This window comes from Helicoverpa armigera, chromosome 1, assembly GCF_030705265.1.
Source record: "Helicoverpa armigera isolate CAAS_96S chromosome 1, ASM3070526v1, whole genome shotgun sequence".
In the NCBI taxonomy this organism is placed as follows: Eukaryota; Metazoa; Arthropoda; class Insecta; order Lepidoptera; family Noctuidae; genus Helicoverpa; species Helicoverpa armigera.
The window spans coordinates 15,906,064-15,978,152 of NC_087120.1; the positions used below are offsets into that span (position 1 = coordinate 15,906,064).

General features: G+C 37.7%; 4 protein-coding genes and 1 long non-coding RNA gene across 6 annotated transcripts; 1 reads left to right on the forward strand and 4 right to left on the reverse strand.

Moving 5' to 3' along the window:
• Positions 1 to 18,807: 18,807 nt before the first annotated feature.
• Positions 18,808 to 19,728, reverse strand: LOC110372467 (dihydropteridine reductase). Its single transcript, XM_049852206.2, has one exon. It carries the CDS (start codon positions 19,644 to 19,646, stop codon positions 18,900 to 18,902), a length of 747 nt encoding a protein of 248 aa, XP_049708163.2. The 5' UTR covers positions 19,647 to 19,728; the 3' UTR covers positions 18,808 to 18,899.
• A 668-nt stretch (positions 19,729 to 20,396) lies between these two features.
• Positions 20,397 to 26,543, reverse strand: LOC126054222 (uncharacterized). Of its 2 annotated transcripts, none has more exons than XR_010276797.1 (2): positions 26,234 to 26,543; positions 20,397 to 25,573 (listed from the first exon to the last, which is right to left on the reverse strand). It is a non-coding gene; the product is annotated as an uncharacterized LOC126054222 (long non-coding RNA). The 2 variants fall into 2 exon arrangements; XR_010276795.1 differs by having other exon boundaries at positions 20,397 to 25,580.
• Positions 26,544 to 37,574: 11,031 nt separating this feature from the next.
• LOC110372453 (protein SERAC1) lies at positions 37,575 to 40,286 on the reverse strand. The gene has a single exon (XM_021329186.3). It carries the CDS (start codon positions 40,124 to 40,126, stop codon positions 37,868 to 37,870), a length of 2,259 nt encoding a protein of 752 aa, XP_021184861.3. The 5' UTR covers positions 40,127 to 40,286; the 3' UTR covers positions 37,575 to 37,867.
• A 1,209-nt stretch (positions 40,287 to 41,495) lies between these two features.
• On the forward strand, positions 41,496 to 46,199 carry LOC135117313 (uncharacterized). The gene is made up of 5 exons (XM_064036292.1): positions 41,496 to 41,516; positions 41,838 to 41,886; positions 44,043 to 44,168; positions 44,502 to 44,656; positions 45,185 to 46,199. Exons 3-5 carry the CDS (start codon positions 44,047 to 44,049, stop codon positions 45,319 to 45,321), a joined length of 414 nt encoding a protein of 137 aa, XP_063892362.1. The 5' UTR covers positions 41,496 to 41,516; positions 41,838 to 41,886; positions 44,043 to 44,046; the 3' UTR covers positions 45,322 to 46,199.
• Positions 46,200 to 56,679: 10,480 nt separating this feature from the next.
• On the reverse strand, positions 56,680 to 69,209 carry LOC110372436 (uncharacterized). The gene is made up of 11 exons (XM_064036298.1): positions 68,406 to 69,209; positions 67,754 to 67,863; positions 64,397 to 64,713; positions 63,357 to 63,468; positions 61,941 to 62,160; positions 61,405 to 61,595; positions 60,701 to 60,839; positions 60,411 to 60,635; positions 59,951 to 60,064; positions 58,658 to 59,746; positions 56,680 to 57,989 (listed from the first exon to the last, which is right to left on the reverse strand). The coding sequence occupies exons 1-11, from the start codon at positions 68,592 to 68,594 to the stop codon at positions 57,984 to 57,986; spliced, it is 2,712 nt and encodes a 903-aa protein (XP_063892368.1). The 5' UTR covers positions 68,595 to 69,209; the 3' UTR covers positions 56,680 to 57,983.
• Between the last annotated feature and the right edge of the window lie 2,880 nt (positions 69,210 to 72,089).

Below are 72,089 nucleotides of genomic sequence, written 5' to 3' on the forward strand. Positions count from 1 at the left end.
ACTCACATATTTTTTCTCGAGAACATCACTGACTGTCCGGAATTTAGTCAAAATATTATTCACTTTTCTTGTGAATTGTTACTTTAGACTTCAGTCAAACTGGCTCAATATAATAACGCGGTTTCTCTCGAGTCCCGAGGGAACTAATTCCCGCATAGTAATAAAAAGTAGCGTATGTCCTTTCTCAAGGTCTAGACTATCTGTGCACCGAATTTCATTTCTATACGATCAATAGTTTGACGTAACAGACAGACAGAGTTACTTTGGCAATTATACTATTAATAAGGATTTTAGATAGAGTTACACCCTATACTATTGGTTAGGATTTCAGATTAAGCTACACCCTTACCACTCCAATATCCTATTGATTGATCAGCACTAAAGTTTGACCAATTAGCCAGGCTTTTCATTACAAGCCTCCTCAAGCTTAAAGTGGCTGTAACAGGACCTGCAGTCTGCTAACTTTTAGTCGGCCGATAGTTTGTTTGGGCTCATAAATCAGTACAGATACCGGCACGGATCTTGAGCGCTCGGCAGAAGAATGGGGATGGCTTTTCGCAGCAAAGAACCAATCCCCAGTGACGGCTACGACGCGATGCACTGCGGTCCAATCACCGCCTTACCCCGCCACCGCGCCTGACTTCATACCACAAAAGGAACCCAATAAATCACTTCTGAGCAGGTGAAGGTCAGAGCTTAAGATCCGTGCCTATGATTATATGAAGATGAATGGTATACGCACATTACGGAGATCAGGTATTTAGCCGGTATCAGACCGACTGTAAACTTTGATTAAAATTTTCTTTAAAAAAATTGCCCACCATGGGGTCAACTGTCGGCCGACTGTTTAGTCTGCATTCTGTAAGTAAAGTAAGTACTTCAAAACCTCGTTAAGTACGAATCATCAAAGGAATTTTGTATAGCAGAGCCTCCCGGTTTCGCTTGCCAAATACATAGACCATTCCTGAATTTTTAATTGACGATTAATTAAAATTCCACGTAAATAGGACAAGTGGTTCTCGAGTTGCGCTCTGATAGACGATACGATGTTTTGTAGTTGAAAAGGGTAGGAGGGTTAAAACCATTTTATCAATAGGTGTTTATTTGAATATCTTTCATTATTTGAAGGGAATATCTATGTATATGTAAAACTAGCTAATTCTAGCTAAAGCTAGCCTAATTTCTTTGTTACAAATAGCATTCAATTATATTATTACTTACATATATAAAAAAAGAAAAAATACATATTTTTGTTCAAACATGGGTTGTACAAACCAAACCCTTACATGTTTTGCCTGTATTTAGCAAAGATAGGTTAGACATAATATATTTCTTTTACATATCTTTTTCCTCTTCTTGTCCTATTCCCAAGTTATTTGGGGTCGGCGCAATAGTTTTATACTTCTCTGTCAGACGTTATACTAAGATCCACGTCCTACATTTCTTTTACTTATATATGTAGAGTAAAATATAGATAAAATCCACTACATAAAACCCATAAATTCATTGTCTAACATCACTTATAATGGCGTCTACTGGCGTCAAATTCGAGAGCGCAAACCAGGCCAAGGCTGGCCGATAAGCTAGTTTCAATGTATTATCGTGCGATTACAAGTACCTACAGTTGTCACTGTAAATGACGAATTTAGTGCCCTAAATATTATTTTGGATACGTTGGTTTGTTAGATAGATAGTAGTAGAAACATAGTTTTACGCACTCTATCTGCATCTCTTTCTATTCTAACTCTCTCATAACGAGCCAGCTGGAAGAGATTTCTAATGAAATAAGCTGTGCCTTTGTACTGTCTGTTCTATTTTTCTTCTTTTCTGTATTCTGTGTGTGTACATACACAGTTAAATAAAATAAATAAATAGTTTTGAAATAGGTACCGTGATGGCGCATTTCTTTTGTATATTTTTATTGTAATTATTAATCTAAAAACCATTATTTTGCATGCTCTTTGACAGCAAAGTATAGAGAATTTATGTATATTTTATTGTAACATCTATGTACTTACAAACTATGTTTACAAAGAAATAAATGATTTAATTTGATGCTGTAAAATAAAGGTATATTAAAGATTTGTAGAGAAAGAAAAATATGTAAATCGATTTAATATTGGAGAAAAAAGCAGAGAATTTTGAATCATAGTGAGTAGGTAATCATATCGAAAACAAATGAGTAACGCATAGATAGGCATAAAATATGAATACGTATTTATAGAAATGAATGTATTTTTCTGAATACAAATTATTTGTAATTTTGTTATTCTAGATTTTATACATCAAGCTAGAATTTTTCACGTTAGAACGTATTCAGAAAAAATAACACCATACTTTCTTGAACACTATTTGTAGTAAACACACAACATAATACATTATTTAAAGAGTGAATACACAGTCTACGAGAAAATTCGAGTTGGCGTCGACACCCTGAGAGTGACCTTCTAGAAATCAATAGTACATTCCGTAAGCCATCCGAACTTAAATAACCTTGAGAATTTCTTCTATACTGAGTATAATAATACGTATTACAGTATAAGGTGGTATAATGTCTAAAACGGCTTCAATGGGAGTATTGTGTATGTACATCATTCATTAGTAAAGATTACTTATTAAAATTATAGTTGTAGCCCAACAGTGGGATTTCCCTACTATTTAATGTATGTTACTATACTTATAAACCATTCTCTTTAATCACTCTATCTAATAAAAAAAAACTCATGAAAATTGGTTGCGTAGTTTTGTAGATTTAAGCGCACAAAGGGATAAAGGGATATATGGACAGAAAAAGCGACTTTGTTTTAAATTATGTAGTGATAATACCTAAAATCATATTTTGCTTATACAGTACAAAGTGCGTATAACTTTCAATTGTTTTCTTTGCACAAGGACAACTCGTAGTTAAAAATTTCAGATGTGCAAAATTTCTCTCACTATTGTAACCTAAACACATTACTATCTCCTTTATAGCACATTATATACAAGGTTTTCGGTACATATCACGTTATCTCCGATTTCCAATTTGCGTTCTCATACGTCAAAATGAGAGCTATTGATCAAATTTTAATTGATTTTTCATCGCACGTCAATCATTCACTGTCATGATATTAATGAACAATGAACAGAATTCTAGCGTTATTATCAGTACGGACCGGTTTCCATGTTAATTGCAATTATAACTAGTAAATTGGTTCAATGCTGCAACAATTTATCTACAATACAAATAGTGTCAACACCTAAAGGTACATTTGATACTTAATTAAGAACATAACCAACTCTTCATTCCTGCCGTGCTCTACTGACAAAAAACAACTATGTCATGCGTCTTACCAAATCCTTATTCCCTCGCAATAAGGTCTAAAATCCCTTCGTTGGAAATGTTAGTTGAGAATAGCCCGTTTAGTGACGATTGGGTAGTAAATTGGGCCTGATTGAAACGCTCCAGATTTCAACAGCTAGGTACGTAGATGTGGCGTGTGGCAGTACATAGGACCGACTGTCTAGAACGATCTAATACTGCGTGCCCCGGTGATTACCGACCGTCACGTGTAACGGAACGCCTCGACAAAGATCCATTTGGTCTAGCACGGAAAATTTCGCACCACTATTTCTGTTACTGGTCGTTAAAATTGTCATAATGATAACTGAAAGAAAAATACTCTTTTAAAGACAGTTAAAATTAAATGACGGAGCGGAAAAGCGAAGTTTTAAAATAATATACTTTATAAATAGAAGACGGATGGCTTTCAGAGGAAATGTGAAGTTATTTTTCCGTCGCGTTTCGAGAAAAGTTCAATTTTCAACTAATTGGATGATATACTGCGGGAATGCTTCCTGTCTTATTGCAGAGAAATGTTATTTTATTTTACTTATTTCGTGTCTAATTAAGGACTTTAGACTAAAACATACCTAAGCATAACATAAAATGAGGTAGGTTAGGTACACAAAGTAAACGACGTATATTAAACATCTCATTAACCTCGTGTATTTTTATAGAATGTAACAGTTGAACTCCATTCAAATAAGCAGTAATCCTCACCCATACTGTACATACACTTACTCACCAAAAGTATAGAATGGATTTAAATAAAATATTTTAAACAGACAGTCTAGAACCTGAGAAATGATATAATATAGACTACATTTTATCCAAGTATGAGAAGTAATTTTCCTGGGACACTCGTCAAACTGCTAGTAATACATAAAGAGTATAAAATACACTAGAATATTTAAATATTGCCTTCATATAGATGCCAATCCAATGTCCAGTTGTTGCAAGGACAAATGATCTAACTGTGTACACTGTACATTGCTGTCATTAACTATAACCAACTGCACACAGATGTACTACAGAATATAACATCATAATATATAAATAAATTATGTAAAAGGATTTAAAGAATTTTATAGAATAGCAATTGTTTTTTGTACGTATTGCACTAGGAAAGTAACGTATAGGTAGCATGGAGAAATTTGAATCGATCGAGAGATCAAATTGTATATGAAGGATGAAAATTCATCCTAATAATAAAATTAAAAATGCGATAGTTTCTAAGGATATTTAAATATGTATGTGTATGTTTGGTATGTAAATATGTTTGTGTATGTTTGTTACTCTTTCATGCTAAAACTGCAGGATGATTTTTAATAGAGACAGTAATATAGCTTATAAGCCAGAATAAAATATAGGCTCCCGTTCATCCATGAATCAGAAGTATTTTCACACACAGATTCTATCTAAGCAGCTAACTTAATACCCTTAAAATACATAGGAAATTACTAATAAAGGTATTACTAATAAACCGCTTATAGAGTACATAAAATAAAAGCAATTTAGATAATAATCAACTGTTAACGAACACCATCGTATCATGATTCGGTATCTGACAGATAGGTACCTACCTGTAAGTAGGTCAAAATTATTTTACTAGATAGGTACACAACAGAGTAAGCGTTGTAGAGTAAATTATGTAGGTACTGGTAACATTGCCAGAAAACTTGGCTTTTTTGGAAAAAAGGACAGAAATGGCGCTATTATTTGAGGTAAAGTCTGAAGCCTAGACTTAAATGGTGTTAATAAAATATATCCCTGCGTAAGCGATTTGAAACATTCTTCATTGGTGCTCCGCTCCTTTTAGTATTAGCGTGATAATATATATATAGCCTACAGCCTTCCTCGATAAATGGGCTATCTTAACACTGAAAGAGTTTTTCAAATCGAATCAGTAGTTAATGAGATTAGCGCGTTCAAGCAAACAATCAAACAAATTCTTCAGGTGTATAATATTAGTGTAGATGTTTCAGTGTGGATAGCCCAATATTCAAGCAGTGTTCGCTCATGAATGTCCAAAATTAGTAAAATATACTTTTTAATTTACAAATCTACTAACTTACTATGGACCTGTGTCGGTGTTACTGTGTGCTTGAACTGATATAAATATATTCATTAATCTTATGCGTATATAAATATATTCATAAAAATGCGTGGACATAGGTACACTACAGTAAATTCCTTTGTGTTAATTACGTACTAAAATGTTATCTTATTACGCTTCCTTGCTTAGCTAGATTCACTTAATATGTTATCAGGAATGATAACCGCCAGCGACCCACAATGAGGGTCACCTAATAATATTATTACGTACCCTATTTCGATTATCTTCTATAATACATAAAACTTTGTAGCTTCTCTATTGAAATTGTATGAAACTGAATCTCCCTCTTTCCTTCGTGGTTTAAAGTTATCACCATCTTAAATAAAGGTCCAAGATAAGTGTATAGTTTAAATATTTTATCTACACAAAATCTTATTAAATTCGCTTAGCTGTTTTTCACGAAAACTGAATCAAACCAAGTACTTATTTTTTACAAAACGCAAGTGCCTTTTCTAACCAGATGATCTAAAAAAAACCTTTTCAAAACTAGTTCTATATCGTTAAAACATTTTCCGTTGGTTTAAATATATTTTAAATACTTAGGTATGTAAAGAATCGTCATTGATATTTTTTCATTCCACGTCATTGCCAAATGAATCACGGCTCTACGTACTAAATTCATTCTAGTCCAACATTGCATGACGAATTGATCATAAATATATTACAGAATGTTACGCGAACGAAAAAAAATTGTTACTCATATAATATTCTGAACAAGAATGATTATATTTGGGCAGTGTATCTAACTACCGGTTCCTCTTAGCAACTGCTTGCTTAATATGAAGCAACTTGTTCACGTCGGTATATCTATGAGATACTGCTAAGAGGAGCCCAAATGTGGACGGTGGAATCTAACTCGCAAAAACGATGTATAAAAAATATTGACAAGCGCGATCTGCGGGTTATCGATCGTTCCGTACACTCGCGTAATTAAATGCCGAGTTTTATTTCAGTTGGAATGACTACTGTAGAGTTATTTTCGCATCAAATAACTCTGAACGTATTTGCAACTGAAAATTCAAATACATTTTAATCGAGTAACAAAGTAAATTGAACCCTTGGGAAGGAAAGGTCACTTTTTCCGCACAAATATAAATACACATAAAATAATTCCCTAAGGACATGAGAGAACGAACTGTAAGCCGCTTGTACTTAAATAAAGAAGAATTGTGAATATTAAAATGAATCCACAATCTATTCGAATATAGTACATTGAACGGAACAGGTATTCTATCGAGTATATTAGAAAATATAAGAAGTATTTTCTGCTCGTACACGTAGCTCGGGGGATTTATTCCGCCGCGAAAAAGTTAAAAAAACTTTAAGCCGGCTAAAGTCGAAGTCGAAGTCTCGCCGCGTGAGGAAAGGTAAATGTTATCTATTGATAGAATTCCTATTTTATTTTGCATTTACTTTACTTCGAAACTTGGGGGCTTAATCTGACGTTTGAAAACTCGACGCAATGAAGTACTTTCGTAAAACAGTATTTTTCTTGGAAAGAGTTTCTGAAGTCGCTTTTAACTTTAAAAGGAAACCATATTTTTATAATAACAGTATTTTTTTCTACAACTTCATGCTAATTTATTCTGGTGATCAATTAAATTATATTTTGGCTATCATCAAATTCCATGGTAGCCGACCCCTACATTGTTGGGAAAATGCTCGGAAGATGACGGTAACATTTTTTTTTTCCACAACTTTATTCTAATAAATATGTCTTTACTCGCGATTTCATCCGCGTCTCGACATGACTGATTTCCGTAGCCGGATGGTGACAAAGACTATCCTATGTCGTTCTGTCTCTCCTCTAATTTTCAGCTTTAACGGTTCGGCCATTCTTGAGTTAACAAACTTGTGAGTAACACGACTTACTTTTATATAAGTATATAGATAGTTTAACGTATATTTTGGGTTCAAAAATTTCTATAGGTAACCCTAAAATGCAGCGTGCTAGTTCGTCGATAGAATGCGCGGGCTCGGCTTGCTGACATCAGCCGTATTACGTCATTGCAAGCATGTGTGCGACTTCATAGTATAATTACCCACAGGGTTATATTCTGATAAATTATGGAGAACACGCGGCCAAACGAAGGTCTCAGTGACGTCAGTCGAGTTAAATAAACTTCCTGATACATTATAATGGTTTCTAAGCTCTTTATAACTGTAGTTGGGCAGTATTTGGACAAGTACTGCTGTGTTGGCGTCGCTATAAATATATTGCACGTGTTGCGTAAGAGGTGGGAAATATCCGGACTTTATATATATTTTTTCTTAGTATTTGGTTGGTACCAAGTATAATATTGAAAAGGAAAATAGTGAAGCAGCTACCGAACACAACATTATACATATATACACATGTAGCCTATGTAGGTCTGTACGTCACATTCAAACACACACACTTTAGTAGGTGTACTTAATATCCCGTTTCCGAAAATTCTCATACAAAAGAACCAAAAATTACAGAGTATAAGCCACACGGCTGAAAGTAAATAAAAACAAAACTAATATTCGTCTAAAAATAACCTGAAACAATTAAAATTTCGTGGTGAATAATTAGTATTTTAGTTTATAAATTACCGCTACTCTACGGACGTACAAAACAAGTTTTTAAATTAAATAATTTTGAGTAGGTACCAAGCGTTAACAATATTACTCTTAGTGGCAAATAATTTGGGTACCTATAATCTGTTGGAAGAAAAATCAATTTTTAATTAAGTGAAAGGTTTCTGCAGAAAAATAAACAGTTGAAGTGTAGCATGATGGAGAACATGCAATGTCCATCAGATGGTTAAAAAAAAAAGGAACGACTCGTAACGAACCATCGTGGGCGCCATTTTCTTTGTCTTATTTTCCTATCGCAGAAATGAGCAGTGGATTGCTTCGCCCGTTTCCCTTTACTTCTCTCATTTTCTACGGTTTAATTAACATTCGGAAAATGCTGTGTCTACTGAAATGGTTTGTTTAGTACATTCCTTTTGAAAGTACCTACTTTTAATCAAGTACTAATACGACTAAAATATCATCTCTGTTTTACGATACGATACGATTTTGATATAGGTAAGATATGCATGTAAAAAATGTTGTAACCAAAAACTGTTTTAGCTTGTTAATTTATTTCGATCGTTAAATAGTATAAGTACATAAGTGGCGCAATCTAGCGGAGTGAAGTGGCAACTAGCCCAAGGTTGCTAAACTTCACAAGAGAGGCCCACGGCGCCGCTTGTCCTCGTTTCTACCAATCTACCATTAACACCACGCTCGGAACTCGACGGATCGTGTGTTCATTCTAATATCTTGTCAATTGATGTAATAAATATTTCTAAATAAATATACAATGATGATAAATGGATGGTTCGATTTTTGTGACTTGAAGTGTAAAAAATGTTATGTAGATACCTGGAGAGGTAAATAGTTATTTTAAATATTACATAATGTCTATATTTATTTAGATTTTTGATGGTTAACAGGATTGTTGGAAATGCAAATACTTATTGTATCTCACATTGGTATTTTATGAAAATTATCGTTCATACTAGCGTGCGCCAAAAGTAGCCTATCTGACTCACTCAAGATTTATTAAAAATTAAGTTTAATAATTTTAGAGGCTCAAAAAGTATATATCCTTTACCTAATAAAAATAAAATTTCCAACTTGAGTCGATTTGCTTTAGTTTGTCTGTGAAGGACTATTCACAGACAAACTAAAACAAATCGACTCAAGTTGGAAATTTTATTTTTATTAATCGCTTTGTTTAAATAGCATTAAATAAAATACAATATTAAAACTTTTACAATAAGAAAGTTACAAGTTTTTTGAGCAACCGTACAAAATGGCAAGACGGAAAGTTTATTTTTGTACAAAAGAGTGCCGAGCCATGTTTTCTTGAACTCATTAAAATTGTTGTTATTTTCAGACTTCAGACTCTTTGTTTCAGACGCAGGTAAGACTTACCACAGACATCTACATTATTATATCTACGGTAAGTAAGTACATTAACTGGGTTACCGCATTGCTTTGCTCATAACTTAATACAAAAGGAATAAATTAATCTATAGGTATTTCTAAACTAATATAATAAAGAAGAAACATTTTTTTGTTTGTACCTAAAAAGCTCCGAAACTACAGAACCGATTTGAAAATTTCTTTCACAATTGGAAAGCTACACTTTTCCCAAATAACATAGGCTACATTTTATCCCGGTACAGGCAGTAGAACCCACGGGACGCGGGTGAAACCGCTCTCAGAAGCTAGTACTCAATAAAACAAAATTAAACAGCTACCTGTCCACAGAAAACCGAAATCTATAATTCATAAAGCACCGTATAAACTTGTGCGGCTAACCATATTCCACTGGTCACTCTACCAAATGAGATACAAATTTTATTGACAAATTTACCCGGCTCACCGATCGATGACCTGATTCGGAGGCGCGATACTAGCAAATTATACACGGACCGTCTTATATGAGGCGTGACGGATCCGACACGGGGTGGGTACGGAACGTTGATGTGCCAAATTTTGAAAGGTTTTTTTTTTTCAAAATATTTTGCTTTTTTTATTTTTTTATGTACAATAGCTCTCGTTTGAAAGCGAGAAAGTGGCTCTGGCCTTTTAAAAAATACGTTGATACGACGAAAATAGTTCCTACATAATTAAACAGCCCAAAGCACCCTTTAAAAAAATGACACACTGAAAAGTCGCCTTTCATTAAAAAAAAATAAGTTTTATTTTACCCAACCAAACTGGGATATCAAACAAAAATTATTTCGACTTACAAATACACAGTAAAAGTCGTAAGATTTAAAACACAGTCTGTTTAGCATCTAGTTTTAGAATCAAATGCATTTAGAATCTCCAGCATCACATTTGAGGCAACCTGTGAATTTTAGAAAGGCCTAGATAGCTATTTTGCATGTTATACCGAGTTCTATCATTTGTACATATGGAAGAATCTAGATTTGGGGCATTCATGATATTAACATTATTGTGTTACTGTTACTGTTACAGCCTTTTTATCGTCACACTGCTGGGCACAGACCTCACATGGAGAAAGATTGAGCATTAATCACCACACTTGCTCAATGCGGGTTGGTGATTTCAGACTATATAAGTCTAGGTTTCCTCAAGATTGTGTGATTTCCTCATTATTGTGTGCAAACTGTAAATAGTGGTTATTACTTTTGTGTAAAAAAATAACTTTCAAGGCTTCATTATCTTCTGCCATCATGATTTTTTTCAAGTTTCTTCCTGAGGTAACTGGTTTCAGAACCAGATAAAAAGAAGTGCTGATATTTATACATACTTATAAGCTGTATTATTGCAAAGTTTCATCCAAATCCATTAGGAAGTTTTTGCGTAAAAGATGAACAAACATCCGTCTACCCCTGCATAGATTCTCACAAACTGTAGCATTTATGATATTAGTAGGATAATCTAAAATGCTAACACGGTCAATCGAAATATTTCGCCGAAGGACATATCCGCCATCTTTCAAGGAATATGACGTCATCACCATGCATGGTACCTACTCCGTCATCGATTAACAGGAATGCTTTGAGGATAAAACTTATAAAACGCATCTTATAACCTGTTAGGCTGCGTTCAAACCAAACTGACTGTCAGCCGCCGAATGTCAGAGTCTATGCAAAGCAAAACCGAACAGAGTTGGTAAAAGGTTTGGCAGATGATGTTAAATTAACAGGCAGATTCTGGAATTTAATTATGAGTTTCTTCTGTGATAATATGATAAGCCATAACACGCTTTCGATAAAAAATTGGGAGAATTATGACAGAGACTGCCCCGTACCATAGCCCCTTACCCCAGCACTCGGATACTAAATAGGTATGTATACCTAAGCTAAAGTTAAGGAATGTTTCAAGTGGAAGAACCTAAGCAGATTCATTTCTGAATAATAATTTAGACAAGTGTTAAAATTATGATACAGTCTATTAGGAAGGTTATTAGATAATAATTTATTGTTCTAAGAATCCTTACTATTTTTCCTATTTTGGAACAAAAACCATAAATTTTCGTATTATTTGTTTTACTAATTAAACATGAAATTGAAATAACTGCGGACGATAACGATAGTAACGTACTTTTATATTATTTCATAATTATGTTTCGGCTAAAGTTAATTTACGATATTGTTATATTATTTCTGTATTTCTATACAGGCTGTTGTTATTCAGCACTTACATATAGGCTTTGAAAAAGATTGCAAAAGGTTTTTGAAACCTACTTTAAATCAAATACTTTAAAAATCATCTATGGAAGACTTACAGCTATTCAAAAACTTAACAATAGAAAGAAGTTATAGTCGACAGAGAGTCAATTAGAAGTCCTCGCTTATAATATCAGCCTAGAAATAACGTGAATTGTAGTATAAAATCGGATATTTCCTATTTTAACAGCAGACACAAAATCGTACCCGCATGCAACCCGCTGAGGCTAAGGCATCGTTCACACCAAACGTATTGTCCGCCGCTGACTGTGAGCGCGCGTTACGCAGTTTATTGCTTTTCCATATATATTGAAATTGTCGTTCACACCGAACCGACTATACGCTGTTACGTCGTCTGTTGTAGCTGACTCTCAGTAGCCGATTATTTTACTACGCGACAATGCACGGCGGACGCGGATTGGCTACGCGGACGCAGTTGCCGAATAGCGCCGCTCCGCCGCGTACGCACCGCCGCTCCGCCGCGCAGTGATGCCAGAGCTCTTTTATGTGTAGAATAGTCGGCCGCTCAGCGTACGCATCTAGTGTGAACCTACACGAGCGTATTCTTTTGTTCACACATGTAGCGCATCGTACGCTATAGCCTATTGTCGGCTTGGTGAGTACGCGTACTGCAGATTGAGTCGACGTTCACACTGAGGCCGACTGTGAGTATACTCACAGTCAGCGGCGGACAATACGTTTGGTGTGAACAATCCCCTGACACTCTCTCACTTTGCACCCACAGCAGCGTCCATCCGATGATTTTCCACCATAAAAATATCTGAACCGTATCATCATCAGCCTTTTTTTAATCGTCTCACTGCTGAGCGTAGGTCTCCTCACACAGAGAAGCACTGAGAGTTGATCACCACGCTTGCTCAGTGCGGGTTGGTGATTTCAAACTATAGGGTGCTTACGTAAAGAAACAGGTTACCGGTACAGACAAACCTGTACGGGTCGGTACCGATCAGTGCAGGTATAATATTCTAAAGAAACAGGTAAACAGGTAACCTGTTTCTTTATAAGTGAGTCAGTAGGATTGTATTGAAATATTATACCTGCACTGATCGGTACCTACCCGTACAGGTTTGTCTGTACCGGCAACCTGTTTCTTTATGTAAGCACCCTTAGTCTTACTTTATTTACATAAAACAAAATGGCGACTAAGTTCCGATGTCAAAAAGCCTACACCATGTAGCAACATTATCATGCGTGTGCTGGTTATTTGTCCACCTGCTCTGCACCTTACGAAACTCGACGTAAAATAATGAATTAATGACCATTATCACTGGCTGCGCTTACTAACAGGTGTTAGTAGCCTTGTACTTTTAGCTAAAAACCTTAGGTTGGTAACTTCAAATCGTACTTAATATTATAATGAGAAAGTCCATTTGCTTGCTACGCTTACACTCAAAAACTACTTAACTGATCATCATGAAACTTTGTACACATATTCTTGGTGGTACTAGAATGAACATAGGATACTTTTATCAACACATCACATGGGGGTAGCCGGGCAGAAGCTAGTTAGGTTAAAAATCTCTGTTTTTATAGCTGTGTTCAAACCAAACTGACTGTGAGCTGCCGACTGTGAGCGAGCGTTACGCAGTTTATTGTATTTCCATACATACGACGATACGTTGTTCATTACGCTATGCATAGACGCTGATATTCGGCGGCTGACAGTCAGTTTTGTTTGGCCACAGCCTTAAGTTGGCCTTAAAATTATAATAGGTTAAAATCTCTATCTGTTTCCAGGTACGTTTTGAATACTAGCTACCGAATGCAACTGCCGCATGCCGACCGCACATGCCGTCACTGCATGAAATCGAACGCAGCTGTACTATTAGGCCTGGCGCTCATTATCGGTATCGAAGAGGAAAAGGATCTTTCGGCATTAGTTACTACGATCATAATATCGTGGCAATTTCAATTTTTTTGTCATAAAGTAAATGTTTTAGGTAATAAAAAGCATTATAAGTACATTTACTTCATGGCAATAAAGTCATTTTTCCATGATACATGATCGTATTAACAAATGCCGAAAGATCCGTTTCCTTGCCGATGCCGATAATGAGCGCCGGGCCTTACTATGTATGATCGCAGAAAGAAAGAAGAAAGAAAAACCATTTATTTAACACACAACACGAAGCGGCAACAGCACGTGCAGTTGCCCTCAGATATGGACCGATTTCATGCAGTGGCTGCAAGTGCAGTCGGCAGTAGCAGTCGGCAGCTAGTATTCAAAACACACATCTTTACAGCTAATTGATGAATTTGATTAAAACATTTTTTTTGTAAATATTGGAAATTACTACTTGGCACGAATTTCTTTTCTAAAATCACTTGAAGAAATACTCTTATTACAAGTCAAAACAACTACGCAGTTAGCAGTAATAAGTACTTCATAACAATACTTGAATAAAATCAAGAGATATTTTTATTATCATAAAGCCCTCTTTTGCTTGTACAGGAAAATCAAGTTCATGTTTTTTTTTTTTTTGTAACTCGGCACGTGTTTTTTCAACCTTTGAAGTTGTGAAGGGTGGTTGCCATAATCCGATTAGCCGATTTAAAGGTTAATATTTGTGGTACAAAGGATCAAGGGCTAACTTTTAACTTAAAGCAAACATATTAATGTAATAGAGAATAAATTTATCCACAAAGTACAGTGGTGGCCTAGTTAAAAACCCAATCTTTCAAATATGAGGGCGTGGCTTCGATTCCAGGTCAGGCAAGTACCAATGCAACCTGTCTATTGTATGTACTTTCTAAGTACATATATCTTGGACACCAATGACTATGTTTCGGAAGGAACGTTAAACTGTAGGTCCCGGCTGTCATTGAACATCCTTGGCAATGGTTACGGGTAGTCAGAAGCCAGTAAATCTGACACCAGTCTAACCAAGGGGTATTGGGTTGCCCGGGTTGGTTGAGGAGGGCAGATAGGCAGTCGCTTCTTGTAAAACACTCAGCCGCATCCGATTAGACTGGTAGCCGACTCCAACATAATTGGGAAAAGGCTTGAGATATGAAACATATATAAATGTATCCTCTTATCTACGAAGGTGAAGAATTTCTTTGTGGGAGCTACTTAAGCTGTTTAAGTGTTGGCGGTTTTATTAATTAGCTTTTTAATTAAGTAATATGCCTTAATGATATTAAATGAAGAGGGGAGTAAACAGAAAGTATAAACGAGCATCTCTCAAGTCGTGGGCAAACGAAGCAGCTAGTACTTAAAGTATCTTACTAATATTTTAAATGCAAAAGTCGGTTTGTTTGTTTGTTATGCTTTCAGAATAAAATTGCTGGACTGATTCTAAGGAAGCAGACGAAGTAAAATTATCTTAAGAACTATCTTGAGTATGGTCATATACTGCAAACTAATTAAGAGAGTGGAGTAATATATTTTTTGTTACTTTTTCGGCACCAAACTTTAATACCGATCGGTGTTGAAATGGGAATACCTCTAGAATTGGTGTTTAAAATGTTGGTCCGGAATGGGAAAACTTCTTTCCTTTGATAAGTTTTTACATAGGTAGATGTAGTAAGTCTTCTATAGTGTATTAAATAAATAAATTAGTACCTACTTAGTAAACCAAAGTCATGAATACAATCTAATAAAACTAAACTGAAAAACGATACAACAACGAATTGATTCTTAAGTAAATAATAACTATAGAAGTAAGTAAATAAATAACTATTAAACAGAAGGTACTGAAGTAATAAACAACTAAGAAGTATTAAAGTATAATAGCAGGTTTTATCACAGTTTCCTACCTGTTGGAACTCTTTTGTATCTAAGTAAAGTTTTTAACACAAAACTGACAACTTGGACAGAATATTAAGTTAGTTTTAAGTCTCAAATTACTCTTTTTCTATGTAAAGTTTGTTTGACAGCGAAAAGCCAGCAACAGAAAGAGTTTTATAATTAATATTGATTTTTACACAATATTTATAACTTGGCTGGGGCACTGCCATGCCCCCAGATACGACCTCGATGGCGCAATGATTACCAAACTGGACTGCCGAACCTTAAGTCCCGGGTTCAATTCCTGGTTCGGTTGACATTTGTGTGATGAACATGCTTGTTGGCCGTGGTCTAGGTGTTTTAATATACACTTATAATATTTAGTTATCAGTTGTGTTAGCACCTGATGTGAAAAATGTGGCTAATGTGGCAACGTGGCTAAGTCAAATCCGTGTGGTTCATGTAAAACACTGGTACCCAGCTGCCTCCGGTTAGACTGAAACCCCAACATAGTTGGGAAAAGGCTAGGCAGATGATGATAATGTTCATTCAATGTGTGTTTTGTAAAAATCCCGACAAAACAGAACATTCCTTATAACAAGTTGTTTTTCTCAAAGTCAATTATTGTTTTTCAGTTTTAGTACACTCGTTATTTTTCTTATATTAATACGAAGCAACAATCTGTAAGTCCTCTTCCTCTCATTATTTTATTATTTGCTTTCACCCACGGCTTTGCCTGCGTCCCACGGCAGTTATTTTCCGAAAACGTTAAAAATAGTCTACATATTATTGGGATATAACTATATAAGCTATACTAGCCGTTTTCCCGCAGTTTTACCCGCGTCCCGTGGTAACTACTGCCCGTACCGGGATAAAATATAGCCTATGTTACTCGTGGATAATGTAGCTTTCGAATGGTGAAAGAATTTTAAAAACGGTCCAGTAGTTTTTGAGCCTATTCGTTACAACCAAACAAACAAAGTTTTCCTCTTTATAATGTTAGTATAGATTACCTACTGCCAGCCATCATCAAAATCCTTCTAGAAGTCACTCATCCATGCACACTTTTCTGCATTAACACCTGTTATTAGTAACTTTATTATAAAGGATTTCTTCGCAATACCTCATAAGTTTTAATAAGGCAGTTACTAAGGATGTTTGTAAAACAATCGCGCATTGAAATAGCAACAATAGTGTTTCTATCCGATTGGCTGCACAATGATATCTTTGGTACAACAGTGCTTGGTTGCAACGTTTCTATCAATCCATTCACTTACTGCAATATTGTTTATAGTTTGTGGTGTATTTTCATGAAATATGTAGTTTTTTTAAGGCGCCTTACGAATAACTCACTGTCACTATTAAAGGTAATAATACACTGACTAGCCGATTCCCTGCGACTTCACATGCGTCCCGTGGGAACTACTGCCCGTACCGGGTTAAAATATAACCTATGTTATTTGGGAACAGTTTAGCTTTCTAACAGTGAAAGAACTTTTCAAATCGGTTCTATAGTTTGTGAGCCTTTTGCACAAACAAAAATATGTTTCCTCTTTATTATTTTAGCATAGATAACATGCCATTCTATCAAGAATCCAATACTGTATTTACCTACCTAAATATAGTCTGAACTTAATATCTTATGTCTCATATTTTCTAGGAATTTTAATAAACAGTAGCTATAAGAATATAAACTTAGACATTCCACATTACGGAAAGAATTGAGAGACTTTGTCAACATGTTTTGCATGTCTGCGATTTTGCTATTTATTTTGATCAGGCGTTGAAATCAAAGTGTGTATTTTCTTAACTCATTTCAGATTTCATGACAAAACTACTGAACCGATTTAATGAATCTTGGGACATGACATACTAGAGTCTGAGAAGGCACAGACTAATTTTAAGCTGACGAAGTAGTGACCTTAGTAATAAGAAGCGGGTATGACTTATCTGACTGTGAGCTAACACCTTTTATGTCTGCATAGACATCAAGATAAAATGCTCGAAGACGATTATTAAAGGATCTTGACAAGCTAAGGTACTGTAAATGAAGACGCGAACTTTATAAAAATATTACTTACATTATAAATAATATTGCTCATTTATTTAAGTTCACGTTACAGCAAGCTTCTAACCAAAAGTCTAACGCTCTAAGGTTAAAGGGTAAAGCTACAACAAACTACATGCAACGTTCCCTCGAAGCGAGAAATCCCGCACGTCATAATATTATTGTATTATGCAGTTTGCCTTCCCAGTTTGCCCTCCCAGTTTGCGTTCTCAGTTAGTGAGATTGGCGTGCAGTCAGTAACAACATTAAGGCCACGTCTCGCCTGTGTAGGTAATTTCGTTAAACATTAGTTTGCAATAGGTCGACGGATAACTTTGATAATAATTATTATAACATGTAACATCTAGATGCAAACTGATGCTGGATTCTGGAATTTTAATTGATGTAACAACATTTTGTGTCATCTTGTTTACCTGATATGTAAAGACGTTTTTTCTAACTGCTGTTGCGTTTTGGAAAAAAATATAGTCCGTTTATCGAAGAAGGCTTAAGCCACTTTTTATTTCCGTGGCCCATGTAAAAATTTTATATTGTTTATGTCTTCTTGTACGTACATATCTACTCGTTTTAGTAAGTCTTGAGAACAGAGTAAAAATGTTATTGTGTTTCTTATAACTATTCTTACAATTTTCATCAAATTTCTACTTAAATCAAAAATCCCAACGAAAATATACCGACAACTGCAAGTCTTTCTCCTCTTGCAATAAACCTTGTTACATTATTATACTGCTAAACCAATTACATTTCTTACAACGTCAAAACGCTGCAAAGCTGACAAAAATATTTCAGTCACGTAATTTCTACGTTAAAAGAAATGGTTACCACGTTAAAGCTCATCTGTTTTCTCTTTTGTACTTACTGAATTTCTCATATGAAAGAGAGGGAGGTTCTCACAGAAAGTCTTTCGCGTAACTTTTGGTAAAGCCGATGCTATGTAGGGAGAATTAGACAGTAATTGCCAATTGCTGCAAATCATTTTCATCTCTAATAAGTGTTCATTAGTTTATAGGAATGAACATGTGGTAAATTATTTGATTTTGATTCATACTACTTAAGTTAGGAAAGTTGTATCTATATCTTACGGTGATAACGTAGGAAAAATGGACACTGTGCTAGTAAGTTGTCATCAGCTGCCTAGCTTTTTCCCACCATGTTGGGATCCGCTTCCAATCTTACCGAATGCAGCTGATTGCTAGTATTTCCTGTGCAGGCACTGACTATCTGATCTCCTCACCTCAATTACGTGGGCAACCCGATACGCCTTTGTTAGACTAGTTGTTAAAACTCTGGCTTCCAACTAGCACACGAAAATTATACCATGATAGATCAGAAACTGAATTATGTATTTATAATTGCAAAACAGCAACTTTTTATAAATAAACAGTACAAAAATGCCTTGCGTCCCGTATTTTCTCTATTTACGTTTCTGTTAAAACATCTCGCTTTCTGAGTTCTTCTGTCTCTGAGAGTATTACCTGGGTATCGCAATCTTCTGTAATAAGTGCGACCAGGCTCCCACTCGCCGGCCGTTCCTGACCAGTGATCCATTTTTCCAGCAGTTGAGCAACGAACGACAGCGGGGTCCATGACGTGAAGTCAGCTTTAGGCATCAATTTCCTGTTCATTGGTGTATCTAAGGCCAAGGGAAGTAGTGCTACAGCCACTGCATTCGCAGGCAGACCGGAATTCTCAGCTCCGAGAGACTTAGTGAGTTGGTGGACAGCTGCTTTAGCCATGCCGTAGCCGATCATCTCTGGGGTGCCTTTCAAAGCGGGTATAGCTCCCGTCAAAGCAAGCAGTCCTCCCGGACAGAGGTGTTTGGTTGCCACTGAAGCAGCGATGGCAGAAGGCCAGACCGACCGGCGCCACATCACGTCTGATTTCTTGCTGAAGTTATCACAGAGGTTGCCTCCAGTCCAGCCGCCGGCGACACATATAACAGCGTCTAATTTGTTATCTTGCAGCCCCGTGTTTAATAACGTCATGACGTGCTCTTCCTGCTGCGTCCACGATGCATCTGAAGGTACTGTGATGTTGAAATCAGCCGAGGGATTCGCCTTTAGGTCAATATTTGCGATCCACCAATTGGCTGCTCTGAAATAGTTGACGCACGCGGATCCCAGGGCGCCGCGGCCTCCGTAGACGGCTATTCTACCACTGGACATATTGTAGTTATAAAAGAAATTCTAATACAGTAATATTGTAAATTAATACGAGATTTGGATCAAAGTCTATTTTTGACGCTGTCAGTATAATATTCGTTAGACTTTTTAGACAGATTTCCGGTTGCCATGATTATACTCTTTATTCAAAAAGTTTTTATTACTTTCTGACTTGTCAATGGTTCGGGTTTGGTGGCTGCCCACATAAAATAAATTAATAATTATATCTTTAGAAACCACCACGGCAGAAATCTTGTACAAAGTAACTTCGCCTTCCAAGACGGTTTAATAGTTATTTGTTATACAAGAGTGCAAAGTTGCTTTTTAACCGCGGGCTCAATTTTGATGACCGAGCAAGCGAAGGATTCTAAAATTGAAACACGAGCGTAGCGAGTGTTTCAATAATTAGAATCCTGAGCGATAGCGAGGGAATCAAAAGAGCACAAGGTGAAAAATCTTTGCACTCGAGTGCAACACGTAACTTTTCATCCCACCTCATCGAGGAAATTACTAAATGCAAAAAAACAAAATGGCGCGCAAATACGAGTATCAAATTAAAAAGATGTACCTATTAAAGTTCATATATTTGAAAACTCACTTTAAAAATGAAACGACGTTAAAAATCTGTGTAAAAACAATAATAAAAAATACTTAATTAATTGAATAATTATTTTAAGCAGTATTTTATTTGTTTAATATGTGTAAGAACTCCACTCCAAGGTATAGGACTCCTCTCCAAGAAAACGTCAACACTTTCAACAAACTATCAATCTTTATTCTTTTCCACACAATCTCGGTTGCACGACCGCACGGTACGGTGCTCCGCTCAGAATCCCGCCATTTGCCAAGTGTTGCTAGCTGCTACCTCCAACCGGAAAATGTCATTTTTAAATTATTTCGTTTGGTGAATCAATTGAACAAATTATTTTACTATTAAAAATTATAACATATGAAATTAGATATCTAAAATATATCCAAACCTTACACTCGTCCATCCTGACCTCGTGTATGTCCCCATACACGTACTAGGTGGGCTAACCTTACACTTGGCCAATAGCGATATTTTACATAAAAGGACAGCACCCCCAAAACGCCCCCCTTTCACCACTTCCTAGTGTTATGGCTGGGAAGAAGAAGTGGTGAAGAACAAACTTCCCAGCAACACAGCTGTCTATTACAATTTAATAATAATTGAATTACAACTTGTACAATTCAACATCGTTTCAAATTATATTCACAAAAATTAAAACAAAAAAAAAAACAACACTGTATCTGTGAAATAATCATTAACATTAATAAGCCTTACATATATTATATTGGCATAAATATATTGATTGAGACACCACAGTCAAAACACTAATGCTAACTCCTTCAACCATTCATTTCTGAAGGAATTACAACATAAACTCATCATGTGCTCGAACCAATCAATTCTCGAGGACTTCCTATCCCTCAACCATTCATTTCTGAGGGTTTCAACTAGACGAACTCCTTCAACCATTCATTTCTGAAGGAGAAACTAGAATGCCTTCAACCATTCATTTCTGAAGGACTTACACTATAAACTCATCTGCATATGCTTCGAACCAGTCAATTCTCGACGACTCGTGACGAATTTCTCTCTCGAATCTTTAAACCAATCACTTCTTAGAGTCAAGGAGCGATATCTGTAACAATACTAAATTCATACAATGAACAAGTATCCGGTAAAAACAATTAAATCAGATAATCTGTAAATGTATTATAAGAAAATAACTAATTTAATCTAATCTATACATCTGTTTCGCAATAAACAATCACATAATATTATATCTTTTAAAAACGCTTATCTACATTTCATCACCACTACCATCATTACTCGATTTATACACTCAATCAATGCCGTCATCGTTCACCCCCAGTGACTCCGCATGAATCAAAAGACGCATTCAATCCACAGCCACGGCAGCGTTGCGCCCACACTAGGCGTACGCGTACGCTCAAGTACTAGGACAGGAACCAGTCTCTACCTGTTGTTGCCTAAGACCTTCGTAACTCTAAAAGCTTTAAACTTTTACCCTCATTATGCAAATTCATTTTAGTAACTTGACCAAATCCTTTACTACAAATTCCAGCCTGCTTTCCACTCTTATCATAATACTAATTCACTATCATAATCAACATCATTAGCCCGGGCTACTTCGTTTAATATGGGATTCATTTCACCATTCATTCACCTCTTCGGACCTATGGTCTTCTGCAAGCTATCATTATGACCCCACTGGATTTTCCCCATCTTACTATCCCAGTCTCTTTCGTCACTGCCCACGTTTTGCGCCTTTAATGCCTCCAATTTGGCGCGACCATATCGCTCCACTCGTCCGTCTGAGCGCGGATAAGCCACCGCGTTCAAACATTTTTCACGCCCTTATCCAGACAAAGCCTTTTAAACGCATGTGAAGTAAAACAACTACGGCGATTACTTATTAAACGGATGGGCGTCCTAAAAGTATCAAATATATCATTTAAGACCTTGATAACATTCTGTGTATTAGTGTTCCTAACGGCTCTAATAAATACGATATTGTTAAAACATCAGCTACCACCAGTATGTGAATATACCCAAATGTTGACTTCACAAAAGGCCCCAAGTGGTCTAAATGGAGTGCGTGAAACGGTGACTCTACTTTAAAAGAGTTACTGACTGTAACCGTTTTATCATTATTGCTATCATCCGAACATTTCGGTGGTTTGAGAATTTAAGCTCATTAAAATCCTTCTAAATAACTAGAAGTGGCTGCTCGGTCAACGTCTGCCCGATAAGAATTGGTGTGTCTAACAAATTATCGTTAACGACCTTGCAAGAAACAACCGCGTTTACCTCAACTCATGTTAAACCTAGATCCACGAAACCCAGCAATCCCACCATACCATTTCTACATCTAATGTACGATTCACTACTATTAACTTTCACGTTAACTATCTGTGGAAATCAATATCGAGAGCCCCTGTACCCATACCACAAGTTAAATTTTCCTTTGGGTACCAGTGTTCAACGAAATTATTGTACATGTGAAAATTGTAATCACTGATGTGTGTTTTCTCTTGTGTGTATCTTTTTTGAGACAATAAACTATTTACAGCCTTACTTGATAATTTATGCTCCCACGAAACTTTCGTTTCTCGCGAGAATATAAAATGATGACCAAAACCAGTCATTCATTTATCGCAAGGTCATATCCAACTGAAAATTGATTGTCATATGAACCCTTCATTTCTCACAGACACTCAATCTAAATAGCGAACCATTCATTTCTCGCATAATTCAAAAGATCATCATTACTCAATCATTTACATGTGTCATCTTAATCTAAAGACTTCATTCGAATTCAAAGGAATATCATGGATAACTAACAATACTTAACAATACATAACAATACATAAAAGGAAGTAAGTAAACTTAAATATTAACCTTTTGACATTTCTAAGGAATAAAATCTTGGTAACCACTTGATATTAAACAATCAATGACAAAAATCAATTTATGGACAATTCCTTATCTCGCATCAATAAAAGAAAACAAAATATCGATAATCATTTTATAAAAATATTAATTGGTTATTCGTCATCATTTAATAATATTCATCAATTCATTTGTAATATGCTGGCTTATTTACATAAAAAAATAAAAAAATTTGATCCACCCTGAACATTCAGTATCGTGACCGCATTTTATAGTACTTTAAGCCACAATTTTTGGGTCCTAATACTTTGAAACAGGCACTACTTAAACATACTACTGCGTTTTATTTTACTTTACTATTAATTAAAGTCAAAATGACTTTGAGGAACGTAGACGTTTTATTGTACAAGAACGGAATTTATGTTCAGATATGTGTTTGAATTTTACTACAGCGTAACCAAATATTAGGATTGCTGTTTATTTCTAGAAACCGCCATTTCTTTCGGTTACTTTTTAAAATGACATCAAATGGAAAAGAACCACAAATAATTATTTATAATTTTCTTTTTAATCGGCAAGTATGAAAATGTGACTTCCGTTTTGTGACCAAATCTATGGTCACATACGGGCTGAGCTCAAAGTCACAACATGACTGATCCTATAAAGTTAAGTTTACATGGAAACAGTGATGTTGTTTCAGAAATTCAGAATAATAGTTTTCTGTGGGTATCATTTTTATTTTATTCATGTTTACAATCTTTATGTAAACGAGGTATAACATTTTTTTGTAATTATTTGTTCCATTATTGAAAAGATATAGTATTTCTTGATTATTATTAAATGTTGATCTGGAATATTACATAATTATAATAATAGCGTCCACGTAGATGAAGCTTTATCCTTTTCAGGCGTTCAGTGGTATGACTGTCCCTGTTTTCTATTTTAAACAAAAAAAATTAAAATTCTTTATAAAACACTGTTTTGTTCTGTTTTCGACATGGACAGGAATTTAATTTTGATTCATAACTAGGGATCACTGCAGAAATATATTTTTATTATAGCTTAATATTTTAAAAATTAATATCCGATGTGCATCAAAAGTCACATAACTGAAAGTTTGATTTTTGTTATTAAACGTTCAAAGAATTGTCGTGTTTTGTGTTTTTTTTTTCTGTTGACAAGATTGTTTTCTTTAATTAGTAGTAAAAATATTAATAATACTTTGTGTATTTTTTTTGTTAATATCATTCTCAATAGAGTCACATTCTCGAAGTGTTTAGTGTTTTTTAGACTTTTTCACTCAGCTTTTTCATCATGTATTCGGATATTTTTTATTCTAGTTATATTTTTGGCGTTCTAACTTAATTTTCGTTAATTTCAATCTATACACTATTTAAAAATAAACCAGTTGCCATAAATAAGTTTTTTTTTTTTTTTTTAAATAAAACGTAGTTACACACATGTTAACACAAATAAAAAAAAAGCTCAGATCTATCCTGTTTACTGAAACAGTTGTCGGTTTTGTGACCTACTTTTCCATTTATCGCATCGGATAAAAGGCTTAGGACATTGAAGGTAAGGATGTCCTTCTTCTGCTTACAATTAAAATTCTTTATTGTTAATCAAGGACTGAAGTAACTGGTCAGGCATCTCGCAAAGCATTAGATTTCACAGTCCGATCACTGATTCTGTGGGTAATGCTAATGCAATCTACAGCTCGTTTTCCCGTGATATCGCACTGATTCAGCAAGTTTTTCATAATAATAAATCATAAATAGGTTCGTTCGTAGCATCTACTTCTACGTTTAACCACTTCACTGTCCACGAAGCAGACACAATAGTAAGACAATCGGTGTGTTTCACATATGACTCATGGGACAGGGAAGTTATTAAGCATGTCCTCCAGGGTTTGACCATAATTTGTTCACAAGGAATGCACTAAGTAATTTCTCCTGACACTCCCGCCACGTAAATAGTTTAGAGTTTAAACTCTCATATCAAGTTTGGCCAATCCCTGCAGCTCCTGCATAGCAAAAATATCGTCATTTGTCGTCCCAACCATCGGCTGAGGCGCACTCGTTCACCTTTCTAAGCCAAACATCCATGCGTTGATTTTTAGTAGCCGGATTAAAATTAGGCAATATGTTTTTAAAATCGAAATGTTTCGATGGTGCGCCTTGAGCCATGGGTTGAGACGGCGACGCGACGGTACACGTTTAACGGAATTTAGTAGCTTTAAAAGATCGTTAGTAGTAAAAAAAACTGGACATACATAACCTTCGTGATGGTTGTTGTTCCTGGTTGACATCCTGGTGCCCATCGTGGCAGTGCGGCGCTGATCTTTGCTGGCTCGCGCTCCTCTCTTGCTCTCCCAGACGTCGACTGCGACTTCCGCTTCGACTGCCAGTGTGGTTGCTTCGCGGCGACTCTCTTTCCGGCATCTTCAGCCTGTGCTGAGTCCAGCTGCCGGTGGCATTCATGGTCTGATCTGGCAACTCACATAAAAATAACTCACGTTAGATCTATTCACAATAGCAAAATAATAGGATACTTAGATGAATAGACAAAATCGTAAATATCTTGGAAACGGTATCTCTGATCGTAAAAATAACTGAAAAATCACACCCTTTTATATAACCAGTTGTGCCAAATTAGCTATCTATTGAGATATGTATATTTTGTTTTTTGGGTGGTTTTATAAAAACGAGGATTAAAATTATTTGAGGGTACTTCCGTAAAAACGTGGTTTAACCAAAAAAAATCATCTTAGAGAACGGCATGGTATCTGTATTTTTAACCACCAAATAAATAATAACTTAAGACACAAAAACATTGAAATTAAATTAATTCTATGCCAACCTATTGGCTTAAGGGCTAGGCTTTTGGCAACCGACCACACTATTCTCTGTGAGCGTTGTGCACACCTGTAACTGACTTATTTACACAGGACTAACAATTGTAAACTTATATATGCGTAAGCAATTGTAAATAAGTTGTTGGTGTGCCTTGAAATAAATAAACCTATTCACGTGAATTTGCCCACCAAATTGGTATAAAAATAATAATTTATTTAAAATATCCAATACGTCAATTCCAAATTCAAATGGCTAACGCATAATCTAAACAAAAATAGAAGACGTGTACTTACGCAGTATTTGCGCTGTATCCCACTTCTGAAATGTAAGAACTCCACTCCAAGGTATAGGACTCCTCTCCAAGAAAACGTCAACACTTTCAACAAACTATCAATCTTTATTCTTTTCCACACAATCTCGGTTGCACGACCGCACGGTACGGTGCTCCGCTCAGAATCCCGCCATTTGCCAAGTGTTGCTAGCTGCTACCTCCAACCGGAAAATGTCATTTTTAAATTATTTCGTTTGGTGAATCAATTGAACAAATTATTTTACTATTAAAAATTATAACATATGAAATTAGATATCTAAAATATATCCAAACCTTACATATGTATTTGTTTGAAAGTCTTATCAAGATTGTCACAAATGGAGTATTGCACACGATGTTCTAAATTCAAATCACTTTGCCGCTCTAGAGGATAAAAACGACTTTTGCGCTCAGATACCAAAGGGTAAAACTACTCTTTCCGAGATGGTGGGATGAAAAATAAATTGTAAACTAAATGAAATTGAAAAAAGGTTACACTTTTTATTTATATAAGCGGAATACTTAGAGGTTTGACTTGTTTCTCGCCTTCTTGACGCCTTCGGGATCTTTTATTTTTGTATTTATTTTTAAACACATAACCATTTCAGTCTTCCCTAAAAATTATATAGTTCATTATTGCTTACAGTTTTTTAGACTTTTCTCGTTGAAGGTACTCATTGTACAACTTTAATAATTCGGTTCAGTATTGTTAAAGAATCCAATGACAAATATATTCCTGCTGGGATTTTCTATATAACAAATGTTTTTTTTTTTTCATCATTACAACCACCCACTAAATAACAGTTATGTATTGCTTCAAATGCCTTCTGAAAAAATTGTGTAAAAAAACCTTAAACTAAACAAAATCTAAAACTGAACACGCCCAACTGAATAAACTCCGAAAACCTACATTTACCCTCTGAATAAAGAAAATTTCACTACGAAAAGTGGAAGCTAAAATTTTCGTGCAACCGCGGATAGGATAACTCCAAAAATTTGAGGAAAACAAAGGAACTCGGAATGACCGACCGGTGCGGAGACAAACTTGGAGATCGATACCACCAAGTGGTTGCCATGGAGACAACGCCTAGCTGGCCCAGTTTTGGGAAATGTCTATGTAGACGTATAGCATGGTCACCGCTTAGGAGTGCCGAATTTTATGTGGCTGGTGATAATATACAAAAAATGTATTTTGTTATTTTTTATTGAATTATTAAAGTAGGTACGTATACATATTTTTAAAGATACGCTATTCATATTCGATGCCCTTTATTAGTTTGAAATGTATTTCTATGTGAATAGAGATTTATTTAACGTTGCAATAATGAATAGTTTGTGTAAATAACGAAAATAAATAAAACTGTGTTTTAAAAAAAACATAATTATGCCGTCTTACCACAAAGAGACTTATCTAAAAAAATGACAAATTATGACGTTGTAATAAGGTCCATTTTGCAGCCACAAATAAGCTTAACCTGTGAAATAAGTTGTAATGTTTAGCTATTTTGTTACGCTTAAAATATCTTTCACACTGAAATAGGTAGGTACCTACTACTAGGTACTCATTTTCTCGCTTTTTTATCCCTAGAGTAATAAATCTACCTACATAGGTACATCACTTGTTTTCCATTAAAATGTTCGTGTTTATGATAAACAACTTGAGAACGCCATTTTTGTATCACACACTTAACGAAGTAAGTATACCTATTGTATCATATACTTTAATCTCCTCACTTCGAGCATGTAAACATGTTTACTCAGATACCTTTTCAATAAATTTTCCAAGAATCAAGAAAATAAAATGCCATTTTGTTTCATGTTTTTATTTCAGAACCATTAAAGTCACAATTGGTATTACGTTACGAATTATCAGAAAAGAGAATGGGAATATGTATTCATATTTTTTCCAAATTGGTCGCAGGTACCGTATTATTGAAATTGGCAAAATGAACATGATCCTCCAATGTTTTCAAAGATCAATAGCCAGATATGTAATCGAATTGAAATCAAAAATATACTTTGTTGAATCTATTTTAAAGATTTTTGATGACATCAAATTTCACGAATGTATTCTCGGAATTATAAATCTGTTAATCGTCTTCTTCGGGTGAAAACCTGGGAAATGCATTTTTCACATTTCATTGCCTTCTTGAAACTAAATATTATTTTCCTCCTGAAAAGTTATATCTCTTACGCTTACGAGTTTTTCACAGACATCGTTGTGTAATAAAGTAGGTTTTGTGCAAATCTAGTTTTTTTATGACGTCATACACAAATCGATTTGTCTGTCTGTCCAACCAATGCGGTTGAGTCGTTAAGTAGAAAACCGCAGTAAAACGGAGGGAGACAAGAAAATTTCGTATAAGTACCTACACTTATTGGTTATTTGCACACTGAAGCAACTTGGGTGTTACTTTTGATATATAAATACTTAATGCTGGGATATACTTAGTACGAAAAACAAAAGTACTTCTGTCCGTTTATCAGTTAGAGTAAAATTATGAATTACAACATGTACCTACTCAGATATGGAGATGAATAAAATTGAAATCGGAAAGAGGGCGGACTTTTTAATGCGGTTAACACGGAAAACTGTCAGTAAATCATTGCAAAGTTGGAAAGAGATGCTGATAAAAGGATGAAGTCCTTTTAAAGCACACTCTCCACAATCAATATCATATCAGTCCTCTGTTGCCATCCACTCTTTTCCATTTTCAGTGATCAATAAGTTTTTTTTGTAAGTTAAACAAAAGACAGAACAGAAAAAAGCTCACAATCCTTGTACCTCATTCGTTTTAATTTTCATTCCGTTCAATAAAAGAATTTAATATGTTTAATATTATGTTTAGTATTATGTGTTAATGTTTATACTTTAATCAATGAAATACCTGTACTGTTATAACGAGAAGTTCACTAGCCATAAAATTTAATTGAAGCAGGGAGAAATTGTCGCTTGCTACAAGCGGAAAATATTTAATTTTCTTCTTAGTAAAGTAATAAAATTTTCTGAATGTTCTCTCATTTTATTTACTTATTTGTTTAAAACATGGAAATTTTCAGAGCGAAAAGTTTTCAACGGACCGGGAATTCGTAGCCTCGAGCTATTCCAAGGCAAATAGTCGGATGATTTTATGAAGCTTGCATGAGCGTTCAACGTAGCAGGAACTAGATAGCTAAATTATTATTTATTTTCCATGCGAACTTTATTAATTTTATTATCCAGTGTGAGTGTTTGCTACTGTGTGTTTACTTTCGGATTGAACGGCTAAAACAAATTCCACTGATTAGGTACTAGCTGTAGGACTTTTCACACGGCTAGCTAAAAATGCAGTAAGGTTCGTGTGGGTAGGTAATATGTAACTGAAAAATCGTTTGAACTTTACACAAAATGCCTGAATCGATAGCAAGCAAGGTTGTTTCTATTAAAAATAATTAATTCCATTATTTATGCATCCTTGAACTGACAACAGTAACCTCGTGTTAGGCTAGTAACGTAGCTACCAACTGACGATCTTCAAGGCTTCCTATTGATAAAGTAACTTTACTTAGTTCCTTGTTACCTTCGAAGTACGACGAGCTATATAACTTATTGGCTATTATATATTTAAGTAAGCCTAGGTATTGAGATTGAAACAGTAGGACCACTACCCAAAGTGTCCTCCTCATATTAAAATTTCACGAAGTCTAGGACTCAGCTGAGACAGCGGGATAGTAGTCTATGAATCGACCTACCCTTCAACAGGCAGTAGCTTACAATTTAGCTTAAAATTTATTATAAAGAGGTTTTCTTTTGTTTTTATTATTTGTACTTAATGGATAAATTCAAAAACTACCGGACCGATTTTAAAAATTCTTTCTCCACTAGGAAGCTACATTATCTACGAGTAACATATGCTATAGTTTATCCCGTTACGGGCAGTAACTATCATGGGAAGCGGGTGAAACCTCGGGAAAACAGCTAGTTTTAAATATGTATCTATGTACCTACTTACAAAATTTCGTCGGAATAAGTTAGCAGTTTGTTAGAATAAGTTAGTTCCCGGCAGTGCTTTTTGAGAAGCTGTAGGTACCTAGTAAACAATTTCAAAAAAGAAACGAATACATTTCCACGCTTAGACACTGCTTTCGTAATTAACTTGCGTAAAAAAAATTAAACGTCTAGCAAACAAAGTTTTTTTTTGGAAATTAAAATACCTGCTAATTTAACCATCCTCCAACGATCTAAAGGCCGGTTTACACTTTGCGAAGTGTGAAGTGATAAGTGTTAAGCGTTAACTTTACGCGATAAGTGTTAAGTAGTCTTTTCCATCTCCGTTTACACAGTGTTTAGGAAGAAGCTCATAGTAGTACTGTCCGTTGTGCATAGTAGGGCTTTCAAATACCGGATTTTTTCAATTCCGGTATCAATACCGGTATTAAAAATTTCAATACCGTGATCACGTGATCACGGTATTGTCGGTCATGCTAATATTGCAATATTCCAGATAGCTCTTTTATGCGTCTTCGAAGTGCTTTTGCAAGATTTTGACTTAAGTCATTGCTTGCAAGCTTGACCATCTAACTTCGTCAACATAAATTTTAGCGCAATATCCGCTTTTAGTAAATTGGCATCCCGTTTTCAAATTTTTAATACAGTTACTTTGACTACAGAAAGGCTGTTGTAAATATTTTTTAATATTGTCAAATCGAATTCGTCTAATTTGAAATAGGGGTTTAATTTTAGATCGAATAAAACTTTTAAAACACAATCCTTTAGTTTAAAAAGCGTCCAATCATAGCCCCGACACTATGACTAAAAATAAGATTGACTTCATCATGACGAACAAGAACCACATAGTCAGAGACGTCTCCTTGATCAATAGGTTTAATACCGGTAGCGATCACCGACTTGTCCGAGGCTCCCTGAATATCAACTTCAAGGCCGAACGTTTTCGTCTGATGAAGGCTAGGCTCCGACCAACACTGCTCCAAACCATTTCAGGATCTGAAACTTTCCAGTCAAATTTGCCGCCGTGGAAACCACAACAGACGTTGGAAACGACACCAGAACCACGAATATGTGGTTCAGATCCTCAGGGAGGAAGGGTCGATATTCTGTAACAAGCAGCGTAAGGGCAAGAAATCAAAGCTTTCGGAAGAGCCCAATGTCTCTTCCGAAAGCTTTGATTTCTTAGCTTATGAAGAAACGTCGTGAAAACCCGCCTGTCACTTCGTCAGCTAAGCGGGCTCTAAACCAAGAGATCAACAAGCACGTACAACACGACCCACGGTGCTCCAATACTCTTGACATTGAAAGAGCAATTGAGCTGAATCGGGGGTCAAAGGTGTTCGTACAATCTCTTGGAAGAAGCCACTTGACGAAGCTGACCACAACAAGTGGAGAAGTCATTTCTTCGGTGCCGGCAGTCCTTTCGGAAGTGGAAAACTTCTATGGCCGGTTATACGCATCGCATGCATCTCGACCTGATCCCGGAAATGAGGATTCTAGAGCTACTGGGGGAGCTCCAGAAGCTTTTTAACGCCGTCCTGTTTGAAGGGAGAACTCCAGAGGCGTGGAGTAGGAGTGTTGTCGTCCTGTTCTTCAAAAAGGGAGACAAAACCCTGCTGAAGAACTATCGACTCATTTCCCTCCTGAGCCACGTATATAAGCTGTTCTCAAGAGTGATCACGAACCGACTTGCGCGAATACTCGACGAATTCCAACCACCGGAGCAGGCTGGGTTTCGGAGCGGATACGGCACCATATACCACATCCACACAGTGCGGCAGATTATACAGAAGACCGAAGAGTATAATCAGCCCCTGTGTCTAGCATTTGTGGACTATGAGAAGGCCTTTGACTCGATTGATATATGGTCTGTTCTGTCTGGAGTCCCTGCAGTATTGCCAAGTAGATTGGCGGAAAAAGGCTCGGAGGATGATGATGACATCTTACGAGTACGTAGTTATTTATCTTATTTATTTATTTATTTCTCAACCTTACCACTAACATTACAGACAGGTACCTACATCCAATGCGTTAGGGAGGCACTTATTTAAAATATTAACTAGCTAACTACTTACAAAAATAAAATAAAAAAACAAACAACAAAACACAAGATATTTACACAAAATAAATTTAATACAACTTCCTGCTACTTATTACAACAAACCACAATAATTAAAATTATAAAAAAATTGTAATACCGTAATCACGGTATTGGCTCGTCAATACCGGTATTGAAAAAAGACCAAAATATATCCGTGATCACGGTATTACGGGATCCCGTAATACCGGTATTGAAAGCCCTAGTGCATAGTGTCTCTAGAAATGGAAGATCAGAGCCTAATATTGAGACAAATAATTAAGGAGATTGTATCTGTTGTGGTATCTGATATAGAAAATGAACTCAATTTTGAAATCGGGAATTCCCATCGCTTCACGCAGTTTCAATAGGGCCGCATCTCTCAACTGTTTGTTTTTAAATTCTGCGCACTTTACATTGTATGTATAGGCATTCAAACTTTATGTATTCTTGTACGAATTTTAAAGTAGACGGAACAACATGTTCCGTCTACTTCATTTTCGCTTTGAACTTGACACTGCGCACTTAACACACACGTATTTACACACTGATTAGTACAGGCAAATTGCGAGAGAGGGTAGTAGAAAAGTTGAGAGGGGGTAGTCACTTAACAACAAAAATAGACCTTGATTCTATTCACTCGCACTAATCAATAAGTACTAATCGCAAGTATCACTTAACACTAATCACTTTACGCTTCCGTTCACACCTTGATTACTAAACACCTGCACTAATCACCTGCACTGTTAACTTAACAAAGTGTAAACCGGGCATTAGGTATGAAAACTGACAGACGTAATGACAATACAACATCGATATATATGTCAATGCAATACAATAATATAGTACCGTCAAACTGATGTGAAGATTGAGCCGGAATATATGTACTGCGTGAATTTGTTAAAGCGTGTTTTTCTAGCGTTTTAATTCATTTTTTCTAACGTTAAATCAACGATTATATCGTAATTCGTTTCCGAGACAAACTTTTAAACTATGTTCAACTAGCGCGCCACTCACTTGAGTTAAACTTTTGCGTCAGCATCTTCCCAGCATAGTTACTCCATCTAGCGGGAAAATGAAACATTAGAAAGTACAAGTTTGGAGTCATAGATGGCATTAGGCAACCCAGCGTCCATCCCCTCCAACGGAGTGTGGGTAGAGGGTGGGTTCCCCCACCCAAATGCGCAAAAATTGGGAGTAGGGAGGCTCAGGTGGGGCAACTTAATGGGAGGGGGTAGGTACGTTCCGTTCCTGTCAGCCAGAAAATTTATTCATGATATTGCCAGATTAGTAAAAGTGCAATTGAATTTATTGTATTGTTCAGGTAAGTACTGAATGTACCTAGTATGTAATATTGATTAAAATTCTGGGCAATGTCTAGAAATAACTATTATTTAATTAACTATTCATAGTCCTAAGATAAAATCAAGTTTCTCCACTGGAGATCTTTATAGTGTGTCCATAATACCTAGTCATTACCACGTTTTGTCCATTACTTCATTCAATTAGGTCCTTCCTACCTATTCATTGATTAGGCAACAAAACGCGAAAGCAATCGGGTCCGTCAGAATCGCTGTCAATCGTCACCTATCCAATCGAAATGCATTAACAGAGTTGCTACCAAATTGCTACCAGCTACTATTAGCTGCTACCAATTGCTACCCTAGAGGGCTATGCTCAAAGGTTCTCTACGTGATCGAATCCGAAATGAGGAGATCCGTAGACGAACTAAAGTCACCGATATGGCCCACCGGATTATTAAGATGGCCAATGGGATCGAAAAGTGATGGAGTGGAAACCACGGACTAGCAAGCGCAGCTTAGGACGCGTCAAGGTGGACAGACGACCTTATAAAGGTCGCCGGATTGCCGGAAGACGCTGGATGCAGGTCGCCTCCAACAGGTATCTGTGGAAATCAAAGGGGGTGGGCCTATGTTCAGCAGTGGACGTCCTATAGCTGATATGATGGTGATGAATTGCTACCCTCGTAGATTTGAAAATAGCGACACTGACACACAGACGCAGATGACTGTCACTTTTCCCAGTGTGAAGAAACGGCGCAAAAGTATTGTGTTTTTTTCACCCAGAGTTTCTACTTAACTGCTACCTTCCAACATAAAATTTTCGACCACATCAATTCTGCGGATAAAAGACATATGTAAAAAGAAATAGTTTTTGCGCCTTGAGAAATAAATTAGCAAGTTGTCACTTAGATACAAAACAGAACTTTTGACGTAGGCGCTGTCTACAGTCGGAAATGGAGTTCATCAGTTCAAGTTCATCATTTAAGCTCATAAAATACTGAACCAAAATTGTTTTCAGTATCCGATAAGAGTTCATTGACAAAAGAACACACTGGCACAAGATGGAAATGAACCAGCGCGCGAATATAGCATTAGCAATTGCCATGAATGAAATTGTAGTAACATTTTATTTATTTTCATAAAACTATTTTGTTACGCTGAAGTTTTATGACGATTTGAGAGATTTTTTTTCAAAATTTTGGTTCACTATTTTATGAGCGTGGTAAAAATATTGCCAAAGAATTCCATTTCAGGCTGTATAGTCTATCTGTCACTTGCTAATTTATTTCGTAAGGCGCAAAAACTCATGTTTTATTATCTTTTTATCCACGAAATCGATATAAGTAGTCCAAAATTGAATGCTGGAAGCTAGCAATTAGGAAGCAACTCTGGTTGAAAAAATAAACCACAATACTTTTGCGACGTTTCTTCACACTGGAAAAAGTGACAGTCATACCCTGATATCAGAATGGCTGTAACTTATAGATGCTGATTATCTTCAAAACTACGAGTGTAGCAATTGGTAGCTCCTAATGGTAGGTGATAGCAATTAGGTAGCAACTCTGTATGTATTTCGAGGGGATCGGTGAGGAGTGACAACGGTTCTGATGGTCACAGGAAAACAATGGTGTGTAGGGATCACAGGAACTTTATTTTTATTAAATTCCTATTCTGGCACCAATTAGGTAACCGAAAGTATATTTTCTTTAGAAATTGATGAAATAGATTTTTTAAAAGAAAAAAAGACTGTTATAGAACTACCTAACTTCAAAAAGTTTTCCTATTTTTATAGCTACCCCGTTGCAAGTTAAGTGCGATGACTATAAGGTTGGCAGTTGGAAGTTGAAGCAATATCTGAAACGATGCTTTCTTTTTGACTAGTCAACATTTTAGATGAGTACTCCGGCAATATCGATTGTAAGTTATAAGCGCCATCTATACTTGCACAGAAGAACTACAAAGCTATTTACCTTTGTGAAAAAGCGAAAAAGCAGTTCCCTGGAGACAGCCCCGGATCTTCAATTTTTATTAGGCGGGGCAAAATCTGAAAAATGCCGCCCCGCCTACCTACTTATGTTTATTTTCACCTATATCATCCATATAATAAGTATTAGCTATCAATATGTAGGCAGGCAGGGCCGTCTCTAGCTCATGTAGCGCCTGGGTGCAATCATCACCCAAGCGCCAACTATGTATTGAAGTACTTACAGTAGTTACAAGGAATATAAATAAGAACGTTCGAATGAAGTGCACTTTTTTGGTAGGTAAAGGACTTAAAAAAATGTGTCCAATTCATTGTAGGCTCAAACTTTTGACCAGGTTTAAGTTATGAAAGTCGAGACAGATCAATGTAATTGAAAAAAGTAACGCAAATTCAATTTTGGGACACAAAAAGTTAATAAGTTTTAAAAAGCGCTGTAAAGTAACAAGCAGTCGGAAGCGCAAACTTTTGAGGACTCCATAAAAAAATGTTTTCTACATTTGACTTATAAAAGGTAAGACAGCGTAGACTTGACTTAAGAAGTTATTAAGGCAATGCATGTATAATATTTCGCGAGCGAAGCGAGCGCGAAATTTTTTGAGCCTACGACACAAAATTATCTGATCAAGTACACTGTAAAGCGAACTTTTTAAATTATTTGTTTGAAGACTCACAAATTAAACTGGGAATTATGTACAAATTGAAAACGTGATTAGAGACCGAATCAATAACCGACGACCGAGTCAAAAATAACAATAAGCAATCAGAAAAAAAGTACATACATTGCCATTTAACCGCGAGCGTAGCGAGCGAGAATTTTTTCACTTAGTTGGAGAATGTTAAAAGTAAAAAATAATCAAAATGATCAATCAAACAAAGCGAAGATGACTTTTTTAGGAACTTTGCTTGTCAGTATCGTGATATAATGTGGAACTTCCTTATCAAACGGGTGTAATTGGCTCCACCACCAGGAATTTCGATAAAATTACACCCGCCGGAGCGTCCCGCGGCGCCCCTGAGATCGAGGCGCGTTAAGATGGCGCTGTAGGTAACTATTACAGTAATCTGTAATGTAGGATTTAAAATAAAAATAAATATGCGATAATCCTGGCTCATAGATGATCGCAAATAATTTTTAATCAATTTTAGTTTGCTAAAACTTCGCCCCGTGAATAATAAATGTTCGTGCAGTCATACAGCTTGTCTCACTCCGCGCTCAGGGTATCGGTCAAGTTGATATGGCCATGAAATTGCTGTACTTGTGCTTTTTTTATTTATTCCGTGGTCAAAATTAAATAAAATATGAGTTATCCATTGGTCTGTGAAGTGTGAATTTGGCAGCCGCCTGATTTTGCCTGAATTTGCCGCCCGGGGCACAGGCCCCGGCTTGCCCCCCCCTAGATCCGGGGCTGCCTGGAGACGAGAGAAAAATCGCGTACGGAGGATAGTAAGTATTTAAATAGTAATATTAATATACAAAATAATTATTGTATCTACTAAACTGTGGCGTATTAGCGACACTTTCGCGTACGAAAGAAAATAAACGAAAGAAATTCGGTTGGCGTTCTCCAAGCTCCCCGGCTTATGACGTCCTCTGTGGAACGAGTAAAGGATTACTTTAAGAAAAACTCAATCACGTATAGGATGGGCTAAGCTATGCCAACTTCACCCAGAAGAAAAGAAGGAAGTTTGTAGTAAGCTGCCACCTCGGGGCGGATTACATGAACTCTAGAGTTCCGAGAGAGCGAGAGCGCTTTTATACCACGGAGTAGTAAAAAGACTTCATAATGTTTAGATGGATAATAATAAGGTCAGTTAGGTGGCGTTTTTTGTAGGGAGAAAAAATGCTCGAAAATTCCCTCTAAAAATCCCATTGCCTCACAAAACTTTTGCATTAGTAATATTAGTATCTGGTGGTATTCTAATGTTAATATCTGGTTGGCACTTATTCTATAAAATAAAACAACATTTATTACAAAATAATACTATTATTAGGTAATCCTTAAAAACAAAGGTATTTGCAATGCTTTTCCCTCTTATAATAGAAATACTGTTTTAGTAATAACAAATTGTTTAGCACTGGACTGGATCTTATAAATTAGTTAACAAAAATCTTAATACACTACAGGAAATTTGACTAAACATCAAACGTGATTTAACAAACGCTAATTCAAAAATAATAAATTAATACTCCAAAAATATAAGTTCCAAACAAAGCTAAATCATAAAAAATCTAAATACGATAAATTGTAACAGGTAAACGGCATTCATTCGGTAAAATCGTCAGTGAATGTACTCAACAATATTCGTTCCGTCCAACGTAGACGTTCATTTCTTTGATTTTCGTCTAAAGTTTCTAAAACTTTTTTGGCTTTCGAGAACAAGAGCCACCAGAACATGTCTACAATCCATTGTATAAAAGTATTTGTATACGGCATCTCCACCTGCTTTATGGACACTCTCTGCAATACATCCAATACTGTAGTATACAATATCGACTGTCTGGTTGCTGGTTTGCATATAGACAGGTGATCTAGAGGTAGTTGGTAAAATTGTCCACGACCTAAGTCGGCAGAGAATGATTCTACAAAATGGACAGGAACTTTAAATGCTGTGACTAGAGTTGGCATTGTTTCTGCAAAACTTATGGTTTCCCACCCATAGGCATCAGCAAACTCTATAAATGCCTTATGTAGATTTAATAAGACAGGTGAGTCTTGCTGTAACTGCCTTACATCATTTGAAGGCCACAGCACCGCAGCTGCGGCGCGAGGCATGGTAGCCACTGAACTTCCCTTGTGAGGTGTGCTGAAAAACAAAACTGCTTTGGTGTTGTCAGCTATTTTCTTAAGCGTTTGCTGATCACTTTGTGATGCCTCCACCAGCACTTGTTTGACGATCAAGCCACCCATAGAATGAGCCAGCCACACGACTGGCGTGTTTTTATCACCAACACGGGCATCTATAAGGGCCGGAACCATCTCAGATGCTCGAGTTGCAATGTCTGCTGTTTGCAATGGGCAGCGCTCAAGCCATTCTGATAACGAGCTCCAGTAGTTGACACCAAGTATTCTCAAGTTGTTGACGTCTTTCGGCAGCCAGTCTTTAGGCCAGCACACTGTGTAATTGCATTTATCTTCTTCTTCTTGATTTAATGCAATACGTTTTTGATTTGCAGTAAATGAGTTGGATGATGTTGGGTCTCTCATAGCTTCAATAGGAATATCATGAAGAACCACTTCTAATTCTGATAACAATGCCTCATCTCCCAATTCTATTAAGTCTTCCATGACTTGCTGCATTTCAGGGTCTACATATTTTTTTTCAGGTGTTACTATGGTTTCACACACTTCACAGTCAAAATCAGAGACAGTAACTTCTATGATTCCAATAGGCTCAGCACATTTCCTGTCTCTCTGCCTCCATGTGACAAACACTCCCCCTCGTAGTCCGTGTACCAGCAAGGTATCACAAGAAGTAGGAGCCGTGGTTCTGTACAGTGGATGTAATAGAAATAGACCAGGTCGGTACAAATATTCACCAGACAAATTTGCAAGACATACTGCCGCAGAACTAGACAGACGAATATCTTTGGACCGTATTAGTCGAGACAGTTCACCAATGAGACCATTTCGAAAAAATTCTGTTAATAAATTAACATGTACACTTAAAACTGTGAGAATTTTAACAACAGCCAAGTCACATTCTATGTCGTAACGATTTCTTAACATTGCCTCAGCTAGTATAGACAGCAACCCCATATTGATCAATGTTTTGATAGATAAATCATTGTCATAATCCTTAACGTTGAAAAGACTAACATGGTGGTACAGAGCATCCATACACAGTATGCACAGGTCTCTCTCGCTCACATTGTCTGGCTTCGAGGGTATGCTGTCTGACTCCATGGCTGCTTCCTGTACATTTGCAAAGTACTTGGAGAGAAAATGTTGGATGCAACAGTGAGGATGTATATTTTGAACAGCCAATATAAGATCCCGAAATTTGAATGAAAGAAGTTCACACGACAATGCTGCCCGTCGAACATGAATTGGAGGTGGCAGGAAGTAGCGGAGGTCGGCGCCGCGGGTCCGAGCGAGTAACACCGCTGTCTTCTCATCTATGGCTTGAGCAAGTTTGCAGCAGTCCCAAATCTTGTTATTTTTGAAAGCAGCTAGTTGATCCAGGGCTATGTTCCGCTGATCTTTATTGCCATGACGGCACAACCACAGCAGTCTCCACGCTAGAGAATGCTTTAAACTTTTCCAAATTCGGGCTAAGCCCACCGACTGCCTCGTAGCTTTGTCATACTCCACCTGGAATGTCCGATTATACGAGGGGTCATCAACGTAGATATACTCAGCCACGCGTTTCTTCTCCCTCTCTATTATTCTGGGATTCACTATTCTGTCTATAGATTTGCATGTTTGACCAAAATGGTAATACATCAAGAAACTGCCACTACCTGTTGCTGCCACTATTTTTAAATATTTTAAAGAGGACTTAATTATATCTTGAATACTCATGGTTTTAGAGCATACAAAAGATTTTTATGATTCATTGCTAACCACTGGCTAGTAAACCTATACAAAGACAGGTTACTGCGCCAATGGTAGAAATATTGAAGAAAATTAAACTTAGTCGGAAAACGTTGTGATCGTATTTGTATTTTTTTTTTTTGTGACAATTGACAGACCTGACAGGAAGTGCTCCAATGGCATTTAGATTATATAGATAAAAAATATTATGAAGATAATACAACAAAATGCATGTAAAAAACAAAACTTTTTACAAAAAATTTAAACCGGTAGTGAAATAAACATATAGGTCGGCGTTGCCGTAGAGTATACGTCTATTCTACATATATTATCATCATCCACTAGACACCGACTTCTAGGCCGATCAAAGTCGAATTCAAAGTTCTTTCATCTGTGTATATAGGTAGGTTACAAGGTGCTAGTATTATAATATTGAGTTTCAATATGCCCTCCTCGTATAGCCTACCGTATAAATAGTACCTAAAACTAGGCACCTAAGATAAGAATAGATTCAGCGGGGCCCAGCAGGGCCAAGGCCTGCCGGGGCTGCGGGTTGTTCGAAAGAGATACCGCGGCCCTGGTACATAAAAGACCTATTGGAAAGTTGTCCTCGATTTCTCAAGGTTCAAATCACGAGACCCTGACCTAATAATTATTTGACCACCTGGGAGGTATCAAACAAAAAAATAATTTTGCAAATCGATCCAGGCGTCTTCGAGTAATCGGTGAACATACATAAAAAATAGTTAAAAAAAAAGATCCCAAGGAATTGAGAACCTCCTTCTTTTTGGGCAATCGGTTAAAAAAGGGTCTTTTATTTTGAAAATTGTGTTCCTTCCTCCAAAGTCTTTCGATCATCAAATGAGAAAAGTTTCGTTCCGTAAACGTATATTGTGTGTAATTTCAGACTAATGTTTTTTATGGAAAACGGTTTCAGACTTGACGCCTAATCGATGTTCTTTTATATATGTTTTTGTGTTTTGTATATAGTATTTTATTTTTAGTAAAGCAGTTTAAGTTTGTAAATATAGTGTACATAATACTTATTTAAATAAATCAAATATTTGTTCCAGACTCAATGCGAGAATATCTGTGAAAATCTTTGTACTCTATGTCAAAACCCTACGCAGATAAAAAAAAAATACTTAAATGCCAAAAGTCACAGGTCGGACGTAAATAAAAATAAAATTGTGGGTACACAGATATTCAGGGATTGAAATCAATAATTAAAGGAGGTAAGTAAAAATATTATTTTGGAATATTCCAGAACAGTAGTAGTATATAAGTGAGGTCTACGAGACGCCATCCCACTTTTCATCGTCGCCATCCGAAAGTGAACTGCGCTACTGAACTTAGAGGTCCCATCCTTTACCTAAAGGTCTAGTAAGTATAATTAGCAGCCAGCTTTCTGCGCTAGATTTAATAATAGGTATTCACATTGTGCTAGCCTCGTGGTTTAAGCCTCCCTCAAGCGTCCATATGCTTGTTAGATTTTGGATGAAATTTTTCGTGTACCGTAGCTACCCATGATCTTGCATATGTTTTATTTAGGTATTGTCCAACTGTATCTCTCACCTAGGCACTCCGGACGTTAAAAAGCTGATGTAGATGCTATGTTCTTATCTGTTACATGAGCCATGTGACAATTAGTATTGTAGTGGTTTTCTATTTTGTAATGCAAAACAATGCTTCATTACAGGTTCTGTCTGCAGAGTCAACAAGGAATCTTCGTATCAGACATCTGATTGGTAAGCAAATATAAATATTTGATCATTTTCATGTCTCATTTAAAAACATTGAAAGCCGTGGCCTACAATAACAAAGCATCTCTGTATCTCGATAAAACTGTTATTGCATTTACACCATTACTTACATGTGCAAAGCATAATTTCATTACAAATGGCTCGCTACTTTAGATTAGTGTAATAATCTAGTGCTGTACAGGTAGAAATATGAATAACATCATAAAATGCAAACAACTATTTTACAATTTCCCTCGCTACTGCAAATTCTACTGCCGTGTGCTCTGCAATTGCTCTCTATACAATGCTATGTACTTCTTAATGTGCGAATAAACAAAATAACAGTTTGTTTTGTAAGAAATCTGCCATATGCAACTGCCAACCACACATGCAGCAACCTCGTGAAATCAATTGATATCTCAGGGCAACTGCATATGCTGCTTCAATCCTAAAACAATTTCGTGTTAATATATAGAAAGCCGTGATGTCCTCCTAGCCGATTATCGGCTACAGCGGCTGTACTCATATAAGGAGACTAGTGACCCACCTCGGCTTCGCACAGGATAACACTATTCAATGTAGATCTTTATATATAAATAAACCTTCCTCTTTAATCACTGAAGGGACATAGGGGCTGAAAAAGCGACTTTGTTTTATACTACGTAGTGATTAGAAACTGCGCAGGATATAATAGGGGTTAAAGTATGAAATTGCCGATTTGTACTGAAAACCTAAATTGTATTTTTTTTAAATTTTTAACAAACTTATTTAATCAAAATAGTTGCCATTATTATCTATACATTGCGGTCATCTAATAAGAAGGTCATTTATGCCTTTACGATAGAACTCTGAGGATCTAGACTGCACAAACAGTGTGAAAGAATTTTGTTCTGCCTCCTGGGAAGAAACTTCTTGTGACGTAGATAATTGTCCAAATCACAAAAAAAATGGTCGTCCGTTAGAGCAAGGTCTGGCGAATATGGAGGAAGACGAATAGTTTCCAACTGCAGTTCCTGAAGAGTTAAAACGGTTTATTTTGCTGTATGAGGCCTCGCGTTGTCATGGAGCAATAGCGGTGAAGGTCGATTCATGAGTCGTGGCTGTTTTACTGCTAATTTTTCAACATTATTCGGTGTTCGGCTGGGTATCTGGGTAGTTTGACTAGGATCGGCGTTCACCGTCTCTCTTAATTTCTCGTTAATCACCTGTCAGGCGGTCTTTCTCATGGCTCGTTCTTCAAGTCGAAGTTTCCACCACGAAAGCGTTTAATCCAAAATCGCACGGCGCGTTCTTTAGCAGACACCTCTTCAAATGCAGCATTGATATTGCGGGCTGTTTCTGCCGTTCAATCCCGCGTCGGAACTCATATTCAAAAATTACTCAAATTTTCGCAGTATCCATCTTTCTTGTTTAAGTTGAATAACAAAAACAATTGAACATCGATAATCAAATGTTTCACATTTTTTAAAAGAAGAACATCACAGAAACCACGTGAAAAAAGTTCCATTCGAAAACCTCAAACCATGAAGACTCTATGGCAATTCAAAAACCTACTAGAATAAAACGGCAATTTCATACTTTAACCCCTAATATTATAGAGCACAAGTTGCACAGCGTGTGTCTGCACAACACAGGTGCACTCACTTCCTTCACCCTCATAGTCCGATGGGACGGTAATCCGTTACGGCCGGAGAGAGATCAGGCGCAAAACCGACATCTACAATCAATACAATAATACTAATTGTAATAGTTATTCATTTGTACTGACATATATATATTTTATACTGATTTGATTTTACTTGTATTTCTTCTCTGATGCGACTTGACATTTATTAGACATTTATGTTAATATTTAAACAATTATACTGTATTATTTGTTAAATTTGATGTTCTCCATTTTATTTTTATAATTTATTATTGTATTCCATCTTCGAGCTGATGAATTGCGAATGTTATGTACTCCATTATTGTGACATGCATCAGGCCATAAACTAAAAAGTAGTTTAAGTTATCGAATGTTAAATTAATGTTTGTGATGTGGCAGTACTTTTTTAAATACATACAAAAGGAGTATTGCAACTGCAACACGTGCTGTCGGTATTTACAGTCAGCAGCGGGCTTTCAAAGCGTTAAAATTTACTATTTATATGTATTTGTTGCAGTCATATGGAAGTCATGCCTGAACATCAAGATCCAAATGAAACAATGAAGAATGCATTGGGGATTGCCACCGCCGGTGACGGCAAGTTACCCTACAGGCCATTTATAGACTGCATGAAAGAAATACGGTAAGTATCAGAGGTCACTAACACTAGAACAAAAACACCAAACTAATTGTTGCTTCAATATCCATTCACTAGTTTTAGCATGAAATGTCACGTTTATGATATTACTATGTACTAAGATATCCTATTTCACCTCTTACTCTTTGACACAAAAACAACATAATCAAATCATTTTATTCCATACAGGCCTTGACAAGCACTTATGATAAACTGCTCAAACTAACCACTTGCAGTGATGTAGGTAGCGTCACATCAGATCAACATGTAGGCTACTTTTTATCCATATTTGGGAAATAGTCCTCTCCACACTAATAATTCAATACTTTCTTTTGACAGAAAAGAATGGGGCACTCAGGGAACAATGGACAAAATCATGAAGCATCTGATGTCCGACCCAGCTCCAGTGACAGTCAAGACGCTTACTGATGCAGGTCCAGTCATTCCCGGCTATGAAGTCGTGGTTGCAGCTATTTGCTTCTCATCGTTAGCCAGTAAGTATCTACTTGTATGCTTCTTTTTCCAAGCCTTTTTCCAATTATGTTGGGGTCAGCTTCCAGTCTAACCGGATGTAGCTGAGTATCAATTTACAAGAAGCGACTCAAATCAAATCAAATCATTTATTTCATGTAGGCCTTTACAAGCACTTATGAACGTCAAAATTATAAATAAGTTTGCTTCTAGATGCCCATTCCAAAAGTAGCTTCCTATGGAGAAGAACGGGCAAGAAACTCCATCTGACTGTCCACCTCAACCCAGTTACCCGGGCAACCCAATACCCCTTGGTTAGACTTTGTACTTATATGCAGTCATAAATTAGTTATGTGTAAATTGCAACTGCCTAGCTGTCAGGGTTCATGAGATACAGCCTGGTGACAGATAGTTTTCTAAGAGTTTAAGCTTTTGGTTAGGAAACCCTAAAAATCTACAAAGATTAGTACATATTTACATCACATTAATCTGAACATGTTTTGTTATTGACTTAATGCATACTTATCTAACAATTTCCTTTTTTTTTTCAGAATTAAAGGAGCAGGGCTTCATCAGCTTCGTGAAGGACCCTCGCACGCTTGAGATAACAGATGTGATGCTCAGCATAGAAAGATTTGGCACCGATCACAAACCACATGAACTAAGCGAATATGATTTGTTTAAGTAGATTTAGGAATTGACGTTTTGATTTGCTACAGCTAGGACTGCCACCTTTTTTTTGAACATGGTTTTTTTTTTCTCAAAATGCAGAAAATTCCTCTATGCATGATGTTTTTTGCTGGCACGAAAGCCATTTCGTATTCCATTATTTTTCTATAATTAGATATGTATAAAGAGGATAAATTGCCAAACAAAATAGTATAGGAGAGGATATTTATACTATTACTATATCTATTATATATTATACGTAGGGTAGGTACGGACGGGTGGCAATCCTAGCTACGGCAAGCCCGAAATGCAGCTAAATTTAGTTGTATCCTTTATGATAAATAGGATACATCTACCTCTAGTCGCACGAGTGCGGCTGCACGTAGCTTTAGCCGGCTAGACCTACGTGTAGCCACTCTTCGGCCTTTAGCCACATAAGGATAAGGGAAGGTTCATATCTGACGGAACTTCGCGTCGCGTTAAAACACACAAATATGCGATAAAGCATTCGATCATTAATCAACGATTTCCCGATGACGCTCGACGCATTTACCGTCAGGTATGAACCAAGGTTTATCTGTTTAAGTAGAAAAATAGTTTAATATATACTATATAGGTGTCTAGTTAGTAAGCCAGACGTTATCGTCAATTATTTCCTCTCGTGTATTTATATAATTAAACTCACGACTTTCCACCGGCATTTGATTATATTCCAATCAAATATATTAATTGCTGATACAATAACATGATAAATCGTTGTTAAAAATCAGTTATACAGAGGAAATTTAATATATTAGAAACTCCATAGTACCTATCACTTCTTACTTACATACCCTTACTTTGTAATTATCTGGTAACCTTAAAATGATTAGGTAAATAAATGTGATATAAATAAAACTTATTTTCATTTTCCTGCGTAATTGATACCTAGCTATAAGTCACATTAAATGTTTTTGGATTACACATATATAATAAGTCACATTAATGATCTTTTTCAATGCTCAGATCTATGAAACAAAATTAAATGAAAAAAGGACAATGCTCAAAAAAAACCCAAGCCCGGCGCAAACGAAAAGTAACTCAAATTATAGGTAATAATAAGTAATGAAATACTGCATAGGAAGCATCATCGAAATCAATGGCTAAATGTATGAAATTGCTATTTGATTTTTTAAAGGGGTAACATGAGCAGCTGGGGCTTATAATTTAATTAAAGTGCTATCTGAAACAACAAACAAGTAAAATGGCAAGTAATAAGCTTCTCCAAAAAGATAAATCAATACCGAAGTACAGGCTGCAGCTCCCACGTCATCGCGTCATGAGCGTTTTACATTACTTAGTGCATCCCGCAACATTTTTGGATCTCGTCGTGTTAGAAATAAAGAATCGATGACTTTTAAGCGTTATTATTAAAATGAAAAGTACATTCATATCCTGTTTTAGTTCTATCATCCTATTATCTTGTAAAAGTAGGTAGAATAGTGGAGAAGTTGCTATAAACATGTCATTATGTACACTCTTAAACCACAACTGTATCTGTTTGCTGTTCCTTTTACTAATACATTATGTTACCTCTAAAATCTTCAGTAGCAATATACCGCAGATGTTAAAATTCGAATAGCAATTTCACACATATAGCCACTGATTTCGATAATGCCCCCTATGTAATATTTAATTACTTATTTTTACCTATATTTTGAGTTACATTTCTTTTGCGCCGGGCCTGGGTTTTTTTCTCATACTTCATGAGCATTGTCCTTTGAAGTAATTGTAAATAATAGAAAAAAAAACAAAACTCAACAATGAGACACAAGCGGTTAAAGGGTTAAAACCATTTAATTCGAGTGTAATACTTACGAGTGCTCATCTTTGGATATCAAACCTGTGCCTAACCTAACAAACTCTCAGCGAAATAAACTTACCTACCGTATGTCAACACGTCATTACATTCTTCATCTGATTTCAATTTTTTAGAGCTCTGCCTCATTAAGACGCCATGGCGACGTCGCCACTGGCGCAGGTCTGGTTGCGTCTGGCATCCGAAGGTCGCCAAGTCGAGTTGCCATAGCGGCAGTCAGTTCGTTTACGTCGTCGCTGAAGAAATCGCACGCTGACTGGCGACCACACTGGCGCCTGAGTGAGCGAGGTGCACTTTACAGTGTACTTACATTATGGCACTAGTGGCTAGGCTACGCCAAGCTGCCAGAGTATCTATCCGGAAGCCAAACCACGTATAGAACTGTAGCTCGTGGCCAAGCTTCTAATTTGGTGACGTTGCCTTGCCAAACCGTCGCCAAGTAAGTTAGGTACCATAGATTTCAATAAGTATTAACTGCTTGGATACGTAGCCGGTGATGTTAAGGCAGAGCTCTTAATCTCATACATAGTGTCCTGGTTTACCTATCTCTTAAAACCTTCCTGTCATAATGGAGATCAGGATTTCTAAGCATGGGAAAACTTCCCACCAGATAGACAATTTCTTCCATTTAAAATCCCAAGCCAGCAAGTCTGAGACCAATCTTACCAAACGGTTTTGAGTTGCCCGGGTAATTGGGTTGAAGTGATCGGGTAGGTAGTCACTCCTTGTAAAACACTGGTACTCAGCTCCATCCGGATAGACTGGAAGCAGACTCCCAACTGCTCGGGAGATGATAATTTTTGCCATACCTTTTACATTACTGTGGAAAATTTAATAAGGTGCAATAAAACGAATAATTTTAATTAGACATTTAATTGGAAAACTCAAATCAGATCCACAAAATTTAGGTTTGCTCCCTAATTACCATAAATTACATTCTAGAGATGCAAAACAAAATGTTATGCTGTTACAAAGAGGTTCGAAATATTTGCGGTACATAATGACAGGCCAAAACCTTGAAAACTACTAATACATAATTTCTGTACAAAGTAAATAATTTTATGAAAAAAAACAACTCAACAACATCTACACGTAATATGTAAAACAACTCTTAACATCTAAAAAATCACAGACTTTTTCTTAAGGCAAGCAGAAAGATTTGTATTTATTAACATGCAATAAAATAGCTCCAAATATTGTATACTTACTTAAATTAAATAAATTATAACTAGGAGATAGGTAAATGGACATGGGTTAAACTCGTAATTGAGATCGTAAGGTACTGCGCCCCATCCTTTATTACATGGAATGGAGCTAACAGCCTCTACAGTCTAGACTTACATAACTACTGTATGTGAAATACATCAATGAACCACCCACTATTATTTTAATTATTTGACTGAAAGGTAATTGATACAACCTTCCAGCCATCACAACTGTTTAAACAGCATTTCTACACACTTAGATCAGTAAAATTGTCTCTTTTGGACATGCAGGGTATAATAATTAAAAACTGTTGGTTGCGCACAGTATAGTTCTAAATTTTAAAGAATCGCTTCGTGACCGGCCAATTAAGGCAAGTCAAGCAAAGTCTATTTATTTATTTATTTAAGGTCAGCCAACAATTGTTTACACATTACATTTTTACAGACTTGAGTAATACATATAAAAGCACGTGTAACAATTTCTTAAAGGCTAACACCACATGCAAAGAAAACGGTTATTAAATAGTGAATAAAAAAAAAACAATTAAAAAGAAGTAGTTTGGTTACCAAAATTAATAATTAAGAACAAACAAACAATTATACCTTCAAGTCTGCAGAGTCTGCTCCAGACAGCCAATTAAGGCAAGCTGGTAAATATAAATATTGTTTTTCTACCTATTATAAAATATTGCATACAAATGATAAAGGAAAAGCTGATTTAATTAAATTGAAGTTAATTAAATTAATTTAATATTTATAATCCAGTTAATTTTTCTAATGACCCCTCCTGCTGTGTGCAGCATGACGGAGTGTCAGACTCTTAATAATCACATCATGTTCCTTCTTAAGCCACGGCACTCTTTCATATAATTCCACAGACCAATCTTTTTAATCTTACGTACCTACCAGTTACTTGATATTACCTACTAATTGATAAAAGGGCCATATTATGGCATTTAAAGCTCAGAACAATTTTTAAATCCTCCAAATTTGATTGTTTACCTAATTGGTCAACCTATCTAATTTTTTTCATAAACCAAATATTATAATTTCAGATAATATAGAATAAATCTCAAACTAAATATTTCTGAAGTAAAAAGTGACACATTTTATGTTTTATCATGAATTCTTACACCTAAGTATATAGACATAGAGTAACACCAACCAGCAGTTATAACTGCCCTACTAGAAGTCTTTTGTCTCCAATTCACAAACATTTATGCTTAAGTAAATATCTTGCAATTATTGCACAAAACTACTTAAATATGTAATCATTAGGCTGCTATTACAATAATACTGAATATGTTTTACAATAAACATACAGAGGACACTTATGAAATCTATAATATTCACTTCCTACATAATCATTATGATGCATGAGAAAAGATTTTTTTGCAATGATTATAGCATTTAGTTTGAAGAAGCTTCCAGTGACTGTGGAGGTATTTCTTCAGATATGCAATGTTCAGTCTCAAAAGTGTGCATTAATTTAAGCACTACAATCTTGCTGGGCATAGCAACAATAACCATATGCATATCATTGCCTTCTACGACATCAACTTGTAGGACGGGGCAAGTGCACAGAACTGGACTCAGTGATCTCTCCATGAAGTTGTACTGTTTTATTGGCTTTTTGTTGAAAAGGTCCATTTGGCCCTTATTATACGGAGCATAGTATATGCGTAATATTCCCCAGTTGCAACCAACAAAATAGACATCGCCATATGATCTGATAAAAACAATATCTCTTAAGGGACCATCAGGAACTACATGGTTCATCGTATACATCCATTGAAAGTATATTCGCCAATCCAGATGTTCCAAAAAATTATAGTAATGCAGTTCGTGAAGTAAATTGGAGGTAGTATCAAGAGTACATTGCAATAATAGATCTTCCCTCAAAACAACATATATGTTGCGTTGGAAAGTAAGAATGTTGAGATTTCCATGGCTGTAACCAATTGACAAGATTCCATCGTATGCTTTGTCTGTTTGTACCAAAAAATCTGCTGTTAACTCTATGCAGCGCAAGTCGCAACGGAATATTTCATCATTTACATTTACAAAGAACAATTCATGCGCAACTAGAACAAACAACTTTACACTTTCAAAAGTAGTATGAACTTCTTCGGGGAAATGCTTGAATGTATTACGTTTTCGAATGATGAACAATTGTAGATCGTAGCTTAATATTACAACTACATTCTCGTTTTCAGTGTACTTGCAGTAGTCACCAATGATGGGCTTATGGCGTGATAACGCTAGAGTTTCGATATCGTAATAGACAATAGATCCTCTTTTGAGAACCCCCAGGATGCCGTCCCCTAGTAGTTCGAAGTTGCGAATCTCTTGAGCAGAGAATGTTGCAGTTGCAAACTCGTCTCGTTCTTCTGAAGCATATTGTAATTGCTTCCACAGCATCAGAGATCGGTACAAATTGTACCAATGCAGTCCTCGCTTCGACTTCTTACGGGCGATCGTATAAACATTCGGGAATTTATCTTTACAGCATTTATGCCAGATGTGCTGGTTGGTGGATACTGTGCATAGATGGTCAACGACCCCTCTCCATCTAGAGCATACTGTGCGGCAGCGAACCAGGTCCTGCGATGATAAGTACACGAAAATGTTTTCTAAGATTTCATTTGGAAAATAGTTCATGAGGCCGGCAGCTGTATCATCCTTGTTCTCTGCCATTTTGATATTACTGGTAGGTAACCGAGAGGTGATGAAGGTAGGTGATTTTATTTTTATTAATTCTTCATGGTGATGCACCGCACCACAAAATAACTTCGTTAAATCACTGATTGTTCATTAGTTACACAGCACACTATTTTAAAAACTAAAACCACCACACAGCCACACGACGACTAGAATTTTCATGGATTTCAGCAGATTTCAGGAACACAGGAACAGGGGATGAGGGGACAGTCAGTTTCCTGTCGTATTTTTTTTTTAATTTAATGACCTGGTAACTAAGACCTTTAAGACAAGTCATATTTTATTACATTGAAACTTTATCACTTCACTACACTTTTAAATTGTTTTAATAGTATTTTTAATGTATTTATAGATAGGTTTGTAAGTGTTCTTGTCTTTTAATAACTGTTCAAGTGGTGACGGGCGGGATAAAGAATCACACTTAATTTTCACTTCACATAGTTCACTAGCCAACACTAATCTGTCAAGTAAAAAGTTTTGACAGTCAAAAATAAGATGCTCCATGTACAAAGGTCAAAAAGTACTGTCTGGCTGGACAGTTTAAATTATTGTTTTAATTCTAGGTAGGTTCCTGAGCACTGAAAGCAACAAATTATCATCCCTCTTTTGAAACCCGGCAAGAATGCGGGGATGATCCGAATGGCCTTAGGCCTATTGCTTTATCGTCGGTCTTATGGCTCCTCGAACATTTAATTAAAATAGGCTCGAGTGGCTTGTCGAGTCTAGGGATCAGCTACCCAGCCATCAGTTCGGATTTAGAAAGGGCCTCGGTATAATGGACAGTGTGGCAACGTTAATCACTGATATTCGTACAGCTTTTTCTAAAAATGAATCCGCTGTAGCCGGGTTCCTAGACATTTCGTCTGCATATGTCAGTGTACTTCTCCCCATTCTCAGGCAAAAATTACAACTATTCGATATATTATATAAGATTCTCCAATTTTACTTAAGCGTCCTTCGATTGACGTTCGACTCGATTCGACTGAGATCCAATCCCGACTCGATTACGATTGAAGCGTATGTGGCATTCCGCTATTTTTTCTTTGAAATAAACGTTAAAAACGTTTATTTCAAAGACCTTTTCTGTCATTCAATAATGAATCATTTTGTCTGCAAATGATTTACGATTGCAAAATGATTGTACAGCAAACTACCGTATAGAGCAAAATCATCAAAATAGCAGACCAATCGCACACCAATCAAATGTCAATCGAATACGATTGGTCTTTTATTAGTAGCAGAATGCCCGATATGGTTAAAACTGCTATTACGATCATATTGCGATTCGATTTTGACATTATTAACTTAGGAGAATCGGGGCCCTGACCAATCGCACACCAATCAAATGTCAATCGAATACTCTTCTTTAGTAGTTTAGTAGCAGAATGCCCGATATGGTTAAAACTGATGGATGGATGGATTTCTAATCGATTTTGACATTATAAACGATTCTCCTAAGGCCGATGATCCCAGGCCCAGAGCCGATGATCGCAATAGCAGTTTTAACCATATCGGGTTACTAATATAAGACCATTGGGCTACTAATATAAGACCAATAGTATTCCAACGACATTCGATTGGTCTGCTATGTTGGTGACAAAATGATTCATTATTGAATGACAGAAAAGGATAAAAACGTTTATTAAAAAAAAAAAAAATAGCGGAATGCCACATACGCTTCAGTCGTAATTAGATCTCAGTCGAACGTGAATCGTATGTCGCTTAAGTAAAATTGGGAGAATTGGGCCCCAGATAAGTCTATATGACCGTGACGGTTTTGATGTTACCTGGGGCCCGATTCTCCGAAGTTAATAATGTCAAAATCGAATAGAAATCGAATCGCAATATAATCGCAATAGCAGTTTTAACCACATCGGGCATTCTGCTACTGATAAAAGACCAATCGTATTCGATTGACATTTGATTGGTCTGCGATTGGTCTGATATTTTGGTGATTTTGGTCTATACGGTAGTTTGCTAAACAATCATTTTGCAATCGAAAATCATTTGCAGACAAAATGATTCATTATTGAATGACAGAAAAGGATAAAAACGTTTATTTCAAAGAAAAAATAGCGGAATGCCACATACGCTTCAATCGTAATCGAGTCGGGATTGGATATCAGTCGAATCGAGTCGAACGTCAATCGTATGCGCTTAAGTAAAATTAGGAGAATCGGGCCCCTGATGATGGAAATGGGGGAAAATCGAGGGAAGTTCGCATCGGTATCAAGCAACTAGGTATCAAGTGTTAGGGCTCATTTCATTCGTATTTAGGTACTAGATTTTTTCACCGAAATATATTAGGAATAGGTAACATATCAGACCCGAATCTGAAGACACAGAGCAGTTAGGGCTCCTTAGCGGTTGACAGCAGCTTCTTTGTGCTTGGGCATATTTTATTCTTATTGGGGATTTTTCACAATATGGCTACGACTGCCACTGAAAAGGGCTTATTACACTTGACTAAATTCAGTCAAATGTAATCGCATTTATGAAGGTGGGTTTTTAAATTTAGGAAAAAGTAGGTACGGCTACTGACTCACTAAATCATTTGTCTCTTTCTAACACCTTGCCAGCATAAAAAAATGTTGTGATCAACAGTTTTATTTTCCCAAAAAAAAAAAACAATTGAATCAATTATATTTTTATCTTATTTTATCAATTGTAAGTCAACAAAATAATAACAATCGCATTAATTCTTAAAACATAAACAACATAATTGTTTATTTTGCTTTTTTTTTATTTTCTAGCAGTAACCCTGAACATTCTTGGCGCGTAATCAGCATTTAAAATGCTGTTTATATTTGTTTGTATTAAATCAATTTAAACTATTAAAATGGTGAAAAGGTGTTGCTTTTATACTTGTGAAAGTGAATCCTATGGTGGTTGCAACATATCGTTCTACAGGTAAGCTAATAATAACATTTTCGTAAATCAGCACGTATTGTGAGAGGTTTCTGTCTCTGGGACCCTAACCACCGGTACCTTGGACCCTGTGCCCGCTATCGGTGGCACTTATTTTTTATATTTTTAAATATTTTTTATTTTTATATTTAATATTTAAAAATGTAATAAATATGTGCAAGAATAAATAAAAATAAAAACGTTTTCGTAAATTTATCAAACAACTACAACAACTGGGCACCCGCCCATGAATTCTTGTAATGAGTCAAAATATGGGTGATGGATTTTAAAACTGTTGTACTATTGTTATAGCTTCCCAAAAAAATGTAGAAAGGCGATATAAATGGCTCAGCAGTCTATATGTGAAGTAAAATTACAAAAAAATCAGTCTGCACTTCGAATCTTCCTGTTTTTATTGCTGCTAATTCCCGCTAATTATTAAAAGCCTATATTAGTATTTTAAGGTCACAAACTGCGTAAGTTAAAACTTCAATACCAATCTGTGTTTAATAATCTTAGCAAACTCGGATTGGTCTCACATAGCTTAAATCACCCTAATAGAAAGGGACAGACGGCCTCCGAACTAACTGTTTCACTCGGCTCGTTTTTTGGTTAAAAGTGCGCAGTCCTGTTTACTATATTATGTCTATGATGTCAAACGAGTTAAATGAATCTCTTTTAGAAATGTCATCTATCAGACACAAGTATGAAGTCACAGTTCAAAAAGACGGCACCCAACGATTTTTGGTGCAGGACGCTTGATGAATATAAATGCTTGGCAAAATGGCTTTATAAAGATACGTAGGGTTCCACGAAGTATTTTGTTTTGTTCCACCAAGTATTTTGTTTTCCAGCAAAAAAGTTTGAGAATCACTGTATTAAATGATCTTTTCATCCCACCATCTCGGAAAGAGTAGTTTTACCCTTTGACATCTGAGCGCAAAAGCCGTTTTTATCCTCTAGAGCGGCAAAGTGATTTGAATTTAGAACATCGTGTGCAATACTCCATTTGTGACAATCTTAATAAGACTTTTCAAACAAATACATATTTATTAAACAAATAAAATACTGCTTAAAATAATTATTCAATTATTTTTGTAATTTTTATTATTGTTTTTAAATAGATTTTTAACCTCGTTTCATTTTTAAACTGAGTTTTCAAATAAATGAACTTTAATAGGTACTTCTTTTTAATTTGATACTCATACGTGCGCGCCATTTTGTTTTTTTTTTGCATTTAGTAATTTCCTCGATGAGGTGGGATGAAAAGTTACGTGTTGCACTCGAGTGCAAAGATTTTTCACCTTGTGCTCTTCTGATTCCCTCGCTTTCGCTCAGGATTCTAATTATTGAAACACTCGCTACGCTCGTGTTTCAATTTTAGAATCCTTCGCTTGCTCGGTCATCAAAATTGAGCCCGCGGTTAAAAAGCAACTTTGCACTCTTGTATAACAAATAACTATTCTGGGCAAACCAAATGTGACTTATAGCTAGGTATCAATTACGCAGGAAAATGAAAATAAGTTTTATTTATATCACATTTATTTACCTAATCATTTTAAGGTAACCAGAAAATTACAAAGTACGGGTACCTATGTAGGTAAGAAGTGAAACTATGAGCAAAGTTTCTAATATATTAAATTTCCTCTGTATAACTGATTATTAACAACGATTTATCATGTTATTGTATCAGCAATTAATATATTTGATTGGAATATAATCAAATGCCGATGGAAAGTTGTGAGTTTAATTATATAAATACACGAGAGGAAATAATTGACGATAACGTCTGGCTTACTAACTAGACACCTATATAGTATATATTAAAGTATTTTTCTACTTAAGAGCGTGTACGTCAACCGCGCGCCATTTGGCCTAAAATGGTACTTTTCAAACCACTGTTTCTCAGTAACTACTTATCCTATAACTATGTTATTTTTTAATAACGCGAGGTAATTTCACTGTCTATATAGTTAATTGAACATAAATTTCAATTTGTGTAGTTTAAATACTTAAAACCCCTATAACGTAACAGATGTTTTATAAAATTCCCGTTCAGCGTCTATTTCGAAGCTTAAATTCATGTGAAAACAGTGGCAAATCTAAACATATTTATTTTTTTACTCATAGACGAAATCCCCATGCCTATAGTTAGTTGAAAACATTTTTTGATTTAGGTCTCTATCTTTCAGAAAAAAATATTTTAACAATGTGAAAAATTGTGAATTTCAAATGCTTTTTTTACCTATCTATCTTACTTAATTTAATATAACAATTATTTACTATAGTAATATAACTCTTTCTTTAAAACATAAACTTTATATTATAATTTAATCTCTCGTTTTATTTTTATAAATTATTTAAAACTACTATAAAACGCTGCACGCGAGTCAACTCAAACCAGACCGCCGCAAGGCTTCACAGAGAGGACGTGTCGCTCCGTCACATCGCGTAGGGTGAATAACCTCTGCCGTGGATACCGAGAATAGAGTACATTTCAAGCGCGACCAACAAATCTTGATACATTACTATTTTATTTAAAGCTCAATTTTGAAGCATATTTTTTATCGATTGAGTTGAAATTTTGTTTGAATGTTCAGTTTTAATGACAATGTATGATTCTATATCAATATGGCGGTATACCCAAGATAGAGAAAAAATGTTTTAATGCATTCCTACGATATGGGTATCAAATGAAAGGGCTTGCTATGAATAACTCGAAAAAAAATGTGTCGCGAGTCTAAATCCAATATGGCGGACTCCTTAGGCTAGAAATCACTTATTGAAGATGTCTGTTACCAATCGAGCTATAATTTTTTTTTTTTCATTTTGGATGTACCCAAATTTTGACTTTTGATCTCGAATAACTTATGAAGCATATAGGATAGATAACTTAAAACTTTATTTGCAATGGTAAACCCAAGCTCTTCACCAATATTTGGCTTTCCGGCAATTGTTGTTATTTGACCACAATTTTTCGGTCTGGATGGACTGGACCATTCATATAAACAATCAATTTTTCAAATCGGTCCAGGCGTCTTTGAGAAATCGAGAACAATCACAAAACAATCTAATTGAAACCTCCTCCTTTCTTTTTTTGAAATCGGTTAAAATACAGAAACTCTTAACATTGTCATTAATCATCAGTCGACTATTTAGTACTGTTGAAAATTGTATGTAATATATAGAAAGTGCTCAAAACCAAGGTTTTCATAGGTGCCCGATTTTTTTGCAAAAGAGTGTAAGTATTAACGACTTATTTTCATGCTTTTATATTTTAGACATCCATAGACTTACACTATTTTCCCGCTATTAACTATTTACTAAATAATATATTTTTTGTTCTACCAATTTCACTCGAAAGGATCAAAATGGTTTGTGTGACTATACGTGAAGTATGATAGGCACGCACACAGCCGCGACGCTAGTCTGCGCGGTTTTTTGCGTTGAATTACCTAAAGTTGACATCGCGCGCCGAGCGTACACGCTCTTAAACAGATAAACCTTGGTTCATACCTGACGGTAAATGCGTCGAGCGTCATCGGGAAATCGTTGATTAATGATCGAATGCTTTATCGCATATTTGTGTGTTTTAACGCGACGCGAAGTTCCGTCAGATATGAACCTTCCCTTATCCTTATGTGGCTAAAGGCCGAAGAGTGGCTACACGTAGGTCTAGCCGGCTAAAGCTACGTGCAGCCGCACTCATGCGACTAGAGGTAGATGTATCCTATTTATCATAAAGTATACAACTGTAGCACCTAAGTTTTATCAAAAAACATAAATGTAATCAAAAAACCATGTTCAAAAAAAAGGTGGCAGTCCTAGCTGTAGCAAATCAAAACGTCAATTCCTAAATCTACTTAAACAAATCATATTCGCTTAGTTCATGTGGTTTGTGATCGGTGCCAAATCTTTCTATGCTGAGCATCACATCTGTTATCTCAAGCGTGCGAGGGTCCTTCACGAAGCTGATGAAGCCCTGCTCCTTTAATTCTGAAAAAAAAGGAAATTGTTAGATAAGTATGCATTAAGTCAATAACAAAACATTTTTAGAATAAATGTGATGTAAATATGTACTAATCTTTGTAGATTTTTAGGGTTTCCTAACCAAAAGCTTAAACTCTTTGAAGACTCTATCTGTATCTCATGAACCCTGACAGCTAGGCAGTTGCAATGGGGGCTACCGTTTTTTGTTTCACCAGATGGCGCAACTGTAGCGTGAGGTCTAAGACTATGGCAATCAAAGTTCGTATTATGAGCGCTAAAACTTATATCTACATTAGATGATTATATTAGATCATATGTAATACAACAGAACTATAGTGTGAACGTATTGGAGATGCCACAGTGTTGCGCAGTGCCGTTTTGCTCGAAAAATAAATGCGAACATTAGTTTCCGAAAGATTAAAGAGTGTCAAAGCAGTTACATTTATAGAACCCTGATCTATTGCCATAATTAATTTAAAGTATTGTTAAATATTCACAATATTAATTTAATTGGAAATAGTAACCCTCGCGCGTAAACAAACAGTGGCATTTGACGTTTCGAAGACCTCACGCTACACAAGCGCCTCTAGCGGCGATTTCATACGCAGTAGCCCTCATTCACACATAACTAATTTATGACTGCATACAAGTAGAAAGTCGGCTTTACATCTTACATTATTATTAAATCCTGGGTGGTGGGAATGGGAACAGCGGCGCATTGCGAAGTCAAGCACGCGCACCATGTACCAGTGCGCGGCCATCGGGTTCTCATACAGCAGCCTGAAGTACTTGTCGCACTCGGCCCGGCTCAGCGTCACCACGCCGGGCGGCCCGTATGGGCCCGGCTGGGCCGGCGCCACCTCGCCGGGCGGCCCGTACGGGCCCGGCTGGGCCGGCGCCACCTCGCCGGGCGGCCCGTACGGGCCCGGCTGGGCCGGCGCCACCTCGCCAGGGGGCCAGTACGGGCCCGGCTGTGCCGGCGCCATCTCGCCGGGCGGCCCGTACGGGCCCGGCTGGGCCGGCGCCACCTCGCCAGGGGGCCAGTACGGGCCCGGCTGTGCCGGCGCCATCTCGCCGGGCGGCCCGTACGGGTCCGGCTGGGCCGGCGCCATCTCGCCGGGCAGCGCGTACGGGCTCGGCTGGGCCGGCGCCACCACGCCGGGCGGCCTGTACGGGCTCGGCTGGGCCGGCGACACCATGCAGCGCGGCATGTACGGGCCCGGCTGGGCCGGCGCCACCGCGCCGGGTGGCCCGTACGGGCCCCGCTGACCCGGCTGGGCCGGCGCCACCGCGCCGGGCGGCCAGTACGGGCCCCGCTGGGCCGGAGACACCACGCCGCGCGGCATGTATGGGCCCGGCTGGGCCGGCGACACCATGCCGGGCGTCGTGTGAGGGCCCGCCAGCTGCGGGTGTACTATTGACCGCGGCCGGCACTCTGTCTGCCTTTGCGCCTTTGCCTCGGAGGGCCCTGAGTGTTTGGGCGACAAGGCGGGCGGTGCGGCCGGCGGACATAGAGGTCTCTGAGACGTGACCTGGGGTGAGGAGAGCTCAGTTGGCGACGAAGGCGGAGGAAGGGAGGCATCGGGCGGGTGGTCGCTGGCGGAGGAGTCGGAGGCCGGCACGCAGGCGAGCACGTGCTGCCGGTACGCGGCCACGCACTCGAGGAGGATGCCGTCGCGCAGGTACTCGTGTATCTCCCCCAGGTTGGGCGTGGCGCCGGTCTCCAGCGCCTCGAAGCTCGGCTTCAGGTAGCTCTCCGCCGACTGCAACACGCGCAAGCGTCAGCGTCCTCGCAGTGACCCACTGTGCGAGAATCTCGAGGACTGGTCCGACGATCAATATTGTACCGAACCCTTCCCCGAGGTTCGAGCGCAGTGAATACCGACACATATACCTATAAATGAGATTCGGAAGCGTATCTCGATATTCCTTATCTAAATCAATACGGAAAGTACTAGTACACTCACCCGCAGCGCGGAGTCGGGCCGCTTGTCCGCGTGTCCGGTGCGGATCAGCTCGGCGCTCAGGTTGCGGTCCACCGCAGTCGACGTTTCGATTAGCAGGGTCTCGATTATGTCCTCCTGTATACATTTTACAGTTTTATTTAACTTGCAATGTATGTATGTAACTATGTGTGGGGTGGAATTTTACAACACAATTTTAAGGCACTTGCCCTCAACCGATTGAGCTGAAATTTTGCATACATGTTTAGTTTGGATGACAATGCATGTTAAGCTATGTGACGTCATCCTAAATCCAAAGTGGCTATATATATAAGATGGCTGACTAGTTATTTTACCTATACAATATGGGTATCAAATGAAAGGGATTGACAAGTAGATCAACAAACAAAACAAAAAAATATAAATAATAATCGGTCTGCAAAGTTTAGTACAGCGATAGAATGAAATGGTACAGGGTGCTGACCTCTCTGTCGACGGCGACGATGTTGGCGACCAGCGGCCTGTCCGTCACGAGGCGCAGGAAGGCGACGGCGGCCGAGGGCGGCCAGCGCTGCCCGCCCGCGCAGGGGCGCAGCCCCGCCAGCCGCGCGCGCACCGCCTGCGCCGGCAGCCGCGCATACTCGCGCCGCAGCGGCCGCAGCGCGTTCACCGCCACCTTGTCCACCGTGCCGTAGTCCACGTGCCGCACCTGCCGACAGCGGCTGAGTCAGCACGACGTACACTAGCGCGGCACTCCGTACCGACGTACACTACCTTGACGGTGTCGCTGTCGAGGATCTTGACGATGAGCGAGCGGTGCCAGTCACCCTCGTACAGCGAGCTGCAGTATTGCCCCACGCGCACGGCGCCGCGCGCCAGCCACCGCGAGCGGCCCTCCCCGTTGTAGTACTCCCTGCGAGACAAACAAACACTCGTCTATCACACGTCTTAAACAATATATAAAAGATTTCTTTAGCGCGTTCTGCTGCTGGTAATATACTATCCGCAGCCTCTCCAGAATGGGGGATTTTGTATAATTTATTAATACACTAGTGGTCGCCCGCGACTTTTTAAGCAAACAAGGTTCAGTCAAGGTTACAAGTGGCGCCCTCTATTGCAAATAGAAAAAATATAGTGAATATCATTTAGAAGAAGGGCAGGACAAAGCTTTATATATTATAATCAGACTAACATCAACAGGGGACAGGAAATAAAGCTTTACGATTAATCGTTTTCTAAAATCACGTCGTCGGCATCGTTATCAAAAAAAAAAATTTGATAAACCCATGTTTAAAGTTGCTCAAAGTTGACACAAACTTGATCGATCAACCCATGCGGCTGCTAAGTAGTAATCCTAACTATACTGTCATGTGACAGAATACACCTATAAGTAGTATTTTGTGAATTACAGCTGGTATTATAACACAGGATTCAAATATTTGATCAATATGAGATTGTATTCGGAGGGTAGTACTAACGTCATCGCGTCCATCATGTTATCCATGGCGATGTGGTACTGGTTGCCGAGGCGGAAGAGCCAAAAGTGCGAGGGCGAGTACACCTCGCTCACGGTGACCTCCACCATGGCGCCGGGGAGCACGTCGCTCAGCGACTGCGTCGGGATGCTCTCCGTGAAGTGCAGGCAGTCCGCCGGGAACACGTCCGCGTCCTGCAACGCGCCGCCTCACTCATGTGCACTGCTTAGTTGCTTCAGTTAGCACAGAAACACTGCTCGCTCATTTCTTCCTCTTATGTAGTTTCCAAAGCTTACCAAGCTACTGCATTAATTATATGATTGAAGCAAAGTGCAAATAATATTTAGTAAGCTAAAATGATGGTGCCGGACGTCGCGAGCAGTGTCGACCGTTGCGTCTGTCCGAGCAGTTGAAGACATACAACACTGCATTTAAATAATTTACTAAGTTTGTTCACAACCGTTTCTTGTTCCGAGCCACGGCACTAGTTAGAGGTGAAAAGGGGGGGTTTTGGGGGAGGAGGACAGCGCAATGCTCACATAGTCGATGCCGGGCAGCGCATCGTCGGGGTCCGGCGGCGGCGAGGCGCGGGCGGGGCGGAGCGGGGGCGGCAGCTGCCCGAAGCCACGCTTCCGCAGGTACCAGTCGCCGTCGACCTCGGGCCGCATGATCACCACGCGAGCCACCATCGTGGACACCACCTCGATCAGGCTCATGTATCCGAACCGTGTGAAGTTCATTTCGCGGTCGAAGCGATTCCTGTCACAAACAAAAACACGGATGAGGTCTTTTTTCATCAGATTATAATGTTATTTTGTTCAATGTAAATGATTTAATTAAATATCGTCATTCTATAAAGGCGCAAGTCTTTCAATCAAATAGCAGGTCCAACTAGATGACTCCGACATATATAACTGCTTTTGAATGGTGCACAATTTATATAAGTACCTAACTTAAGAGCCCTGCCTCATTAGGACGCCAATGGCGACGACGTCGGCTAGGTATCCAAGCAGTCAGTATTGAAATGTATGGAACCTAACTCACTTGGCGACGGTTTGGTAACGTCGCCAAATTGGAGGCGTGGCCACGAGCTACAGTTCCCTACGTGGCTTCTGGCTACCGTGGCAGCTTGGCGACGTTACCACGGTTGCCACTATAAAGTACACGGTAAAGCGCACCTCCCTCACTCAGTCGCTAGTGTGGTCGCCAGTCAGCCGCCATTTTATGACGCTCCCTCGAAATATAGTACTTATTGAATTTAAACAACTGATTGTCGAGACGCCATGGCCACTCGACTTGGCGACCTGCGGATGCCAGAAGTAGCCAGACATGCGCCACTGGCGACGTCGCCATGGCGTCAAAGGCCTCTGCCTCGAATTTTGCGGGCAGCGGGGCGGCAGCGGCGGCGGCGCGGGAGCGGCCGGATCTTACGCGTATAATCAAATGGACCGGCCCTCGAATACAGCGGCGCGGGCAACGAGCGGTGCACTCCAGTCAAGCGGTGACCGCCCCCGTTGCGCGTCGGCATTGTAGGTATAGTGTTGTAATTTTTTTTTGTGACGTATCAAAATGTTTTCGGACGTGCAAGAGCTAATTATTTCGTCAATCTTTGAGAGGACACCAATATGGAACAGCAATTTATTTATTTCGCATAGTTACTTTGCCATTACAGATATGTAAATCTAATTCGACATAGTACATACTTACAAATATTTCCTTAAGTATAACTTAACTATATATCCTTACATACTACACAGTAAAACAAAGTACAGCACAGATGTGAGCCATAAAAATAGAAGAATAATTAACCAACTATGGGAAGAAATAAATCTTCTTTTGCCCACAATAAATCGAGCGTTAGGAATATAGGCGTGATCGCATCCTCTTATTAGTTTGAAGTGATTTTTAAAATAACTGTGAAAGTTACAGCAATGTCTGTAGTGGAAAGTACTGACCTGTAGAGACGTAACAGGTCGGCGCACCACAAGCCGCACGGAGCTGCTCTGATCAGCTCCATGATCTCCGACTTCAGCTCCTCTAGCTCTAGAACCCTGGTGTCGCCGCTACCTGGACAGAGGATCATTGTTTATATTTTCTCTTTCCCATTACTTATAAGGTGTGCTAGACAACGTGCTTAAATATTTATGGAATTGATTTTTTAATACTTTTACAATAATGTTTTTAACATTTTGTATAGAACTGGTTCTTCAAACAATACAGACAGAATTGTGTAGCTCGTGACTTTATTCCACGTAGGAACTGGTGGAGGGTGGGCATTTTTGGCCCAGCGCACACCGTTGGAAGCGCGTCAGAGCGCATTTGAAGACAACAATTGAATATAAACCTTAACTACCTTGACATACGGTCTGCTAAAGAATAAATTCGAATGAGCTGCTCGGGCGATCCGCTTTAATGCTCGCAACCAGTGCTGCCAACTCTACGTCTTTTTACGTAAGTCTACGTCTACCTTCAATCCAAGAATTTACGTAATTTCTTCAGAAGTACTTAATGATATACGCAATAAAACTATAGTTATTTTTTATACCAAGAAAATAGCAGCCACAGTCTATGAATGCTCCCAGGAACTCTGTGTCCTAAATAACTGTTTTTTGACGATCCATAAAAGTATTTATTGATAATATTTACAATTAAAATCATAAAGTATTTTAGTAAAAGACCTGAAACTTAAGCCAAAAAGCGTCAAAATATAATATTTTGTATGTCAAAATACTGGTCTACGGTTCAGTAGGTACAGTTCCCAAAATCCGAGTTGGCAACACTGGCTGATAGACAAATGAGAAAGGAGCTCGTCAGAGAGCAGCGCGGCTGATTTTAGGAAATGCTCTCCACCGCGTTTCTTTGTAGACTTGTTTCAAAAGTACTTTCAAGAAATTACTTGTTATCCTGTACACAACTCTAAACTTATTGTTAGACTGGAAGCCGACCCCAACATAGTTGAGAAAAAGGCTCGGAGGATGATGAACTATAAACTTACTGGATGATGTCTGGTTTCCTGAATCATCATTTTGACACGGAGATGTTGTTACTTCTCTCTCTGCAGAAGGCTCTTCTACGTTACGTAGTCTTCTGTAAAGTGCAAGGCGTTTCTGGAGGGAGTTCCTGAAATCCATACTGGTGACTTGATGATTGATAACATTCTGTTTGTTGTGGCTGGCGTCAGCAACAACATCAGGAGGTTCCACCACTGATGGTTCAGGTTCTTTGAGGACAGCTTGTGTGTCTTTGACAAATGTCTTTAAAATGGGATTTTGTTTATTCACTGCAGATTCTGGAATCATTGGATTTCTGTGGCTGTAAATAAAAAAACAAAGCATCAATCACACATTTTCCCTACATTGATACTGTATGAGTCTAATAAAGTGCATACAGTGCGACAACTTTTTATATTATTTAGTGTATTAAAACAGCATACTGCGCTTACATATGACGCGAACCTTACTAACACTAAGACATGGAAAGATATTGTCTGTACTTCTCACTCTACATCAAAGTTTGTGTTTACAAACCGATTCTTCGCATTTTTAGGTCCATATTTGTATAATAAAATAAACAGAGTAGTACCTATATACGACCTGAATTATACGAGAGCAAAACTGCGGACGTCGCAGTATTTACAAACACTGAATTACGACGAAACCGAGGAGTTGCTGACTGTGATCAAATAGACATACTTAGGTATAATTGGGTAGTACATAGTCATAATGTTAAGTTTTAATGTATTCCTAAATTAAGTATAAACAAAACATATGATTATATATAAATTGTGTGTTAGATACATAGAAGTATCTATACTAATATTATAAAGAGGAAAACTTTGGTTGTTATGGATAAACTCAAAAACTACTGGACCGATTTTATACATATGCTACAAAATTATGCAGTACTTGCTTCGTTTACTGTATATGCTATTAGCATTTAACTTTTACATCGAATACTAGCTAAAGCCAAACGCAGTAGTCACCATTACTGCATTTGAATGTAGCAAAAATAACAAAAACCTACTCTTGCGATGCTAAGCCTAAACGCAGTATTCACAAGTACTGCGTTTTGAGTGTGCGTGAATTATTTAAGCTTAGTAAAAAAATCAAAATATTTTTTTATAATATCTTTTCTTAGTCATTTATACATTTGACAGAAGCTAAATTTACCTACATTTTAACAAGCCAGGCATCAAATGCTAATTACAAACGCAGTATTGAGCATGTGCTAGGTAATTTTGCAGTAATAAACACAATTACTGCATTTAGTCTTGGTAATATGGTAATCCTCACAAGCAAAGTAGGTAGTTGAAAATGCAGTGCTGAGCGATTTATCAAAATAAGGCAATAAAGTAAAGAAAAAAATATATCAATAGAAAGCTTGACGTTTTTACTATTTTTAAACGGGTATAATTTAGGCGGTCACCAAAAATATTTTTAAGACTCTAAGCTGAGGCACCAAATAAAATAAACAACTCCAAAAAAAATAAATTGACTTTATTAAAAGGGCACTAAAGTATATGATATTATGATCCAAAAAAAATAAATTAACATCAGAAAAATCGCAAATCTCGCACAAATATTATTTTTGGTTCCCAAAATGGATTAATGGTCACCAAATTCTATCCAACTAAAAGATTAATATTACTACCAAAAATCAAAGATAGTGACGAAAACGAATCGCTGCAAAACCGACTCCACGTAGTCTAGTCTGCCCTACCCCTAGAGTGCAATTCAAAACCGCGTAGGCGCAGAGGGGCGAGGCGGCCTGCGAGCTGAGGCGCAGGTAGTTTTAACGCTCGCCGCCGCGGCTGAGGCTGGCCGGCAGGGCTGGCCAGCAAGCCGAAGCTGCGGTGGTGAGCGTGAAAACCATCTGCGACGATAAGTTTGCATGGGACCGCCGGAGCCCTGCAGCGCCGGAGCCGTGACAGAAGCCATGCTTGCTGCATGTTGCGTACTTACATTTTAAACGTACTGAGTTACACACAAATTCATATAACAATAAATAAGCGACGTACGTTTGGGAACCCCAGTATATTAATTGGTATTTGGGAAATATTCTAGCGATCGTTAGCTTTTTTAGTCTAACAAAAATGACCAAATTAGGAGTCATGGTATTACATAATTGGTAACATCTACGTAGTGACAATATATAATATTTGGTCTAAAGTGTATTTTAAAGGCGTCCATATATTTTTTTAGTAGTCAATAATTAATGTCCGACCGAACTTTCGGTTTCGGTTTCGGTTTCGGCCGAGTTTCGGCCAAAAATCAAGTTTCGGCTGCAGTTTCGGTTTCGGCCAAAATCGGCCGAAACTTTTGCCGAAACCGAAACTTATCTCGCAAGGTCACGCACGTTCGCCTAACTTCGTTTTCCGCGGCAAAGCTGTGTCGTAAGCCGTCGGCTCTGTTCGGGAATCATCGTGTGCCGTTCGGATAGCTCCGTAGTAATGCAATAAAACTTAGTCAGTGCGTGTGCGTCCGACGGAAACATGTAAGTTTTTGTTTTGTTTCTGTACTTGAATGATTTATATAGTTAATTAAATATTGAGTCAATAACTGTTTTGTTAAGTAAGTAAATAAAAAATGTGAAGTGTTTAATTTCATAAAAATTACGTTTTATAGGTAATCTTATTCGAGATTTGTTTTTCCAATTGTTATTGTTACGGTTTTATTTTTAATTGTTTCAGAGTAAAATGTCACAACGAGAAACAAATCCGATTTGGCAGTACTTTGATAAAAGTATCAGTGATACATCAAAAAATGTTTGCAAGTATTTATTGTATTAAATAAATGATTACAAACTGAATTAATATACTGTTTCCACTTCATGCCCTAATTAATGCAAAATAATGGTAAAAAACACCAAATTTCAGTATTTTAAGAAATTTTATACTTGACCATGTGAGTTTCGGTTTCGGTTTCGGTTTCGGCCGAAACTGAAGCCACGGCCGAACATTCGGTTTCGGTTTCGGTTTCGGCTGGAAAACTAGTTTCGGTCGGACACTATCAATAATACGAAAAAATGGTTTTATTTAATAATATTTTTGGAAACGTTATTTGGTGACCATTTATCCATTTTGGTAACCGTTTAGAATTTTTTTGGTAGTAAAATAGGTACTTTTTTGGGTGGTGTTTAAACACAAGCCTTTTTAAACTTAAAAGTTATTTAACGGATATTTCTCAATTAGATATGAAGAAATAAGTTTACCGGGTTTATCTCCCAACTGCCATTTTGCAAGTACTGCGTTTGCTTATTGCAAACGCAGGGCATTATTGTTAAAATTGCAGGGCAGTATTGTTTACATGCAAAGTAAATTAAAAAGAAGGAAAATTTTCTAGGATAGACTTACAATTTAGCAGTAGAAGGTAAGGCTTTCTGTCTCCGTATTAACTGATCGATGTGTTTTAATGAGCCTGGTACAATCAGAGTGAGTACTGGGTTAGACGATGGCCCCGTCATCTGTGAAAACCAAATTATTTTATTGGCAAAATACCATGACTTTATGCCAATGGCTTAAAAATTGTTTACAACATTATACTTTTGTAAAAATGATAAGAACGTTAACCATCATTTTCAAATGAACACAAATGGTATAAATGATGATGATGATGTCCTCCTAGCCGATTATCGGCTACGGTGGCTGTTCTCATGTAAGGAGATTAGCCAACTGCACAGGACATATTATAGTGCACGAGCATTTGCGCAGACACAGGTGCACTCACTATTCCTTAACTCTCATAGCCCGATGGGACGGCAATCCGACACGACCGGAGAGAGATCAGGCGCAGGACCGACATTTACGTGCTCTCCGATGCACGGGTGTATCAATCACCAGCTTCTAGGCTCCGGGCTGCTTTGTGAAAGTCTTCTAAATCCCACAAAGCGATTTCGGCCCGACTCGGGAATCGAACCCGAGACCTCGTGCTCAGACCAACGAGGCAGCAATATAAATATTATGTATATGAAGGACGCACTACAAGTATGTTGAAGGAATTGCTCACCTCGAAACAATCATCGAAGTGCTCTTTCAGGAAAGCCACGGGGTCTGTGTGGCCATACTTGGCGAGCGGCATGGGCGAGCCCACCATGTTCCGGTAGTCGCGCATCAAGGTGCGGACGTCCATCTGAGTCCGGCTCGACACCACCAGCGACCGCAACAACGACTTCAACTCTTTCAATTCGTCATCCATCGTATTCAAACTTACAAATTAGAGTCAACAGTTGAAGTCTCGCTGTTAATGTACCAAAATAATCTACGATCGTGTTTTTTTAGGCCCTTCCTAAACAGATTTTTCCGGATATAGGATACGTTATGGGAAACACAAAGTACAGTAATTACTTGGGAAATAGCTCAAATAGCCGGTAGAAATAAATAAATACACAGACTAGACTACCGCCATAATACAAAAAGTACTCTGTGCCACAGACTACTCAGTTTTTTTTTTTTTGGGAATTTAATGACCGATTGCCAAGGGTCAGGAAATATAGAGGTCAGTGGTCAGGAACCTATCAGATGATGAGGTGTATGAAAAGAAACTATCATCTAAACTGATACAACTCATAGAGTTCACAAAACAAAATTAAAATAGTCAAAAAATAAAATACAAAAACAAAACAACAACCAAATAATATCAAAAAAAATATACAAGAATATCTCGGCTATTCTAACTCACCACTAGTCACAGTCGCGTGGAGAGTTACTACAAGAATGGAAATAAAAAGACAACATATTATTAAACATACAAAAAAGAAAACAACGGAAACAAAAACTTAGTTTTACAACGCACACAGTGAGAATATCAGTCAGTCACAACTGAAAGAAAACAAAACAAGTTGACGTTGACAAGCCACGATACTTGTCAACGTCAAAATAAAAGTGACATTAAATCGTAATAAAATAAATATTTTAATAATACCGACACACGACAAAGAACAATTAACAAATAACTATAAATATAGCAGTTACTTCCGAGCCTTCCGCAATACCTTCGTTTTCTTGGCCTCCTCAGACTTGGAAGAAGTGCTCGGAGCATTCGGAGACGAACTGGGATTGGCCTTGATATCCTTACCAACGCTAGTCGGGTACAAGCAATTAGGTCATGAAGCTCACCGATACAGAATATCTTATGTCGCGACTTATCAGCAGCCTGGATGATTATTTTTTCCTCCGCAGAGCAGCAGCTGTTGATCCCAAAGTGTTTGCGGGCGGCTAGGAAGACTTGATGTCAAGTCTTGGTCAAAAATTCGAAAATGGTGATGCCAGTACCTTTCAACGACGTTTTGCTGACCCAAACTGCACGCCGATATTCCATGTCCCTAAGCGCACCAGCACGGGTCTTGATTTTCCCGATGAAGCACCCAACCGAAACATCTCAAGCTGTCCATCATCAATCTTCAACTGCTTAACGATGATATCAAGAATGGTGCCACTGAGATTCTCATTCTTGCTTTCTGGAACACCGTGAAACAGCAGCAGCTGCCATCTCATGAAGGTTTCATGGCTATCCACTGCCTGAGAGAGGAGCCCAACTTAAGTTTCCAAATGAGTCAACGTTTTGATTACAAATCCTTTGAACTCCAAAAATTCTTCTGACAGTGAGGCCAGATTTGAGTGGGCAGGAGCAGTGCCGGCTGTAGCCTTCTGCAGCTTATTTTCATAGTCACACATGCGGGAACTGAACAATTTCTCCAACTCATTGATACTTGTTGTAGTTTGTGCACAAGTTTGCTGTCCATTGTGGATTGTGATATTTTTGTTCTTGAGTAATTTTAAGGATAATTAAGGAAAAGTGAGTGATGGTAAGCTATGAGCCAAATGAATGCATTAAATACATAAAATTAAACTGTTTTTTTATTTAAAACAAATACAAATAGGGAGCTAACCAAATACACAACTGACTGTTAGGTATTTTTTTTTTTTTTTTTGGGAGGGGGGAATCCTCATGGACTTTTCCGCCTGGGGAGAGGCAGAGGGTATGCCGGACTCCTACCGGCTAAAACCCCCTTGTGTCCTCCTTGCACGTGTGCGCGAGGCCGCGGGAATCCAGATTCTTCCACAGCCCCACACTAGTGCTGGCCCTCGCACGGGGTAGAGAGGTGTTCGCCTACCCCGTGCATCGCCTCAGGGGCACGCGCCGACACACGCGCGTTGACTGTTAGGTCTACCCCAACCAGGTCTACTTATCGGGGCGGCGCGTACGGGCCAGGCAATGCCGGTGTCAACACGCCGGGCGGCACGTACGGGCGCGCCGGCTGCGGGTGTACTATTGACTGCGGCCGGCACTCTGTCTGCCTTTGCGCCTTTGCCTCGGAGGGCCCTGAGTGTTTGGGCGACAAGGCGAGCGGTGCGGCCGGCGGACTTAGAGGTCTCTGAGACGTGACCTGGTGTGAGGAGAGCTCAGTTGGCGACGAAGGCGGAGGAAGGGAGGCATCGGGCGGGTGGTCGCTGGCGGAGGAGTCGGAGGCCGGCACGCAGGCGAGCACGTGGCGAGCACGAGGCGTTGGGCGTGGCCCGATTGCACGCCAACATACACCAATACCCCGTGTACACATTGGTGATGGCGTGTATTGTCCACGCATGGGCCATTGTGTACTGGGGGCTTAAAACAATGGTACCTACTCAGCTGCATCCAGATAGACTATAAGCAGACTGAACTGCTCGGATAATTTAATAAGGTGCAATAAAACAAATAATTTTAATTAGACATTTAATTCATTTAAATCGAAGACTAGACTGTTACAAATCAGATTCACAAAATGTAGGTTTGCTCCCTAATTACCATAAAATATACTAGTAGATGCAAAACAATATGTTATGCTGTTACAACAAGAGGTTCGAAAAACCTTAAACTACAAATACATCATTTCTGTACAAAGTAAATAATTTTATGAAAAAATCAACTTAACAACATAATATGTAAAACAACTCTTAAAATAGCTCCAAATATTGTATACTTACTTAAATTATAACGACTAACGAGGTTATGTGTTAAACTCGTAATTGAGATCGTAAGGTACTGCGCCCCATCCTTTATTACATGGAATGGAGCTAACAGCCTCTACAGTCTAGACTTACATAACTACTGTATGTGAAATACATCAATGAACCACGAATATTTTAATGATTTGACTGAAAGGTGATTGATACAACCTTCCAGCCATCACAACTTTTTAAACAGCATTTCTACACACTTAAATAAGTAAAATTGTCTCTTTACAATAATAAAAAACTGTTGGTTGCGCACAGTATAGTTCAAAATTTTAAAGAATCACTTTGTGACCGGCCAATGAAGGCAAGTTAAGCAAAGTCTGCTCCAGACAGCCAATTAAGGCAAGCTGGTAAAGATATTGTTTTTCTACCTATTATAAAATATTGCATAAAAATTATGAAGAAAAAGCTGATTTAATAAAATTAAATTTCAATAACATCCAAGAAAAGCGTGACGGAGTGTCAGACTCTTAATAATCACATCATGTTCCTTCTTAAGCCGCGGCACTCTTTCATATAATTCCACAGCCCAATCTTTTTAATCTTACGTACCTACCAGTTACTTGATATTACCTACTAATTGATAAAAGGGCCATATTATGGCATTTAAAGCTCAGAACAATTTTTAAATCCTCCAAATTTGATTGTTTACCTAATTGGTCAACCTATCTAATTTTTTTCATGAACCAAATATTAC

Coding starts and splice junctions, on each gene's coding strand:
- LOC110372467 (XM_049852206.2), bottom strand. CDS start 19,646: ATGTCCAGTGGTAGAATAGCCGTCTACGGAGGCCGCGGCGCCCTGGGA.
- LOC135117313 (XM_064036292.1), top strand. CDS start 44,047: ATGGAAGTCATGCCTGAACATCAAGATCCAAATGAAACAATGAAGAAT. Junction 44,169..44,501: donor GACTGCATGAAAGAAATACG/GTAAGTATCAGA, acceptor TTCTTTTGACAG/AAAAGAATGGGGCACTCAGG. Junction 44,657..45,184: donor TTGCTTCTCATCGTTAGCCA/GTAAGTATCTAC, acceptor TTTTTTTTTCAG/AATTAAAGGAGCAGGGCTTC.
- LOC110372436 (XM_064036298.1), bottom strand. CDS start 68,594: ATGGATGACGAATTGAAAGAGTTGAAGTCGTTGTTGCGGTCGCTGGTG. Junction 64,714..67,753: donor TTACCTTCTACTGCTAAATT/GTAAGTCTATCC, acceptor TTTTATTTACAG/CCACAGAAATCCAATGATTC. Junction 60,636..60,700: donor TCGACAGCGACACCGTCAAG/GTAGTGTACGTC, acceptor CGCTGTCGGCAG/GTGCGGCACGTGGACTACGG.
- LOC110372453 (XM_021329186.3), bottom strand. CDS start 40,126: ATGAGTATTCAAGATATAATTAAGTCCTCTTTAAAATATTTAAAAATA.